Source organism: Nelumbo nucifera, chromosome 6 (genome assembly GCF_055504915.1).
Source record: "Nelumbo nucifera cultivar China Antique chromosome 6, China Antique-T2T, whole genome shotgun sequence".
In the NCBI taxonomy this organism is placed as follows: Eukaryota; Viridiplantae; Streptophyta; class Magnoliopsida; order Proteales; family Nelumbonaceae; genus Nelumbo; species Nelumbo nucifera.
This window is the reverse complement of record NC_142654.1, coordinates 44,274,145-44,346,233: the sequence shown is the minus strand read 5'-3', so window position 1 is coordinate 44,346,233 and position 72,089 is coordinate 44,274,145. Positions and strand designations below refer to the sequence as shown.

The 72,089-nt window shown below is 35.8% G+C and overlaps 1 pseudogene across 1 annotated transcript; it reads left to right on the top strand.

Moving 5' to 3' along the window:
* The first annotated feature begins 47,996 nt into the window (after positions 1 to 47,996).
* Positions 47,997 to 53,251, top strand: LOC148790817 (serine/threonine-protein phosphatase PP1 pseudogene; annotated as a pseudogene). Its single transcript, XR_016077688.1, has 4 exons — positions 47,997 to 48,560; positions 51,993 to 52,159; positions 52,990 to 53,058; positions 53,165 to 53,251. The product of XR_016077688.1 is annotated as a serine/threonine-protein phosphatase PP1 pseudogene (transcript).
* The last annotated feature ends 18,838 nt before the right edge of the window (positions 53,252 to 72,089 follow it).

Sequence of the window (72,089 nt, the reverse complement as noted above, 5' to 3'; positions counted from 1 at the left end):
AATATGCTGGGATTGTTTAAATTAGTTTAGAGTAGTAATTAGCTCGGTTTTTGTTATTTAAAGTGATTATGTCTTGTTTTTGCTTTGATTTGTTTTAGGTTTATATAGGTAGGATTGTTTGGAATGATTCCGGTTTGTTGGTTTTATTTTACGTTGAGTATGTCTAACTTCATTTTTTAAAGTAGTTGAGTTGATTTCATAGTTTATATATAGGCATGCTAGTTTTGCTTGAATAAGAATAGAGGGTCTAGTGTTCTATTAGCATGGTTGGAGGTTATGGATTTGATTCCAGGTTTGTTGGATGCTAGGGTTTGGTTTGTTTTGGATATTGTGTAGTTGGTCTACCTAGGATTGGCTAGACTCAATTTCATTGAAAGTGAGTATTATAAAATTGTTAGCATTTAGTCACAATTTTGTTGAGTTTGACTTGTCTTTGTATTGATGATAGGTAGGTCGGTTTTGATAATCATGGGTTGTTTGGATTGATTTTAGTTATGTTTTGGTTCAAAGGTTTTGATTTGGAAATGTCTTGGTATCTTTGATTGGATTGGTTACTGAATGGCAGATTGGGCCATCATTGTGTGATTGCATAGGTTCTACTTTGCAGTGGCCATGTTTGGATACCTTTGGGCTTTGTTGTAATCGATTCGGTTTTAAGTTGCAGCTGATAATTTGATAATATCATTTGGCATTTAATAAATAACCCTTTGATTTGAGTGATTATAAGTTGTTTGAAGAATTATGGATTTGAATAATGAAACCTACTTATATGCTTGATAGAAAACAATGAACGTTCTTTTGATATAAGGACGTTTATGCGGCCAGTAGGGATTATTAGTTTGAATCTATTTGTGTGGGTTTTTATGGAACTTATAATTTTGAGTGAGTGGTTTTAGTTTATCAAGATATGGTTCGTTTAATAGGCCTGTTTTAATCTTATAAAGGAATTGAGTTAATTTTCTACTTTATCTAAATTTGCTGGGCTTGTCTTGATTAATGAGTTTAGAGTGGAAATAAAATTGGTACTCGTTGGTTATAGTGATTAAGTTCTTTATTTTTCTTTGATTTGTTTTAGGTTAAATAGGACGGGTTGTTTGGAATGATCCAGGTTTATGGGCTTTATTGTACTTTGAGTAGGTATAGTTCCATCTTTTAAAGGAGTTGAGTTGATTTCGTAGTTTATCTAGGAATGCTAGTTTCGTTTAAATTAGAACAGAGGGTTTAGTGTTCTTTCAAGCCGTGCTAGTGGCTTATGATTTGACTGGTGGTCGATTGGATGGCTTGGATGGTTTTGGCTATGGTGTAGTTGATTCAATCTTGGTTTGGCTAGACTCAGCTTCATGGGATTTGGAAGATTGCCCTAAATTAACCGTAGCTATATCATATGTGTAACAGATTCATTAAACTATGCTGGATTGGATTCATTTGTATATCAGGAGAGGTTTCGCTGAAAGTGAGTACTCTAAAATTATTAGCATCTAGTTACAGCATTGTTGAGTTTGATTTATCTTTCTCTTGATAGGTAAGTCAGTCTAGATAATCTTGGATTTTTAGAAATGATTTGAGCTATTTTTGCTTTGATGGTTTTCATGTGGCAATGTCTTGGTATCCTTGATTCGGGCTGACATTTTGTCGTTTTGTTGTTTCTAATTTGTATTGAACACGTTTGGTTTCGTTTGGACTCTGTTGTGATGGAATTGGTTGGGATTGTTCTTGTAAGATTTTGGGAATAATTATAGTTTATAGGTTGCAGATGATAATTTGATAGTTTTGGTTTTGGAGAACCCTTGGGTTTGAGTGATTATAAGTGGTTTAAATAATTATGGATTTGAATAATGAAGCCTCTTTATATGGTTGTTAGAATAAGACAAGGAGGTTTTGTTTGAAAGAAAGAATTTTATGCATCCAGTGGGGATTAGTTCGAATCTGCTTGTATGGCTTTTATTGCCACTTGTAATTGTCAGTGAGTTGATTTAGTTTATCGAACAACCATATAAAGAGGCTGTTTTAATCTTATAAAGGAATTGAGTTAATTAGTGAGTTTAGAGTGGAAATAAAATTGGTACTCGTTGGTTAAAAAAAGTGATTAAGTTTTGATTTGGCTTTGATTTGTTTTGGGGTAAATAGGAAGGATTGTTTCAAATGATCCAGGTTTATGGGCTTTATTTTACTTTAAGTATAGTTCCATGTTTTAAAGGAGTTGAGTTGATTTCGTAGTTTATCTTGGCATGCTAGTCTCGTTTAAATTAGAACAGAGGGTTTAGTGTTCTTTCAAGCTGTGCTAGTGACTTGGGATTTGAGTGGTGGTCGATTGGATGTTTTGGATGGTTTTGGCTATGGTATAGTTCGTTCAATCTTGGTTTAGCTAGACTCAGCTTCATGGGATTTGGAAGATTGCCCTAAATTAACCGTAGCTATATCATATATTTAACAGATTCGTCAAGCTATGCTGGATTGGATTCATTTGTATAACAGGAGTGGTTTCGCTGAAAGTGAGTACTCTAAAATTATTTGCATCTAGTTACAGTATTGTTGATTTTGCTTTATCTTTCTCTTGATAGGTATGTCGGTCTAGATAATCTTGGTTTTTTTGGAATGATTTGAGCTATGTATTGCATCGATGGTTTTGATGTGGCAATGTCTTGGTATCCTTGATTCGGGCTGACATTGTGTCGTTTTGTTGGTTCTAATTTGTATTGGCCATGTTTGGTTTCGTTTGGGCTCTGTTGGTATGGATTCGATTGGGATTGTTCTTTTAAGATTTTGGTAATGATTATAGTTTATAGGTTGCAGATGATTATTTGATAGTTTTGGTTTTGGAGAACCCTTGGGTTTGAGTGATTATAAGTTGTTTAAATAATTATGGATTTGAATAATGAAGCCTCTTTATATGGTTGTTAGAAGACAAGGAGGGTCTGTTTGAAAAAGGAATTTTATGCGTCCAGTGGGGATTAGTTCGAATCTGTTTGTATGGCTTTTATTGCCACTTATAATTATCAGTGAGTTGATTTAGTTTATCTAGATATAATGCGTTCGATTATGTTAGAATAGAAGTTAGAATTGCAATATGCTTCTTCCTAATTGGTTGAAAGAACTGTGTAGAATTTTTGCTTTCGTTTGTTTAATTAGTTTAACGGAATTGTTTGGATTGATCCTAGTTTATTTGCTTTTATTTTTTTTTAATAGCTATGTTTTAATCTTCTAAAGGAGTTGAGTTCATTTTCTACTCTCTCTAAATATGCTGGGATTGTTTAAGTTAGTCAGTTTAGAGTAGTAATAAGCTCGGTTCTTGTTATTTAAAGTGATTATGTCTTGTTTTTGCTTTGATTTGTTTTAGGTTTATAGCATGGTTGGAGGTTATGGATTTGATTGCAGGTTGGTGGGATGCTAGGGCTTGATTTGTTTGGGATATTGTGAAGTTGGTCTACCTAGGATTGGCTAGACTCAGTTTCATGGGATTTGAAAGAGTGCCTTTAATTAACCGTAGCTTATCAAACGTGTGGAGAGTATATTGAATTTGTTCCTGTACGTTCTGTTTTGGCACATATAATTCCAAGGGAGAAGATTTAGCTTCTCTTGATTTGTTGGCTTCATCTACGTTAAAACAATTACTTTAGCATTTTAATATGCTTGGTTCTCTTGTTGGTTGATGTGATTATGTCAAGTTTTCACGTCGTGTTATTTTCCCATTCCGTAAACGGGTTTGTTTGGATTGATCCACGTTTATTGTCTTTGTTTTGAATTGAGCAGGTCAGATTTAACTTTTTGATGGACTTGAGTTGATTTCCCCGATTCTCTAACTATGTTGGGTTTGTTTAACTTACAATAATTAGATTATCTAGCCAATGGTAAAAGTTATGTTGGTTTGTTTAAGTTAGAATAGCGAGGTTTGAGTTTTAAAAATCTCTGTTCTTAAAGGTTAAATATATCAAGTCATGTCTTCGAAATGTATTAGATATTTTTAATTGGATTGTTTGGGTTGATCTAGGTTTATCTGTTTATATTTTTTAAAGGTGCGGAGTTGATTTCCTAGTTTAACTTTGGTTCGTTTCAGTTAGTAAAGGGAGTTTATTGTTCTAATAAGTTTTATTACTTTTTATATATTTGACTGTTTGTTGGTTGGTTGGCCAGGGCATGGTTAGTATTGAATAATGTGTAGTTGGTTCTACCTTGGGTTGGCAAGAGTCTATTTCCCGGGATTTTAAAAATGGGCTTGATTTATGTTAGCGATATTCGATGTGTACCAAATGGTTTTATCTGTGTTGGGTTTGATTCATTTCTATCAGTATAGATTCGTTTGAATGTGAGTTATCTAAAATTGTCCGCATATTGTTCCATTTTTATTGATTTTAATTTAGCCTTAGGTCAGGTCGGTATGGTTAGTCTTAGATTGTATGGATTGATTTCAGCTACGTTTTGGTTTGATGGCTTCCTTTTGAAAATGTCTTGATAGATTTGGTTGGATTTTGTTAAATAAAGTGGACTATTTCTTCCCATGCTTCTGTTATATCGGTTACTGAATGACAGATTCAGACAACCTTACATGGTTGTGTTGGTTCGAATTTTGGTTGGCTGTGTGCTGGGTTTGGATTGTGCACCGCTGTAACGGGTTCTGTTGTTAGAATTTTTTTAAGATGTTGAGAGTCATAATTGTTTATAATTTTCAAAACCAATAACGTATTATCTCTTTGGGTTTTTGAAGACTCTTCTGACTGAGTAATCGTAAGTTATAAGAATAATAAACGATTCGGAAAACAAAAACTTCATTTTTTGGTTTTTAGAAGTTTAGTTAGTTTGTTTTGCACAAAGACGTCTATTCGATTTGTGGAGAGTACATTGAATCAGTTCCTATAGGTTCTGTTTTGGCACTTATAATTCGTAGTGAGTAGATTTAGCTTCTCTAAATTTGTTGGGTTCATCTAAGTTAAAACAGTGACTTTGGGGTTTTAATATACTTGGTTCTCTTGTTGGTTGTTATTATGTCAAGTTTTCACGTCGTGCTTTTTTCTCGTTCTTTAAACGGTTTTGTTTGGATTTATCCCCGTTTGTTGTCTTTGTTTTAATTTGAGCAAGTCAAGTTTAACTTTTTGATGGACTTGAGTTGATTTTCCAGCTTCTCTAATTAGCTTAGGTTTGTTCAACTTAAAATAATTAGATTATCCAGCCAGTTGTGTAAGTTATGTGGATTTGTTTAAGTTAGATTAGCGAGGTTAGAGTTATAGAAATCTCTCTTCTTATAGGTTAAATTGATTATGTCATGTATTTTCTTCAAAATGTTTTAGATTATTTAGACGGGATTATTTGGCTTGATTTAATTTTGCTTTGCTTAGGTCTGGTTATATTTTTTAAAGGTGTTGAGTTGATTTCCTAGCTTATCTAGGTATGCTGGGTTCGTTTGAGTTAGTAAAGGGAGTTTATTGTTTTAATAAGTTTTGTTAGTGTTTATAGATTTGACTGATGATTGGTTGGTTGGTTTCCTTTGTGTAGGAAACCTCTCCTTACGCATATGCATGCAAACCCAATCTCCAGGTTCAAAAACAACCTTCAAATGCCTTTTATTATCTTGCTTAGCATATTGCTCATTCTTCCTTTCAATGTTAGTCCGATCCTTGGCATGTAAATCCTTCACAAAAACTGCATTTTTCTTACCATCAAGATTAGCATGCTCATTAGTAGGCAAAGGTAAAATATCCAGAGGAGTTAAAGGATTAAAGTCATAAACAACTTCAAAAGGTGAAAAAGAAGTAGTAGAATGAACAGACCTGTTATATGCAAACTCAATATGTGGAAAACAGTTTTTCCACTGCCTTAAGTTCTTTTGAATGATAGCACGCAATAAAGTAGTAAGTAATGTGTACCTCCTACATAATGCATCAGCAACGACATTTTTCTTTCCATGTTGTACCTGATCACATATGAAAACATTTATATGAACTCCAGCCACTTAGCATGTCTTTTATTAAGCTTACCTTGGGATTTCAAGAACTTTAAGCTCTCATGATCAGAATGAATGATGAATTCCCTTGGCCACAAATAATACTGCCATGTTTGAAGAGTCCTCACTAATGCATAAAGTTCCTTGTCATAAGTAGGATAATTCAAGCTGCCCCACTTAGCTTTTCACTAAAATAAGCAATTTGTTTGAAATCTTGCATCAAAACAGCCCCTATTCCAATTCTAGATGCATCACATTCTACTTCAAAACTTTTATCAAAGTTAGGCAAACACAACAAATGTGCATTAGTTAGTATATCTTTCAAAATTTCAAAAGCTCGACCATGCACTTCATCCCACTTAAAAACAACATTATTTTTAACAAGTTCATTCAAAGGTGCAGCAATAGAACTAAAATCCTTAACAAACCTTTGATAAAAACTTGCTAAACCATGAAAACTTACCTCGTTCGCATTCGTAGGTGTAGGCCAGTCCCGTATTGCCTTTACCTTCTCTTCATCAACACTAATACCTTGCGAACTAACAACAAATCCAAGAAACACAACAGATTCCATGCAAAACGTGCACTTCTTAAGATTAGCATACAATTGGTGCTCTCTTAACACACAAAAAACAGCATGCAAGTGTTTCACATGTTCATCCAATTTTTTGCTATAAACTAATAATATCATCAAAATAAACTACCACAAATTTCCCTATGAAAGCACGCAAGACATGATTCATTAACCTCATGAATGTACTAGGTGCATTAGTTAAACCAAAAGGCATTACTAACCAGTCATACAATCCATATTTAGTTTTAAATGTTGTCTTCCATTCATCTCCCTCTTTCATGCGAATTTGATAATAGTCATTCTTTAAATCAATTTTAGAGAACAAACAAGAGCTATGCAATTCATCAAACATATCATAGGAATAGGATGTCTGTACTTAACAGTTATTTTGTTAATGGCTCGGCAGTCCACACACATACGCCATGTTCCATCTTTCTTTTGGACTAAGATGACAGGAACCGAACATGGGCTAAGAAAACTTCAAAAGGAAGCAAAAGACATGCAAAAGAAATCACTAGAATACACAAAACAGCCTTGCGCAATTGAACCTGAATAGAATAAATATGAAGCACAAAATTAAATTAATGTAGACACACGAATCCTTATTTGATAAGGATTAGTACCAAGTAAGACAACTGTTTAAAGAAAAGAAATCCCAGCTCGAGAAGGATTATACAGCTGGCTTTTGAATTAGTTAACTAGTCAAACCCAAAATGGAAAAGAAGAACTCGTTATGACTTATAGGAATATGATCTTGCAATTCAAGAAATCCCATTTATGTTGGGAAAAATGATTATATTGGACTTGTGGAGAGTACCTGGAGAGTACCTTGAATCTGTTTCTAAAGGTTCTGTTTTCGCACTTATAATTCGCAGTGAGTAGATTTAGCTTCTCTATATTTGTTGGGTTCATCTATGTTAAAACAGTGACTTTAGGGTTTTAATATGCTAGGTTCTCTTGTTGGTTGTTGTGATTATGTCAAATTTTCATGTCGTGCTTTTCACTTGTTCTTTTCACGTGAATATGATCCACGTTTATTGTCTTTGTTTGGATTTAAGCAGGTCAAATTTAACTTTTTGATGCACTTGAGTTTTATTTTCCAGTTTCTCTCTAATTATGTTAGGTTTGTTTAACTTAGAATAATTAGATTATCCAGTCAGTTGTATAAGATATGTTGGTTTGTTTAAGTTAGATTAACGAGGATAGAGTTGTAGAAATCTCTGTTGTTATAGGTTAAATTGATTATGTCATGTTTTTTCTTCGAAATGTTTAAGATTTCTTAGATGGGATTGTTTGGGTTGATCTAGGTTTATTCGTTTAATTTTGCTTTGCGTAGGTCTGTTTATATTTTATAAAGGAGTTGAGTTGATTTCCTAACTTACCTGGGTATGCTGGGTTCGTTTCAGTTAGTAAATGGAGTTTATTGTTCTAATAATTTTTATTAGATTTGACTGAAGGTTCGTTGGTTGGCCCGGGCTTGGTTAGTATTGGATAATATGTAGTTGGTTCTACCTAGGGTTGGCAAGACTCTGTTTCCCGAGATTTGAAAAATGGAATTGATTTACATTAGATATATTCGATGTCTACCAAATGGTTTTATCTATGTTGAGTTTGATTCGTTTCTATTAGGATAGGTTCGTTTGAATGTGAGTTATCTAAAATTGTTTGCTTCTTGTTCCGGTTTTGTTAACTTTAATTTAGCTTCAGGTCAGCTCAATTTGGATAGTCTTGGATTCTTTGGATTGATTTCAGCTACGCTTTGATTTGATGCTTCTTTCTGTCAATGTCTTGATAGATTTGGATGGATTTGATTAAATAAAGTGGATTATTTCTTCCCAGGCTTCTGTTATATTGGTTACTGAATGACAGATTCAGACAACAATGTATGGTTGTGTTGGTTCGAATTTTGTTTGGCCGTGTTGTGTTTGGTTTGTGCTCCGTTGTAATGGATTATGTTTGTGAGAATTTTTTTTAAGATGTTGAGAGTCATATTGGTTTATAATTTTCAAAACCAATAACGTATTATCTCTTAGGGTTTTTCAAGACTATTCTAACTGAGTAATCGTAAGTTATCATAATAATAAATGTTTTAAAAAACGAAACCTCATTTTTTGGTTTTTAGAAATCTAGTGAGCTTGTTTGTCACAAAGACGTATATTCGACTTGTGGAGAGTACCTTGAATCTGTTCCTATAGGTTCTATTTTAGCACTTATAATTTGCACCGAGTAGATTTAGTTTCTCTAGATTTGTTGGGTTCATCTAAGTTAATATAGTGACTTTAGGGTTTTAATATGTTTGGTTCTCTTGTTGGATGTTGTGATTACGTCAAGTTTGGGCACCTTGCAGGGAGTTCGACCACTAAGTAGGGAGTTTGGGCACCTTGCAGGGAGTTCGACCACTAAGTAGGGAGCTCGGGCCCCTTGCTAGGGAGTTCGAGCTCTAAGTAGGGAGTTCGGGCCTGCTGGTCCCTTCCCTTTGGCATTTGTACCCTCGGTACGCTGACTTAACTGCCGAGCTACTTGCCTTTTTTGCCACGTGCCGTGATTTGCGAGGTCGGCCCAAATCTTCCTTCATCAATTGCCCCCCACTCCTCGTGCTAAGGGTCTTGCCCTGGCGCGGGGAGTTCGCAAGGTGTCAGGTAGATTTGTCCTGCACTTTGAATCTTGGTTCTGCTGGCGCGAGGTGCGTTGTCAGGGTTTCTTGGGTTTCTTCGAGTGTCCACTTATGCGGAAAGCGTGTCGGCCTATCTAAATGTTGATAGATGTGGCGGCGCGTGCGTTTGTTTCGAAATTTCAAAAAAAGCGCGCCACTTGGGGGCGCGAAAGCAGGCATTTTTTCAAATTTAAAAAAGACGTGCCGCTGCCGTTTTTTCTGAGGAGACGTGCGTTGGCGTTCCGTCAGTTTCGAAAAGATGTGCGCCGGTGCTGTCAGTTTCAGAAAGACGTGCGTCGGCGCTGTCAGTTTCAGAAAGATGTGCGCCAATCACGTCTCGGTCTCGGGGGACGCGCGGTCAGGGCGGCCGTAGGCCGTCGGGTTGGCTTTGATCAAAGTCGTTGCCTTTTGGTCACTGTGAGCATAAATAGCGGGGGGGGGGGGACCCCGGTTGTTGTCGCTTTTGTATTTCTCTCGAGCTCGCGTCTGAGTTTCAACTCGCATCCAGTTCGCATCCGGGTTTTTTCAGTTCGCGCTCAAGGTCTTCCATTCGTCCGCGCTCCTATGGTCTATAGCTTTTGTCCGGGTGAATACTTTCCTGGGTCTCGTCACTCCCAATGTCTAGCTCGAATGGCTCAGATAGCCATTTCAGCGGGTCTGATGTAGGTTCTACGAACCAAGTTGCATCCCCCGATAGCCTTAGCGAGCCGGAGGTAGAGCTCGAGGAAGAGTTCGAGCCTATAGGTCGTGGCGCTTCGGGTAGTTTGGCATCCACCTCTCGCTGGGGTTGGATGTTAGACAAGTTTGGCCCTTCGACCATGACGCCCGAGGGGCTCCAATCCCTCATTACTTACTATAACTTGCCCGGGGAGTATGCTTATTTTATACCTTCGGGTGGCTTTCCTTGGGAACACGGTCCTGATGAGATCGTAATATTCCGGGAGCAGTTCGCCGCGGGGCTGCGATTGCCTTTCCACCCCCTTTTCGTCGAAGTCTTGAACCACTTCGGCGTGACAGTCGGCCAGCTTCACCCGAATTCCATTCGCAACTTGGTGGGGACAATCTCCCTTTTCTGTGATGAGAGCTTTCCGTTGGACTTGGAGATTTTTTCTTCAACATTGATGCTTAAGAAGCAAGCGGGTCCTCTCCCCGGGTGCAGGCGGGCTTACTACCTGTCTCCTCGCCCGGATTTTAAGTTTTTACACGAGCTCCCCAACAAGGTCCCAGCATGGAAGCGGGACTATTTCGGGGTGCGAAGTGTGCTGGGGTGGCCTTTTCAGACCGGGTGGGGGATGGCCGCTCCTGACTCCGGGGTTACGCTTGACAAGGAGACGGCGAAGGGCCTCCGGCAATGGGCGCGGCTTGGGCTGAAGTGTGAACAGTATCTGACGGAGGCCAAGGTCATTGCGGCCGGCCTGAGCTCGGGTAGGTTCTTCACTTAGCGACTCTTATCTTGCTGTCTTTCTTGCTTTTTACTGATGGTGAACTTCTTTTCGCAGGTGTGATGGATTCACGAGGGACCCGGGGTGGGCACTTGTTTCAAGGCATGAAGAGGAGAAAGTGGGTTGCCAAGCGAACTCGCGCCGAGGTGCCTCAGGATGCGGAGCCCGAGGTGTCGGGCTACCAGCCAGAAGATCCGCCCAGGGGGCCCGAGATGGTCCCTCCGATGCAGGAGCCGGCGGGGGGCCCTTATGCTGAGACTACATACACAGGGGCTCCTACATACTCTGGGGCTCCTGCTTACTCTGGGTCTGCTCATACACGAGCTGGGCCCTCGGGCTCGGGGGCCTCGGGGGATTTCAGGAGTGTGTTGACGCCGACCCATGCTCTTCAAAAGAGCAAAGAGGCTATCTTCCCCGAGGAGGTCGCGGCGTGGACTGATCTCCCTCTGCATCAAGTGGCCTGCCGTGCCGTTACCCATGCCATGGTGGTAAGTGTTTTCCTTTTTTAGAGCTCTTTGGCTTTTGTTTTGTTGGTTCTTTTGATCATTCGGTCTCTTTTGGTAGGTGAATTCTTCTATTCACGCTTTAGCGGCTCAGGTGGAGAGGAGCTCGATGCAGGCGCGAGCTGCCGAAGAGGCTCGTCGCGCTGCCGAGGAGGCTGCTCGTGCTGCTGAGGCTGCTGAAGAGACTGCTCGTTTTTCACGGATCAGGCAGGCGAGGTCTCAGAGAGATGCCGAGGCCATGGGAGTGGTGGTGAAGCACATGGCGGACTTGAGGCTGGATCTGCAGCATCAGGTCGAGTATCTTCAGGAGGATATCAGGGAGAGGACGCAGATCTTTTCTCAAGGTATCGAAGATGCCAAGAAGAAGGCCGTCGATGAGTACATTGCTTCGTCGGGCTTTGATGATCTAATGGTGGATTCATATAGGAGGGATTTTAAACTAAGCCGGTGGATGATCCGGAATACGTACCCCGAGCTTGATGTTAGTGCCATATCCACTTCGCGCATAACTCAGGAGATGGCTAATGCTGCTGACGCCGAGCCAGACTCTGAGGGCGAGGCGGGGCCTTTGGGTTTTGTTGAAGTGCCTTCTGATGATGAAGAAATAGCTCCGGGCTTGTAATTTTTTTTTTTTTTTTATGTACTACCCTACTTTTGGAATGGAAGGATTTGTTTAAGTGCTGGTTATTCTCTCCCGAATTGAGCATATTTGCCGAAGTACATGTATTTGCCGAACTGACTATACGTCCGGTTTGTTTTCTGCCTATTACCGCACTCGCGCGGACTGTTTTCTTTGCTTGCTTGTGCCAAGATTCCTTCGTTAGCTCGGCATCCTAGCCCGTAGGCTTTGGTGGTGATTTTATCCACTTTGCTTGGCGGTCTATAGGTAGTATCACTTTAGGTTGACAATGTTCCATGCTCGGGGTACTTGTTTCCCCTCTAGGGTTTCAAGCTCGTATGCCCCCCCGAGTGCTTTCTTTACTCTGTAGTGTCCTTCCCAATTTGGTCCAAGTTTCCCTACGCCGGGTTCGGGTACCATGACCTTACGGAGAACCAGGTCGCCAACGCGGAAGTTCCTCTTCTTTACTCGCGCGTTATAGTACCGAGCTACCTTTTGATGGTTGGCCGCAGTTCGGATGTGCACGAGGTCTCTCACCTCGTCCAGTAGGTCAAGGTTGGTGCGTAACTCGTCTTCCTTTGTCTGCTCGTCGTATGCTTCTAGTCGCAGCGTAGGTACTTCGATTTCCGCCGGATAAGAATAGAGATTTCTACAACTCTAACCTCGCTAATCTAACTTGAACAAACCCACATAACATATACAACTGGCTGGATAATCTAATTATTCTAAGTTAAACAAACCAAAACTAATTAGAGAATCTGAAAAATCAACTCAAGTCTTTCAAAAAGTTAAAACAATAAACAATAAACACCTTTAAAAAATAAACTCCCTTTACACACTAACAAATCTATACACACTAACAAAACTTATTAAAACAATAAACTCCCTTTACTAACTGAAACGAACCCAGCATACCTAGATAAGCTAGGAAATCAACTCAACACCTTTAAAAAATATAACCAGGCCTATGCAAAGCAAAATTAAATCAAGCCCAATAATCCCATCTAAATAATCTAAAACATTTTGAAGAAAATACATGACAAAATCAATTTAACCTATAAGAAGAGAGATTTCTATAACTCTAACCTCGCTAATCTAACTTAAACAAACCCACATAACTTACACAACTGGCTGGATAATCTAATTATTTTAAGTTAAACAAACCTAACCTAATTAGAGAAGCTGGAAAATCAACTCAAGTCCATCAAAAAGTTAAACTTGACCTGCTCAAATTAAAACAAAGACAACAAACGGGGATCAATCCAAACAAAACCGTTTAAAGAACAAGAAAAAAACACGACGCGAAAACTTGACATAATAACAACCAACAAGAGAACCAAGTATATTAAAACCCCAAAGTCACTGTTTTAACTTAGATGAACCAAACAAATTTAGAGAAGCTAAATCTACTCACTACGAATTATAAGTGCCAAAACAGAACCTATAGGAACTGATTCAATGTACTCTCCACAAATCAAATAGACGTCTTTGTGCAAAACAATCTCACTAAACTTCTAAAAACCAAAAAATGAAGTTTTCGTTTTTCGAATCATTTATTATTCTTATAACTTACGATTACTCAGTCAGAAGAGTCTTCAAAAACCCTAAGAGATAATACGTTATAGGTTTTGAAAATTATAAACAATTATGACTCTCAACATCTTAAAAAAATTCTAACAACAGAACCCATTACAGCGGTGCACAATCCAAACCCAGCACGGCCAACCAAAATTCGAACCAACACAACCATGCAAGGTTGTCCGAATCTGTCATTCAGTAACCGATATAACAGAAGCATGGGAAGAAATAGTCCACTTTATTTAACAAAATCCAACCAAATCTATCAAGACATTTTCAAAAGGAAGCCATCAAACCAAAACGTAGCTGAAATCAATCCATACAATCTAAGACTAACCATACCAACCTGACCTAAGGCTAAATTAAAATCAATAAAAATGGAACAATATGTGGACAATTTTAGATAACTCACATTCAAACGAACCTATACTGATAGAAATGAATCAAACCCAACATAGATAAACCATTTGGTAGACATTGAATATCGCTAAGGTAAATCAAGCCCATTTTTAAAATCCCGGGAAACAGACTCTTGCCAACCCAAGGTAGAACGAACTACACATTATTCAATACTAACCAAGCCCTGGCCAACCAACAAACAAACAGTCAAATATATACAAAGTAATAAAACTTATTAGAACAATAAACTCCCTTTACTAACTGAAACGAACCAAGGTTAAACTAGGAAATCAACTCTGCACCTTTAAAAAATATAAACAGATAAACCTAGATCAACCCAAACAATCCCATCAAAAAAATCTAATACATTTCGAAGAAAAAACATGACATAATATATTTAACCTATAAGAATAGAGATTTTTACAACTCAAACCTCGCTATTCTAACTTAAACAAACCAACATAACTTATACCATTGGCTAGATAATCTAATTATTGTAAGTTAAACAAACCCAACATAGTTAGAGAAGCTAGGAAATCAACTCAAGTCCATCAAAAAGTTAAATCTGACCTGCTCAATTCAAAACAAAGACAATAAACGTGGATCAATCCAAACAAACCCGTTTAAGGAATGGGAAAATAACACGATGTGAAAACTTGACATAATCACATCAACCAACAAGAGAACCAAGCATATTAAAATGCTAAAGTAATTGTTTTAACGTAGATGAACCCAACAAATCTAGAGAAGCTAAATCTACTCCCTTGGAATTATATGTGCCAAAACAGAACATACAGGAACAAATTCAAGGTACTCTCCACAGGTTGAAATGACGTGTTTGCTTAAACAAACTCACTAGAGTTCCAAAAATGAAAAAAAAGAAGTTTTCATTTTTCAAAACGAAGTTGGAATCAATCCAAACAATCCAAAACTATCCAAACCGACCTGACCTAAAGATAAATTAAAGTCAACAAAACCGAAACAAGATACAAACAATTTTAAATAACTCACTTTCAAATGAAACTATCCTGAAAGAAATGAATCAAACTTAACATAGATAAAACCATTTGGTAGACGTGGAATATAGCTAAGGTAAATCAAGCCCATTTTTAAAATCTTGGGAAACAGACTCTTGCCAATACTCTCCACAAGTCGAATAGATGTGTTTGGGCCAAACAAAATGCAACCAAATATATCAAGACATTGATGGAAGGAAGCCATCAAATCAAAACGTAGCTGAAATCAATCCAAACAATCCAAGACTATCCAAACCGATCTGACCTAAAGCTAAATTAAATCAACAAAACTGGAACAAGATGCAGACAATTTTAGATAACTCACATTCAAATGAAACTATCCTGAAAGAAATGAATCAAACTCAACATAGACAAAACCATTTGGTAGACATCAGATATAGCTAAGGTAAATCAACCCATTTTTAAAATCCAGGGATACAGACTCTTGCCAACCCTAGGTAGAACCAACTACACATTATGCAATACTAACAAAGCCCTGGCCAACCAACCAACCATTAGTCAAATCAATACAAATTAATAAAACTTATTAGAACAATAAACTGCCTTCACTAGCTGAAATGAACCAAGGATAATCTACGAAATCAACTTCGCACCTTTAGAAAATATAACCAGACCTACGCAAGGCAAAATTAAACGAATAAACCTAGATCAACCCAAACAATCCCGTCTAAAAAATCTAAAAAATTTTGAAGAAAAAACATGACAAAATCAATTTAACCTATAAGAAGTGTGGGCTACCCCTTTGAAGGTGGTGGAGAAGGCCACGCACATGCAGGATTCACTGGCCCTTTGCCAGGTGCATCTGGGACTGAAAGGCGTCCACATGATCATTCGGATCGAATGATCAATCGCACTTGTCCAGTGGAGGGAGCTTGAAGTCTCTTGGCATGGGGACAGCAAGAAGTTCTGGAGACAGGGGGGAAGGAACTGAGAGGAGAGGAGTAGCTTTTACTTCACCTGAGCTCACCTCCTCTTTACCTTTGAGCTCGGGCAAGACACAGGTAGCAATTCGGCGAGCTCACCGGCGTCTTCGCTGCTGCTTTGCCGGATCAGCGTTGGTGCTGCTTGCTTCAGTGTTACCGAGTTCGATGGGCTCGGACTGCTGGTGGTAGCTCTGGATCGAAGGGCCCAGCCTGGTGTCTACGGCTAGGACCTCAAATGAACTTTCTGCGAACGGGAGCTCGAACTGCTAGTGCTGGGGCGATACGGGCATCACTGGCTGGGAGGCCCCCGACTTTCCCATAGGCTGCAAGGCGGGGGTGACTGGCCTCTCCTTTCTGCCATGGGAAGAGGCTTGGCTCTTGGCGGGATCCAGGGCCTAGGAGGCCTCTCCCCGGCGAGGTCGTTCACTCCAGCGGGAGGGCTTGGTTTGCTTTGAGGCCGGGTGTCTAGGAGGGAGTGGCTGCTAGGCCCGAGGCAAGGAAGGGAACTGCTGCTGATACTGGTACTGAGAGACCTGATGCAGCACTTGTTGCTGATAGAGTTGGAACTGCTGGAACTGCTGCATTTGAGCTTGCATGGCTTGCATGCACTGCACTAAGTCTTCCAACTGATTCTGGTTGGTCGCTGGGGGCACAACTGAAGGTTAAGCAGAGGTTACTCCAGCATAGCTTAACGAATCTGTTACACATATGATATAGCTATGGTTAATTTAGGGCAATCTTCCAAATCCCATGAAACTGAGTCTAGCCAAACCAAGATTGAACCAACTACACCATAGCCAAAACCATCCAAGCCATCCAATCGACCACCAGTCAAATCCTAAACCACTAGCACAGCTTGAAAGAACACTAAACCCTCTATTCTAATTTAAATGAAACTAGCATGCTAGATAAACTACGAAATCAACTCAACTCCTTTGAAAGATGGAACTATACATACTCAAAGTAAAATAAAGCCCATAAACCTGGATCATTCCAAACAATCCGTCCTATTTAACCTAAAAACAAATCAAAGCAAAATCAAGAACTTAATCACTTTAACCAACAAGTACCAATTTTATTTCTACTCTAAACTCACTAATTAAAACAAGCCCAACATATTTAGGTAAAGTAGAAAATTAACTCAATTCCTTTATATGATTAAAACAGACCTAATCCCCACTGAGAATTATATCTAGATAAACTTACTATTCTAACTTAATCGAACCCATTATATCTAGATAAACTAAATAAACTCACTAAGAATTATAAGTGGCAATAAAAGCCATACAAGCAGATTCGAACTAATCCCCACTGGACGCATAAAATTTGAACTAATCCATTATTCATTATTCAAACAAACCCTCCGGCTAGTACCTGATTGGACCTAAGTGCAAGTGGTAGCTGTTAGACAGTTTTGTATGCCCTTAGCTTCAATCAGAATGAGGTAATTTGTGAGTTTATTGTAAATGAATAAAAGTGCATATTTGATTCATGTTCCCTTGGTATTTTTCTGTGTAATACCCTTAAACTGGACACTTAATGAGACTCGTGTTAGTTTAGAATGTTCACAGCCAGTGGATCGGTCTAGGGAGACCTATCCTGACAAGGTTGACACTGTGGTGCCACCAAGTCGGTTGGGGTGGACTGTCTCAGTTGCCAGGGTGAGACCCTAGGCACATACAGTGTAGGATTAATTGAATCTTTGAACTGGATCAGATTTTCAGTATTGCCCTGGACCTTGGAGATTGATGGGCAAAACTGGAAAGTTACACCCGACCCCTAGACTCAATTATGATACTGCACTAGGTGTCGGATTGGGCTGTCTTTGATATTCCAATCGGTGAGATCCTTAGCAGGGGTCAAAACCTGGGTATGTTGGGACTGTCTGAGAATTCATTTGAGTGGGTGATCATAGTGACAGGATCAGCCCCTTTATCGGACAAAGGTAATGATCGAAGATGCACTCTCACTGATGGAAACCAAGACTGCCGGCAGCCGATTTCAATCGTTGAGATTTGTTTTGCAAAATATATTTTATATGAGATATAAAAGTATATATACTATGGTTTCTAAAATGTTTGCAAGAAGGTTTTAATTCCCGGGATCCATATAAGTGGAGAGTGCAACACTGTTCCTTGCAGCCGAGGGAGAGGTCCTCTTTTGTCGGGCAGTGTATGATCATTATGGGCTGAGAGGTTGAGTGTAAGACCATTGAGGATAATACCTGATGGGCTAATCTTGCATCTGCCCACAATCCCTGGGTGTTACAAGGTGGCTTGGCCCAGGGACCACTTAGGGTAAGTGTTGGGCCCATAGAGCCCATTCGATGGGTTTCAGGGGGTGCACTGTCTTTAACAGTATATTCGGCCAGGCCTTGTAACAAAGGCTGGGCCGAACCCATGTGGCTGATGTGTATATCAATGCTTGGGTCCCACGCCATACAAGGAAGCCCAACTGGGCAGCAGTTAGGACGGTTAAGTGAGCACATAAGCTTAATTTGCCTAAAGCCCATTTCGAACTGGGCTATTTATTTAGTTAATTAAAGGGGTGAATTCTGAGATAGAATTAGCAGATAGGATAGGGTCAAGACCCTATCCACTCAGAGAATCCAGATCTGAATGTAATTCAGATCTAGAAACCTCCTAATGAGATTAGGAGAAAGCTAATCTAATCTGCATATAAGATAAGGGTTTTATCCCTATCACCTAAAGAGAGGTCTTATCCAAATCATATTTGGATAAGCTGCTCCTAATGAGATTAGGAGCTGATCTTTTTTAGGTTAAAAAAAGAAGGAGGGGGCGGCAGCCTTTAGAAAGACATCATATTTTCTTTAGTTGAAAAATCAAGAAGAGAGAACTCTGACCCTGCGAATAATCTCTTGCCGCGCCCTGTTTGCCAGTTCGATCTCCAGCTGTGGGAGAAGTCAATCTTCGATCTTGACATCAGTTCTTTGTGAAAGGATTGAAAGGAAGCTGTGTTCACATACCATCCTGCTGTTTCTTGCGAATGACAGAGTTCTTGGAGAAGAACACTGCTGATTCTGCTCCATCCTGCACTGCGCCATCTTCAGTGGGAGCAGTCTTTGGATCCTTTCTTGGGCGTGAACACCTCCATTGGGAGATACTACTTCTCCGTATCAGGTATAATTCTCTCCTACTCCTTTTGGTTCAGATCTGATTCAGTTTAGGGTTCAAGAATGATCCTTGAAAATATGATTTTCTAAATAGGGAATGTGATTCCCAGTTGAAGGGAGAGAAAAATTTTTGAAATTTGCCCCCTTATTCCGCAATCTTTGGGCGTCAATGGGATGGATCTCTCATCTTGAACCATTTTGTTTCAGATCTGAACCTGCGCAAATGGGCAGAAGGTGTTCTACCCAATTTGCGCAAATATGGATTTTGGGAAATCTGTTCCCAAAATTAATGGGCGAATAATCTGAAATTATTTTTATATAAATCTGATTATTATTTAGAACTGTTCTTTATGATTTTCTTGATTTATGGGTTGTTCGTACAAGAGGAGATCGAATTCTTGGTTTGCGCAGGGAACCTGCGATTTTGCAGTTCTTGAATTAATTTTTGGTCTGTAAATAATTTTTTTTTCTAGACTCAATGTATAGGTATTCGATCTAATGTAATTATTAATAGAAATAGGATTTCTATTTATTTTATTTTGGATCGAAGATGGCGGCGCAGAAAAGGAGATTTCGCAGAGAAGAAGTTTTCGTAGATGGGAGAACTGCATTCTGCGATTTGCAGTTTGTGAAACTACAAACTGTGATCTAACCTCTGTTTTGTAGGGTGGATTGTGCGAACAACCCTGTTTGACTGATTCTTGGTTTTATTTCATCAGTATTTAATTTCATATTATTTTCTTGAATTAAAGATTTAATTAAAAATCAAACCCTAGACCCATTCGAACCAAGATTGGTTCAAATTGTTTGAACCGAATCTAGGGTTTAATCAAGGCTGAAGGTCAGCCCTAATTTTCCCACTAACAGGCCTAAGGATTGATGTTTAATTAAATGGTTAATTCGGCCCAACCTGTAAAGGCCCAGTTTTAAAAGGTTAAAACTGCTGAAAGCCCACTTAACATTTAAACCTATATGGGCTGAACCATTCGGCCCATGTACCTGGATAATATTAATGGTTAATATTATGGATTTAAAATGGGCTTCAAATGGGCCTTACAGATGATTAATTGATTGGATCAATTTATACCTGCATGTGATGTATGGATGTGTGATGTGCTACGTACATGGGCCATAAGTACTTGGCCCATGCTCCATCGACAGTGGCTCTTGCGCACATCATGGCTGAATGCACATCATTGCCATGGTGTTCCTTTTGGTCATTGGATGACCTCCCTCAGTGGTGGGCCCCACACCTCATCGAGAGGTTACGTGCGGAACCCTAGCCAATTTAGGCCCACCGAAATCTGGCTTTATGAAAGTCAGTGAAAGCCACTTTGGTTTGACCTAAAATAAGGATTAAGGCGTAATTAACTGTTCCCTCCGGCTAATATGAGTGCATGTGATAGGGAGATTCATATGATGAACTATCTAAATGCCTTCCATCATTAGCATGAGGATGAGTCCTTCAGTAATGAGAAAACGCACGAGAAAATGGGCTATCCATTTGCTGTTGGGCTTGACTGAGTGTTTCATAAGATGATAGGGGTGTCATAGACCGATGTGGGAGGGGCTTCACCAGAAAATGGAAACTCTCTCACGATACCTTGGCGTTCACGAACATGATGGGTAAGACTCACTGGACAGAAGGGTTTACCTGAAAACGGCTTTGAACCTTGTCTGACAAAGGCCAAAGGGAAAGCTCATGTGATGAGTGGATATGATCCTTCACAGAAAGGTGGTGGGGTTATGCAGCTGAAACAGTTGGCTCCATGCACCCTATGTGATTTCCCACATTTCCAGAGACAACCTGTAGTCTCCGTCACTGGGGATGGAGAGAAATCTCAGAGACGAATAAATGGAAATGGAACGTAGATTAAAATCCATATCTATGAAATGAACATGAATCAAATAAGATTGTGGACTGATGTTTGCTCTTTTATCAGAAAATGGCAAACGGATCATTTGCAAAACTGCTTGATGACAACAAGTTAAAGGGCCCAAACTATGCTGACTGGTACAGGAACCTTATGCTGGTCCTAGCTTCTGAAAAGCTGGACAAAGTGGCAAAGAATCCTGCCCCGGAGCGTCCGGGTGATAGGGCTTCTAAGGCCCAAAGGAGAGACTATCAAGAATGGGAGGAGAAAAACTCCCTTGCCCGGTGTTACATCATTGCCTCCTTAGACAACTCGATACAGAGGCAGTTCGATCAGATCAAACTTGCCAAAGACATATTGGACAGTCTCAGGACAATGTATGAAGAGTAGAATCGTTCTACTCGACAAAAGGTCTTAAAATAGTTCATGACCGCACAAATGCCCAAGGGTCAACAAGTTCACGACCATTGTCTTCGGATGATGGGATACATCAACGAACTGGAGGCTCTTGTATCCGGGCTGGAGCTTGCAACCCAGATAGATGCTATCCTTAATTCTTTGCCTCCTTCCTTTAATCCGTTCATCATGAACTATAACATGAACAAGCTGAATGTCAACTTGCAAGAGCTCAGCAATATGTTGCAAAGAGCTGAAGAACTGATTAGAAAGGATGAGCCTATAGCCATGCTCGTTGAAGCTGGCAAGATAGGCAAGAGAAAGAGGAAGGCAAAGAAGCCTCAGAAGAAAGCCACTAAGGGTAAGAGGCAAAAGAAAGACAAAGCATCGGATGCCTGTCACTTCTGCAAGAAGACCGGCCACTGGAAAAGGAATTATCCTGCCTACCTGGAATCCAAGAAAGGTAACTTCGAAACTTGTGTTATAGAAACCAATTTATTGGTAGCTTCTGCGTCCTGGTGTATTGACTCCGGGGCTTCAATTAATGCGTGTAACTCACTGCAGGGGTTCAAAGCAAGCAGAAGGCTAAGTGAAGGAGAAGTCACACTCTACTTGGGAACTAATGCAACTGTTGCAGCCGCGACCATAGGAACCGTGGAGTTATTTTTTAGAGAATGAACAATTGTACTGAAAGATTGTCTTTATGTACAAAATTTAAGGAGAAATTTCATTTCTGTTTCAAAACTGTGTGTAGATGGTTATTCTGTCTTCTTTAGTAATACGATTACTATTAAAAGAAACAACAGATTCATCGCATATGGGGAACTAGAGAATGGTCTCTATGTTCTACATCCATCTCTAGAAACTAACATAACCGAAACTACGTCAGCTGAAATCCCCAAAAAGAGAGCCCGTGATACAGTTAATCCCACGTGTCTGTGGCATTACCGACTTGGCCACATCGGTGTTGACCGAATCACAAGGTTGGTAAAGGATGGTCCTTTGGATTTTCTAACTGTAGAAGATCTTCCCACTTGTGAGCCTTGCCTACAAGGCAAGATGACGAAACGGCCATTTAGCGGTAAGCCTGAAAGATGTACAGGCACACTTGACCTAATACATACTGATGTATGTGGTCCCCTGGGAGTTAGGACACGAAATCAACACGTGTATTTCATCACCTTCACAAATGATTTTTCACGATATGGTTACGTGTACCTAATGAGACACAAGTCTGAATCCTTTGAAAAGTTCAAAGAGTTTAGACAAGAGGTCGAGAAACAATTAGGGAGAGAAATTAAAGCCCTTCGATCAGATCGAGGTGGCGAGTATCTCTCTGACGAATTCAGGGACTACTTAAAGGACAATGGGATAGTATCACAATTAGCTCCTCCTGCTACACCACAACTTAATGGTGTTTCAGGGAGGAGGAATAGGACCTTATTGGATATGGTTCGGTCGCTTCTCATACACTTAGAGTTACCCACATCCTTTTGGGGTCACGCATTAGAGACTACGATTTACGTGCTAAATCGAGTTCCAACCAATTCGGTTCTTAACACTCCATATGAACTTTGGACCGGAAAGAAACCAAATGTCAGACACTTGAAGATTTGGGGTTGTCCAGCACACGTTAAAAGAACGAGTGCAGACAAGTTGGAACCCAATATCAACTGTTGCCTATTTGTAGGCTACCTAAAAGGCTCTGTAGGTTATCTAATCTATGACCCAAATGAGCAGAAAGTGTTCTGCAGTCGAAATGCGCAATTCTTGGAAACCGATTACATCCTGGACACCCATCGTCAGGAAATTGTTCTTGATGAGGAGAGCTTAGGAGCAGTGGGAGATGTCCCACAAGTTCCAGGTAGTGACCAACCTAGAAGATCCACCCGGGTATCCAGGCCACCAGTCCGTTATGGTTATGACCAGGATAGTTACTGGGTGGAAACCTTGACTAGTGAGGAGGATCCCGTGACTTACGCGGAAGCTATGTTGGACATAGATTCCCAGAAGTGGGTGGAGGCCATGAGGGCAGAGATGGACTCAATGGAGACCAATGGAGTCTGGACTCTAGTAGATCCGCCCTCCAGGGTAAAAGCAATCGGTTGCAAATGGAATTACAAGAGGAAGAAGGGCCCCGATGGTAGGGTTGAGACCCTAGGCACATACAGTGTAGGATTAATTGAATCTTTGAACTAGACCAGATTTTCAGTACCGCCCTAGACCTTGGAGATTGATGGGCAAAACTGGAAAGTTACACACGACCCCTAGACTCGATTATGATACTGCACTAGGTGTTGGATTGGGCTGTCTTTGATATACCAATCGGTGAGATCCTTAGCGGGGGTCAAAACCTGGGTATGTTGGGACTGTCTGAGAATTCATCTGAGTGGGTGATCATAGTGACAGGATCAGCCCCTTTGTCAGACAAAGGTAATGATCGGAGATGCACTCTCACTGATGGAAACCAAGACTGCCGGCAACCGATTTCAATCGTTGAGATTTGTTTTGCAAAATATATTTTATATGAGATATAAAAGTATATATACTATGGTTTCTAAAATGTTTGCAAGAAGGTTTTAATTCCCGGGTTCCATATAAGTGGAGAGTGCAACACTGTTCCTTGCAGCCGAGGGAGAGGTCCTCTCTTGTTGGGTAGTGTATGATCATTATGGGCTGAGAGGTTGAGTGTAAGACCATTGAGGATAATACCTGATGGGCTAATCTTGCATCTACCCACAGTCCCTGGGTGTTACAAGGTGGCTTGGCCCAGGGACCACTTAGGGTAAGTGTTGGGCCCTAGAGCCCATTCGATGGGTTTCAGGGGGTGCACTGTCTTTAACAGTGTATTCGGCCAGGCCTTGTAACAAAGGCTGGGCTGAACCCATGTGGCTGATGTGTATATTAATGCTTGGGTCCCACGCCATACAAGGAAGCCCAACTGGGCAGCAGTTAGGACGGTTAAGTGAGCACATAAACTTAATGGGCCTAAAGCCCATTTCGAACTGGGCTATTTATTTAGTTAATTAAAAGGGCGAATTCTGAGATAGAATTAGCAGATAGGATAGGGTCAAGGGTCTTGACCCTATCCACTCAGAGAGTCCAGATCTGAATTACATTCAGATCTAGAAACCTCCTAATGAGATTAGGAGAAAGCTAATCTAATCTGCATATAAGATAAGGGTTTATCCCTATCACCGAAAGAGAGGTCTTATCCAAATATGATTTGGATAAGCTGCTCCTAATGAGATTAGGAGCTGATCTTTTTTAGGTTAAAAAAAGGAGGGGGCGGCAGCCTTTAGAAAGACATTAGATTTTCTTTAGTGCAAAAATCAATAAGAGAGAATTCTGCACCCTGCGAATACTCTCTTGCCGCCTCCCTGTTCTTGCCGCCCTGTTTGGCAGTTCGATCTCCAGTTGTGGGAGAAGTCAAGATTCGATCTTGACATCAGTTCTTTGTGATAGGATTGAAAGGAAGCTGTGTTCACATACCATCCTGCTGTTTCTTGCGAAGGACAGAGTTCTTGGAGAAGAACACTGCTGATTCTGCTCCATCCTGCACTGCGCCATTTTCGGTGGGAGCAGTCTTTGGATCCTTTCTTGGGCGTGAACACCTCCATTGGGAGATACTACTTCTCCGTATCAGGTATAATTCTCTCCTACTCCTTTTGGTTCAGATCTGATTCAGTTTAAGGTTCAAGAATGATCCTTGAAAATATGATTTTCTAAATAGGGAATGTGATTCCCAGTTGAAGGGAGAGAAAAATTTTTTAAATTCGCCCCCTTATTCCGCAATCTTTGGGTGTCCATGGGATGGATCTCTCATCCCTTCAGTGGGATAGGATGTACCTGTCCCGTTCCAATAATAAATGTACTTTTATTTATTTATTTTACTAAACTAAATTAATCATTAGTTATTTTACAAAATTAACTAAATTGGTATCCATAGGTTCCTATTTATTTAATTTATTAAATTATTCAAGTAGTTAATAATCCATAGATTCCCCCCAACCTGAGCAAAATATTTAGGTTTATAAATTGGATAGGTATCGGTTGGGGTTAAACCTTTTCATTGGTTGGGCCACATCTGGTTTGGGCTTTGCCTAATATTTAGGGCTATCAAAAGGTTAGGTCTCAGTTGGGATTAAACCGGTTCACGATCCGTGCCAGGTTCAAGTCTTTCTTTGCCTTCATATCAGTAAAACATATTCAAGCCCAAGTCTGAGCCTGGGCCGGCAATCAAGCCTAGACCTTAAGCTTGAGGCCGACCCTCATATAAAGCCCAAAGCACGACTTGGAAATTTTAATTCTTTGTTTCTCATTTTATTGCATAATTATTTATATATTTATTTTATTAAGTTAAATAATTTTATTTATTTATTTTTATTAAAAAATTGCTAAAAAGCCCTCTTCCATAGATCTTGCTAAATATCTAATTATTTGTAATGATGCCATTAATAAACATCTATTATTTTATTAAGTTAAAAAAATTATTTATCTAATTTAAAGCTCAGATTATTATTTTGAGCGTGCCTGATCATATAAAGCTCGGATTGCGATAAGGAAATTTTTATTCTTTGTTTCTCTCTCATTTCCTAGAAGTCTCTCTTCCATATTTGTTGCTAACATGTAACTATTTACAATGATGTCATTAATGAAGAGCTAACTATTCTCTCTTATTTTCTTGCCTAATTATTTATATACTTATTTTAAAAAGTTAAAAGACTTTGTTGATTTAATTTACTAGATTATTTAATTATGTCCCTCTCTTTATTACCGCTCTGTGTCCAACATTTAAAGGTTGTCAATGGGTGGGGTTTGTTCTACGTAGTTTGGATATTTTATTTATTTTATTAAATTAAATTATTCATTTATATATTTTACAAATATATGTAAATTATTATCCATAGATTTCTGTAGAGTTTTTTCTTTCATTTGTTTAATTTGTTTAACGGAAATGTTTGGGTTGATCCTAGTTTTTTTTCTTTTATTTTTTATTTTAATAGCTATGTTTTAATCTTCAAAACGAGTTGAGTTCATTTTCTACTCTCTCTAAATATGCTGGGATTGTTTAAGTTAGTCAGTTTCGAGTAGTAATAAGCTCGGTTCTTGTTATTTAAAGTGATTATATCTTGTTTTTGCTTTGATTTGTCTTAGGTTGATATAGGTAGGATTGTTCGGAATGATTCCGGTTTGTTGGTTTTATTTTACTTTGAGTATCTAACTTCATTTTTTAAAGTAGTTGAGTTAATTTCATAGTTTATATATAGGCATGTTAGTTTTGTTTGATTAAGAATAGAGAGTCTAGTGTTCTATTAGCATGGTTGGAGGTTATGGATTTGATTGCAGGTTGGTTGGATACTAGGGCTTGGTTTGTTTGTGATATTGTGTAGTTGGTCTACCTAGGATTGGCTAGACTCTGTTTCATGGGATTTCAAAGAGTGCCTTTAATTAACCGTAGTTTTATCAGATGTGTACCAGATTCGTTAAGCTTTGCAGAGAGGTTTCGTTGAAAGTGAGTACTATAAAATTGTTAGCATTTAGTCACAATTTTGTTGAGTTTGACTTGTCTTTGTATTGATGATAGGTAGGTCGGTTTGGATAATCTGGGGTTGTTTGGATTGATTTTAGTTATTGTTTGGTTCAATGGTTTTGATTTGGCAATGTCTCGGTATCTTTGTTTGGATTGGTTACTGAATGGCAGATTGGGCCGTCATTGTGTGGTTGTATAGGTTCTACTTTGCAGTGGCCATGTTTGGATATGTTTGGGCTCTGTTGTAATGGATATGGGCTTCACTGGCTGGGAGGCCCCCCGACCTGCCCATAGGCTGCAAGGCGGGGGTGACTGGCCTCTCCTTTTTGCCATGGGAAGAGGTTTGGCTCTTGGCGGGATCCTAGGCCTCGGAGGCTTCTCCCCGGCGAGGCCATTCGCTCCAGCAGGAGGGCTTGGTTTGCTTCAAGGTCGGGTGTCTCGGAGGGAGTGGCTGCTGGGCCCGAGGCAAGGAAGGGAACTGCTGCTGATACTGGTACTGAGAGACCTGATGCAGCACTTGTTGCTGATAGAGTTGGAACTGCTGGAACTGCTGCATTTGAGCTTGCATGGCTCGCATGCACTGCACTAAGTCTTCCAACTGATTCTGGTTGGTCGCTGGGGGCACAACTGAAGGTTAATCCAAGGTCGCTCCAACTGTGGAAGGGAGTGGAGCGTTCACGGGTGCCACTGTGAGAGGCACGTTCAAAGTGGGAATCCCGTCCACAGAGAGGGGGAGGGTGAACTGTCTAATACAGACAGTGGGAAGCTGTGGTTGCTCTCCAGAAGTGTTCTGGTTGGCACCACACCCGGCGTTGCTGGAGGAGGCCGTGAATGCAAAGTTCTCGAAAGGAAAATGTAGAAACTTAGAGAAAGGATTTTTTGAAGCGTTTCCCACAGACGACGCCAAATGATGCTACGCAATCCGGGCACTCTTAGCTGGCAGCTAACTGGCTCCTCGCTGGCGACGGGCGGTACCTGAGAAGAAGACGGTGATGGATTCCCGGGGGACTTGCACGGTGGGAATACTCCGATGCTTAAGTTAGAATGCTGGAGAGAACAGTAAAGAGTGCAAAGGAGGCTAAGAGTGTAGGCCGCGCTAGATCACTGAGTTAGCTCAAGAGAAAGTTCGAGTAAGTTCAAGATAAGATATCAGATATTCGAGAGAGCCCTTTCCTTCAACTAGGGGGCTCTTATATATGAGCATTCTTGTCAAATCGGGCGTAACTGCCACTGAACCTCTGTTGCAGCCGTTATCTGCCTGGGCTGCGCAAGTAACCGTTGCAGTGTACTACCGAATTGGATGAGTGACATGTCCCGGAAGGACAAACACGCCACCACCTATCAAGAGACATGGGCGCAGACTTGTCGGGCTGGCAGGGGCTGCATCATCGGTTAGGAGACGTGGCGTAGTCTAACGGGTACGGTCTTGTCAAATAGAAGCTTCCTGAAAACATCGCGTCGTTCAGTAGCGAGCTGCCCCGTAGCGAGCTACCCTGTCGTGATCTACCTTGTAGCGAGCTCCTGAGGATACTGTGAGGTGATTCCTCTTGAAGTGGCCCCCTTAGGCAGTTTTTCTACCTAAGTGTTGGAGTGAGCTGGTTTCCCCAGCTCACGAGCTGGAATAAACTTGTCTTGGAGTATTCCCTTTCAGTACATCGGGGGTCCTCAAGCTCGCGCTGTAGCGAGCTATGACATAGCGAGCTGTCCTACAGGACAGTTCCTTAGTCACGGTCAGGCTGTGAGGCCGAATTGTAACTTATGCTGAGTCATGAACACGTGTCACTGTCTCCAGGGGTCGGGTCAAATCACCCTCCATCAGATTTTATTGTGAGGATTTTTATACGAGGTTGAGAGTCATAATGCTTTATAATTTTCAAAACCAATAATGTATTATCCTTAGGGTTTTTGAAGATTTTTCTGACTGAGTAATTGTAAGTGATAAGAATAATAAACGCTTCAAAAAACGAAAACTTCTTTTTTGGTTTTTAGAAGTCTAGTGAGATTGTTTGGCACAAAGACATCTATGCGACTAGTGGAGAGTACCTTGAATCTGTTCCTATAGGTTCTGTTTTGGCACTTATAATTCCCACAGAGTAGATTTAGCTTCTCTAGATATATTAGGTTAATCTAAGTTTAAACAGTGACTCTAGTGTTTTAATACGCTTTGTTCTCTTGCTGATTGATGTGATTATGTCAAATTTTCACGTTGTGGCTTTTTCTCATTCTTTAAACGTGTTCGTTAGGATTGATCCACGTTTATTGTCTTTGTTTTAATTTGAGCAGGTCAGGTTTAACTTTTTGATGGACTTGAGTTGATTTCCCTAGTTTTCTAAATATGTCGAGTTTGTTTAACTAAGAATAATGAGGTTATCCAATCAGTGGAATAAGTTATGTGGGTTTGTTTATGTTTGATTAATGAGATTAGAGTTGTAAAGATCTCTGCTCTTAAAGTTAAATTGATTATTTCATTTTTTTTCTTCGAATTATTTTAGATTTTGTAGACGGGATAGTTTGGGTTGATCTAGGTTTATTCATTTTATTTTCCTTTGCGTCGGTCTAGTTATATTTTTTAAAGGAGTTGAGTTGATTTCCTAGCTTATATGGGCATGCTGGGTTCGTTTCAGTTAGTAAAGGAAGTTTATTGTTCTCATAGGTTTTGTAAGTGGGAATAGATTTGATTGATGGTTGGTTGGTTGGATAGGGCTTGGTGAGTATTGGATAATGTATAATTGGTTCTACCTAGGTTTGGCAAGACTAAATTTCCAGTTATTTTAAAAATGGGCTTAATCAACCTTAGCTATATTCGATGTCTACCAAATGGTTTTATTTATGTCCAGAAGGATTCATTTTTATTAGAATAGGTTGGTTTGAAAGTGAGTTATCTAAAATTGTCTGCATCATGTTTCGATTTTGTTGAATTACATTTAGCTTTAGATTAGGTTGGTTTGGATAGTCATGGATTGATTGGATTGATTTCGGCTACGTTTTGCTTTGATGGCTTCCCTCTGGCAATGTCTTGATAGATTTGGTTTGATTTTGTTGAAAAAAGTGGATTACTTCATCCTATGCTTCTGTTATATCGGTTACTGAATGACTGATTCGGCCGACCTTGCATGGTTTTGTTGGTTCGAATTTGGGTTGGTCACGCTGGGTTTGGTTTGTGCTCTGCTGTAATGGATTCTAATGTGAGGATTTTTATACGAGGTTGAGAGTCATAATGGTTTATAATTTTCAAAACCAATAATGTATTATCCTTAGGGCTTTTGAAGACTTTTCTGACTGAGTAATTGTAATTGGTAAGAATAATAAATGATTCGAAAAATGAAAACTTCTTTTTTGGTTTTTATAGGTCTAGTGAGATTGTTTGACACAAAGACGTTTATGCGACCAGTGGAGAGTACCTTGAATCTGTTCCTATAGGTTATGTTTTGGCACTTGTAATTCCAACTGAGTAGATTTAGCTTCTTTAGATATGTTGGGTCAATCTAAATTTAAACAGTGACATTAGGGTTTTAATACGCTTTGTTCTCTTGTTTGTTGATGTGATTATGTCAAGTTTTCACGTCGTGGCTTTTTCTCATTCTTTAAACGGGTTCATTTGGATTGATACACGTTTATTGTCTTTGTTTTGATTTGAGCAGTTCAGGTTTAACTTTTTGATGGACATAAGTCGATTTCCCTAATTCTCTAAATATGTCGGGTTTGTTTAACTTAGAATAATGAGATTATCCAGTCAATGGGATAAGTTATGTGGGTTTGTTTATGTTTGATTAATGAGATTAGAGTTGTAAAAATCTCTGTTCTTAAAAGTTGAATTGATTATTTCATTTTTTTTCTTCGAATTATTTTAGATTTTCTAGATGGGATAGTTTGGGTTGATCTAGATTTATTTGTTTTATTTTCCTTTGCGTCGGTCTAGTTATATTTTTTAAAGGAGTTGAGTTGATTTCCTAGTTTATCTGGGCATGCTGGGATCGTTTCAGTTAGTAAAAGCAGTTTATTGTTCTCATAGGTTTTGTAAATGGGAATAGATTTGATTGATGGTCGGTTGGTTGGATAGGGCTTGGTGAGTATTGGATAATGTGTAATTGGTTCTACCTAGGTTTGGCAAGACTAAATTTCCAGTTACTTTAAAAATTGGCTTAATCAACCTTAGCTATATTCGATGTCTATCAAATGGTTTTATTTATGTCGAGTTGGATTCATTTGAATTAGGATAGGTTGGTTTGAAAGTGAGTTATGGATTCTATTGTGAGGATTTTTATACGAGATCGAGAGTCATAATGGTTTATAATTTTCAAAACCAATATCGTATTATCCTTAGGGTTTTTGAATACTTTTCTGACTGAGTAATTGTAAGTGATAAGAATATTAAACGCTTTGAAAAACAAAAACTTCTTTTTTGGTTTTTAGAAGTCTAGTGAGATTGTTTGGCACAAAGACGTCTATGCGACTAGTGGAGAGTACATTGAATCTGTTCCTATAGGTTCTGTTTTGGCACTTATAATTCCTACAGTGTAGATTTTGCTTCTTCTAGATATGTTGGCTTAATCTAAGTTTAAACAGCGACTCTAGTGTTTTATTACTTTTTGTTCTCTTGTTGGTTGAAGTGATTATGTCAATTTTTCACGTCATGGCTTTTTCTCATTATTTAAACGGGTTCGTTTCGATTGATCCACGTTTATTGTCTTTGTTTTGATTTGAGCAGGTCAGGTTTAACTTTTTGATGGACTTGAGTTGATTTCCCTAGGTCTCTAAATATGTTGGGTTTGTTTAACTTAGAATAATGAGATTATCCAGTCAGTGGGATAAGTTATGTGGGTTTGTTTAAGTTTGATTAATGAAATTAGCGTTGTAAAAATCTCTGTTCTTATAAGTTAAATAGATTATTTCATTTTTTTTTCTTCGAAATATTTTAGATTTTCTAGACGGGATAGTTTGGGTTGATCTAAGTTTATTCATTTTATTTTCTTTTGCGTCTGTCTAGTTATATTTTTTACAGGAGTTGAGTTGATTTCCTAGTTTATCTGGGCATGCTGGGTTCGTTTCAGTTAGTAAAGGCAGTTTATTGTTTTATAGGTTTTGTAAGTGGGAATAGATTTGACTGATGGTTGGTTAGTTGGATAGGGCTTGGTGAGTATTGGACAATGTGTAATTGGTTCGACCTAGGTTTGGCAAGACTAAATTTCTAGTTATTTTAAAAATGGGCTTAATCAACCTTAGCTATATTCGATGTCTACCAAATGGTTTTATTTATGTCGAGTTGGATTCATTTGTATTAGGATAGGTTGGATTGAAAGTGAGTTATCTAAAATTGTCTGCATCTTGTTTCGATTTTGTTGAATTTCATTTAGCTTTAAGATTAGGTCGTTTTGGATATTCTTGGAATGATTGGACTGATTTCAGCTACGTTTTGCTTTGATGGCTTCCCTCTGGCAATGTCTTGATAGATTTAGTTGGATTTTGTTAAAAAAAGTGGATTAATTCATCATACGCTTCTATTATATCGGTTACTGAATGACTGATTCGGCCAACCTTGCATGGTTTGGTTGGCTCGAATTTGGGTTGTCCACGCTGCGTTTGGTTTGTGCTTTGCTGTAATGGATTCTATTGTGAGGATTTTTATACGAGGTTGAGAGTCATAATGGTTTATAATTTTCAAAACCAATAATGTATTATCCTTAGGGTTTTTGAAGACTTTTCTGACTAAGTAGTTGTAAGTGATAAGACAATTAAATGCTTTGGACAACGAAAACTTCTGTTTTAGTTTTTAGAAGTCTGGTGAGATTGTTTGGCACTAGCATCCAATCAACCTGCAATCAAATCCATAACCTCCAACCATGCTAATAGAACACTAGACCCTCTATTCTAATTCAAACAAAACTAGCATGCTTATATATAAACTAGGAAATCAACTCAACTACTTTAAAAAAATGAAGTTAGACATACTCAAAGTAAAATAAAACCAACAAACCCGAATCATTCCGAACAATCCTACCTATATAACCTATAAACAAATAAAAAATGAAGTTAGACATACTCAAAGTTAGAAGATTAAAACATAGCTATTAAAATAAAAAATAAAAGCAAATAAACTAGGATCAATCCAAACAATGCCGTTAAACAAATGAAAGCAAAAACTCTACACAATTCTTTCAACCAATTAAAAAGAAGCATATTACAAATCTAACTTACTATTCTAACTTAATCGAACCCATTATATCTAGATAAACTAAATCAACTCACTGAGAATTATAAGTGGCAATAAAAGCCATACAAGCAGATTCGAACAAATCCCCACTGGACGCATAAAATTCCTTCTTTCAAACAAACCCTCCTTGTCTTCTAACAACCATATAAAGAGGCTTCATTATTCAAATCCATAATTATTTAAACCACTTATAATAACCTATAAACTATAATCATTCCCAAAATCTTAAAAGAACAATCCCAATCAAATCCATCACAACAGAGCCCAAACGAAACCAAACGTGGCCAATACAAATTAGAACCAACAAAACGACACAATGTCAGCCCGAATCAAGGAGACCAAGACATTGCCACATCAAAACCATCGAAGCAAAACATAGCTCAAATCATTTCAAAAAACCCAAGATTATCTAGACCGACTTACCTATCAAGATAAAGATAAATCAAACTCAACAATACTGTAACTAGATGCTAATAATTTTAGAGTACTCACTTTCAACGAAACCTCTCCTGATATACAAATGAATCCAATCCGGCATAGCTTAACGAATCTGTTACACATAAGATATAGGTACGGTTAATTTAGGGCAATCTTCCAAATCCCATGAAACTGAGTCTAGCCAAACCAAGATTGAACCAACTACACCATAGCCAAAACCATCGATGCCATCCAATCGACCACCAGTCAAATCCTAAGCCACTAGCACAGCTTGAAAGAGCACTAAACCCTCTATTCTAATTTAAACGAAACTAGCATGCCTAGATAAACTACGAAATCAACTCAACTCCTTTAAAAGATGGAACTATACCTACTCAGTAAAATAAAACCCATAAACCTGGATCGTTCCAAACAATCCATACAATTTAACCTAAAACAAATCAAAGCAAAATCAAGAACTTAATCACTTTAACCAACAAGTACCAATTTTATTTCTACTCTAAACTCACTAATTAAGACAAGCCCAGCATATTTAGATAAAGTAGAAAATTAACTCAATTCCTTTATAAGATTAAAACAGACCTATTAAACGAACCATATCTTGATAAACTAAATCCACTCACTCAAAATTATAAGTTCTACAAAAACCCACACAAATAGATTCAAACTAATCCCTATTGGCCGCATAAATGTCCTTATATCAAAAGAACACTCTTTGTCTTCTAACAAGCATATAAAGAGGTTTCATTATTCAAATCCATAATTCTTCAAACAACTTATAATCACTCAAACCGAAGGGTTATTAAAAGCCAAAGGATATTATCAAATTATCAGCTGCAACTTAAAACCGAATCCATTACAACAGAACCCAAACGTATCCAAACATGGCCACTGCAAAGTAGAAGCTATACAACCACACAATGACGGCCCAATCTGCCATTCAGTAACCAATCCAATCAAAGATACCGAGACATTGCCAAATCAAAACCGTTGAACCAAAACATAACTAAAATCAATCCAAACAACCCAAGATTATCCAAACCGACCTACCTATCAATACAAAGACAAATCAAACTCAACAAAATTGTAACTAAATGCTAACAATTTTATAGTACTCACTTTCAACGAAACCTCTTTGCAAAGCTTAACCAATCTTGTACACGTCTGATATAGCTATGGTTAATTAAAGGCATTCTTTCAAATCCCATGAAACTGAGTCTAGCCAATCCTAGGTAGACCAACTACACAATATCCAAAACAAACCAAGCCCTAGCATCCAATCAACCTGCAATCAAATCCATAACCTCCAACCGTACTAATAGAACACTAGACCCTCTATTCTACTTCAAACAAAACTAGCATGCCTATATATAAACTAGGAAATCAACTCAACTACTTTAAAAAATGAAGTTAGACATACTCAAAGTAAAATAAAACCAACAAACCCGAATCATTCCGAACAATCCTACATATATAACCTAAAACAAATCAAAGCAAAAACAAGACATAATCACTTTAAATAACAAGAACCGAGCTTATTACTACTCTAAACTGACTAACTTAAACAATCCCAGCATATTTAGAGAGAGTAGAAAATGAACTCAACTCCCAGTGAGTTGATTTATCTTTATTAGCATATTCGTAGCTATATCATATGAGTAACAGATTTGTTAAGCTATGCTGGATTGGATTCATTTGTATATCAGGAGTGGTTTCGTTGAAAGTGAGTACTCTAAAATTATTAGCATCTAGTTACAGTATTGTTGAGTTTGATTTATCTTTATCTTGATAGGTAAGTCGGTCTAGATATGGTATTTAACCCACTTTAAATAACAATCCTAAAACTCCCAAACCCGAATCATTCCGAACAATCCTACCTATATAACCAAAAACAAATCAAAGTAAAAACAAGACATAATCACGTTAAATAACAAGAACCGAGCTTATTACTACTCTAAACTGACTAACTTAAATAATCCCAGCTTATTTAGAGAGAGTAGAAAATGAACTCAACTCCCAGTGAGTTGATTTATATTTATTAGCATATTCGTAGCTATATCATGTGTGTAACAGATTCGTTACGCTATGTTGGATTGGATTCATTTGTATATCCGGAGAGGTTTCGTTGAAAGTGAGCACTCTAAAATTATTAGCATCTAGTTACAGTATTGTTGAGTTTTATTTTACACCCTCCTTGTCTTCTAACAACCATATAAAGGGGCTTCATTATTCAAATCCATAAGTATTTAAACCACTTATAATCACTCAAACCCAAGGGTTCTCCAAAACCAAAGCTATCAAATTATCATCTGCAACCTATAAGCTATAATCATTCCCAAAATCTTAAAAGAACAATCCTAATCGAATCCATCACAACAGAGCCCATACGAAACCAAACGTGGCCAATACAAATTAGAACCAACAAAACAACACAATGTTAGAAGCTATAAGCTATGCGTCTAGTGGGGATTAGTTCGAATCTGCTACACATTATGGATTTGAATAATGAAGCCTCTTTATATGGTTGTTAGAAGACAAGGAGGGTTTGTTTGAAAGAAGGAATTTTATGCGTCCAGTGGGGATTAGTTTCTCTCATTTTCTCACCTAATTACTTATATAGTTATGCTATTAAGTTAAAATATATTTACTGAACTTACTAAGTTATTTTAGTTTATAATCAAATTATTTCTCTCTCTCTCTCTCTCTCTCTCTCCCTCCCGAGTTACATATTTAGGGTTGTCAATGGATTGGGTTTAGATCTAGATAGTTTGGATATTTATTCATTTTTCCAAAAGTTAGTAAATTATTATCCATAGGTTTTATTTATTTATGTAACTAAAATATTCATCTAATTAATGATTTAATTTATGAACAACGGATTAGTTCTGGTGTAGAATAGGCTGTACATGTCTTGTCCCAATAATAACTGAAAATTTATTTATTTATTTTACTAAATTAAATTATTCATTTATTCCATAAAGTTTTATTTATTTAATTCAACCTGTGACCACTATTTACGGTTGTCAATGATGCAAGTTTGGTTGGGGATAGCTTGGACTAGTCTTGCACCAATCAAAAGTGAATATTTATTTATATTTTTTTGTTAATGTTAATTATTGATTTATCTATTTTATAAAATTAAGTAAATTATTATCCATAGATTTCTATTTACTTAATTTATTGAATTCTTTAATTAACTAATTAATTAATTATTTTCCTAACAATTTATTTTCTCTCTCTCTCTCTCTCTCTCCCGTAGACTATTTTTAGGGTAATTAATATGTTTAGTGAGGTGTGGGATAGGATGTACCTGTCCCGTCCCAATAATTAATGTAATTTTATTTATTTATTTTGCTAAACCAAATTAATTATTAATTATTTTACAAAATTAACTAATTTGGTATCCATAGGTTCCTATTTATTTAATTTATTAAATTATTCAAGTAGTTAATAATCCATAGATTCCCCCCCAACCCAAGCAAAATATTTAGGTTTATAAATTGGATAGGTATCGGTTGGGGTTAAACCTTTTCATTGGTTGGGCCACGTCTGGTTTGGGCTTTTCCTTTATATCAACAAAACTTATTAAGGCCCAAGTTTAAGCCTACGCCAACCATCAAGCCTAAATTTTGAGCTTGTGCCCGACCATCATATAAAGCTCAGATTGTGATAAGGAAATTTTTGTTCTTTGTCTCTTTCTCATTTTCTAGAAATCTCTCTTCCATATTTGTTGCTAACATGTAACTATTTACAATGATGCGATTAATAAAGAGCTAACTACTCTCTCTTTTTCTTGCCTAATTATTTATATACTTATTTTAAAAAGTTAAAAGATTTTATTGATTTAATTTACTAGATTATTTAATTATATCCCTCTCTATCTTACTGCTCGGTGTCCAATATTTAAGGGTTGTCAACAACTGGGGATTGGTCTAGGTAGCTTGGATATTTATTTATTTTATTAAATTAAATTATTAAATTATATATTTTACAAAATTAAGAAAGTTATTATCCATAGATTTCTATTTATTTAATTAACTAATTGACTTCATTAATTAATAATTTATTAACAAGTTAAGGAGGTTGGGATTAAACTTGTTCACAGGCAGTGCCAAGTTTGGGTTGGACTTTGTCTTTATTCAATAGAATATATTGAAACCCAACTTTAAGCCCAAGCCAACCATTAGACCTATCTCTTGAGTCGAGCCCGGCGAGGAAAGTGTTATTGTTTATTACTCTCTTATTTCCTCACCAATTTATTTATATATTTAATTTAGTAAGTTAAAATTTTTTATTTATTTAATTTTCTAAACGATTTAATTTTATCAAAAAATTATTTCACTATATCTCTCCCTCCCCGAGTCTAATATTTTGGGTTATCAATGGGTCGGGCTTGGTTTTAGATAGATTGGATATTTATTTATAATTTTACTAAATGAATTGAGTCATTATATATAGATTTTATTATTTAGTTTATTAAATTAATTAATAATTTATTTTTCTCTTTCTCTGGATCCTTATTTTTTGGGTTATCAACGAGTTAGGTCTAGTGTGGTGTAGCATGTACCTGTCCCGTCACAATAATTTATAAAATTTTATTTATTTATTTATTTTACTAAACCAAATTATTTGTTTATATATTTAAATACATTAGATAACTATTATGTATAAATTGTTATTTATTTGATTCAACCCGACACACAATAATAAATAAGTATTTAGTTATTTTATTAAATTAAATTGTTGATTTGTTTATTTTACAAAATTATGTAAAATATTATCCATAGATTTCTATTTTTTAATTTACTAAATTATTCAAGTAATTAATAATTTATTTAACTATTTAGTTATTTCAATCTCTCTCCCTAAGCCTAATATTTAGGGCTATTAGTAGGTTAGGTCTTAGCTTGGATTAAAATTATTAACGGGATCAATAGAACATATTTATGCCCAAGTCTGAGTCTAGGTTGAAATTCGGGCCTACATCTTGAGCATGAACCTGAAGTTCATATAGAGCTTGAATCATGGTGAGGAAATTCTTTGTTTCTCTCATTTTCTCACCTAATTACTTATATAGTTATGCTATTAAGTTAAAAAATATTTACTGAACTTACTAAATTATTTTAGTTTATAAACAAGTTATTTCTCTCTCTCTCTCTCTCTCTCTCTCTATCTCTCTCTCTCTCTCTCCCTCTTGAGTTACATATTTAGGATTGTCAATGTATTGGGTTTAGATCTTGATAGTTTGGATATTTATTTATTTTTCCAAAAGTTAGTAAATTATTATCCATAGATTTTATTTATTTATGTAACTAAATTATTCATCTAATTAATGATTTAATTTATGAACAACGGATTAGTTCTGGTGTCGTGTACATGTCTTGTCCCAATAATAACTGAAAATTTATTTATTTATTTTACTAAATTAAATTATTCATTTATTTGTTTTAATATATTAAATAAATCATTCTCCATAATGTTTTATTTATTTAATTCAACATGTGACCAATATTTACGGTTGTCAATGATGCAAGTTTGGTTGGGGATAGCTTGGACTAGTCTTGCACCAATCACAAGTGAATATTTATTTATAATTTTTTGTTAAAGTTAATTATTGATTTATCTATTTTATAAAATTAAGTAAATTATTATCCATTGATTTCTATTTACTTAATTTATTGAATTTTTAATTAACTAATTAATTAATTATTTTCCTAACAAATTATTTCTCTCTCTCTCTCTCTCCTGGAGACTATTTTTAGGGTAATTAATATGTTTAGTGAGGTGTGGGATAGGATGTACTTGTCTCATCCCAATAATAAATGTAATTTTATTATTTTAAAGTAGTATATATTATTTTATGGAAAATGTTTGCAAAAGGTTTTAACCTCGGAATCCATCTGAGTTGAGAGTGTGACAATATACCTTGATTTTCCTGTTCCATCAACCTCAAATGTGGATTCGTCATGATTGAGGACCGGAGAAAAAAAATCTACCAATGTTTTAAAATAGGATAAAAGGTAATGTTTTAAAAACCGACCCGAAGACTAAAACGTTTTTGCCTTTGGGTCATAGGTAGGTTTCGAGTGTCTAGGTCCAACGGGTCAGACAGTGCCACGTCAACATGGTCTGACATGTTGACTATGCATCTAGTCTGATATGTAGGTATGTATATGTATGCATATATATATATATATATATATATATATAATATTTTTTCCAACTTCATTCGAAGAATTTCTTTTTGTTTTATTATCTTTATTCTAGTGGTGGTGGGGGATGTGTTGTGATTTTACATATGCAAGTTCGCATTTGCAACTTGAAAATCTAAGTTCTGATATGCGTAGATAACCTAAACAAGTTAATGGCACTTATGATTTGTTTAGTATTATGCATCTAGTCTTAGTGTTTTATGATAATCTCAATTTGTTCCCCTTTTCAAGGGTTGTGTTTTACTTAAAGTTCGTCTTCCAAACTTCATGCCTAAAGGGTTGAAATCTATAAAATTAAACTGAGTGATCAAAAAGCTTGGTTTCAAAGTTGTTTTCACCTTTTCCTAAAAAAAAAAAACTGAGTGATCAAACAACTCTTTTTTTGGGTATGCAATGGTTAATGAATTGGATGGTGAAAATTTTGGAATTGACCCTTGAAACTAGAAAGACAAAGTCTTGATATAAATGGTTACAGATTTGTGGTCAAGATTGTATGTTGCAAACAACAACATTGTTGCATGAAGCTTAGTATCCTCTAACTAGAGGTGTAAATCGGGTCATGTTGGGCCAGCATGGCACTGTCCGCATGTAGACCGCACAAAGAGCAGATTGTGTCATGCTGGCCTGTGGGCCAAGCCGGACCGTGCTTCCCTCCCTTGGGATAATTTGTGGGGTTAGCCCGACACGACGCACAACTCGAGCCCGTGCAGGTTTGGGACAAGCGAGCTACAAGTCGTACCGATTGGGAATATGGGTCGGGCTTTGCGCTTGGGCCGAATCGGGCCAGAAAGGCCCATACTGATTTTTCTTGTTGTCATTTTGACATTTTATTTTGTTTTTTTAATTTTTTTGCTAAGTAAAACTAAAATACTTAACTTTCATTTGGGAACAAATTGAAAAAAGCAAAAAATCTAACAAAGAAATAAAAAAAATTCTTTACCAAAATACAAAATGGATAACAAATTGTAAAAAAATAGGAATTTTATTTCATTTAAAATATAAAAATTATAAATTGAAAATAAAAAATTACATTGTTGAAAAAATAACAAATAATTTAAATAAAATTGAAAAAATGACTCTATCTCCATGACTTTAATCATGTGCTCCATCAAGTGTAGTAGTGTCATGACCTCCTTTGTCTTGTAATTTATCCTTAACATCTAACAAATAATCTTTGAAGTGGATGTCTTTTTCTTGTTTCTCATAGAAGAGCAAATGTCTATCCAAGTGCCTAATGCTACCCTTGCTACTAAAGTTAAAGCCAATCCTACATTTTTGGCAAATGGCTCTTTTTCTCTTCCCCTCAACTTCATCTATTTTAAATATTTTCTAAATTAGGCTAATGAACTTAAAGTTAGGGAATTAGTTTCAGGAGGAGGAGCCAACCATTTTTTTTTTTAATTCTAAAAAATAAATTTATTTAATTGCAATTACTTGCATGATTAGATTACCAGTTTAGAATCTCAACTTGATTTTAACAGTTGAAGCCTCAAAGCCTCCTAAATTGCTAAGTGTATGACAGTATGCGATTGTATGAGATGAGATGAGAGTATGAGAATTGAGAAAAGAATTGCTAAATTGGTGTGGTGAGAATAGTGGAGGATAGGGTTATTTATAGGAATTGAAAATAATTCAATTGCCTAAAATACCCTAAATACTAGTAGTTTTTTAGTTGTTGAGAGGGGTATTTTGGTTATTGTAAAATATCTATCACTTTACCCAAATGCCCCAAATGTCTCAAACTAGTTGATATATAATTATAGGATATAGTTATTGAAGGGGCATTATTGTCTCAAACTAGTTGATATATAATTATAGGATATAGTTATTGAAGGGGCATTATTGTCCCAAACTAGCTATTTATAGGCTTATAGTTGTTGATTGAGGTGGTATGTCTATAAAAGCCCCTTGAAAAAAAGTTGAAACTAGCTGTTTGGGGGGGGGGGGTCCCCCAAGGGCCCCAACGGCTAGTTTCTCGAATGGGATACACTCGATCCATTGCGGGCTTGTAGGTTGTGCTACATGTTGGGCTGTGTCGTGCAGGCCTATGGACCTGAAACCCCCAACCCAGCATGATCCACATGATTGTGTTGTGCCCAGCACGGCCCGTGTGCAGGTCTGGTCCAAAATCTTGTTATGGCCCAGAACAATTCGATTTACACCTCTAATCCTCTCCCTTGGAAAGCGGGGTGTTCAAATTTGGATCAAAAACCGAAAACCGAACTGAACCAAGCTGAATAAGCTAATTCCGGTATTGGTTTGGTTCGGTTTTTGATGTGTTAAAAATTTAATAAAATCAAACAGAAAACCAAACTACTATACTATATAAAATTGTATATTATATAATTAATTATTTATATTAATTGTATTATGTTTCACTAATTTATGGAAAAATTCTCGATTACTACCTTGTAGTCCTAGTGTCATTTTACTCCCCAAACATTAAAACACGATAATTTGGTACCCAAACTTTCAAAACGTGCCAATCCAGTACCTACCATTAACCATGCGTTTAGTGGCATTTAAAAAGACACAAATGCCCTTCATGTGTCATCTAATTCTCTTTATCAACCATCCAAATGTTGATAAAATAATGAACAGTGCCAAATCCTTGCCTCTTCTATTCAAGAAAGTTGGAGTCACTATAATGCCCACTAAGACATGACCCCAACTTTCATGAATAGAAGAGACAATGATTTGAGACTATTCATTTTTTGTCAACGTTTGGATGGTTGCTAAAGACAATTAGATGACACTCAAAGGGTGTTTATGTCTTTTTAAATGCCACTTAACGACTGTTTAATGGGCTGGTTAACGACAAGTATTGGATTGGCACATTTTGAAAGTTCAGGTATTGAGTTGTCACGTTTTAAAGTTTGGGGACCAAAGTGACACTAGGCCCAAAGTATACGGTACTAATTAGGAATTTTCCCTTAATTTAATTATTGTTTTATATATTACTCTTTTTCTTAAATCTCCCTTTAGGCATTGAGCCCAATCGGAATTTTTGTTAGTATCAATACTAAATAAAAACACTAATTTAAATTAATTACTACTTTACTAATTAGTGTTTAGTAATTAATAGTAACTAGTAAGTGGGAAACACAAAAGACAACACATTGGAGTGCCCGAGTTGGGTTAGGAGTCAAACTATCAAAGAGTAATTACTAATTAGTATTTACTAATTACCAACTCTTGTTTGATTTTTCCCTTTCTCTACTAACTCAGTCATTTTATTTTTTAAATACGGTATGGATTGGTTCAGTTTAAACCCTGTTTCGTTCGGTTCAATTGAGGGATATGACCAAACTAAATAGTGGGTTAGGTCATCAGTTTGAACCGAACCAAACCGAATGTCCCTCTTATGTTCGGACATTCTCAGAATTCCCTCTCACCACTCTGTTCCACAGTCCAACGCGCCGGTGTGTGGTGAGTGGCCAACGGGATGCTCGGGTTGGGGCTCGAAGAAGATGAGGACAAGAGATGGGGAGGGGAGAGTTCGAATGACCTTGAAACTTTTGAAAGAAGACCTGTTTTTGAATTTTGTCCTTTTGCGGGTGGTTAAACCGGGTTTGTTCAGCTAACGGCTGAACACCCGCTAATATTAGTATTTTTGTCGAAATGCCAATGTGGCCCACGAGTGCATAAAACGTGGACTCTCACAATCCGGACTTCGGTCCCAACTTTACACTATCTCGGATTCGGACTTCCGGCCAGGCCCATTAGAATTTTGACAAAACCCAAGCCCGAGCCCGGCCAATGAACAGGCTTCGGACGTTCTGAAAATTCCCTCTCCCCACTCCGTTCTCTTTTTCTGTCTGGCTGCTTATTCCCTTTTTGATCTGTCTGGCTACTTTGGATGGAGGTGAAGGACACGGTAATTCCCGAAGGCCACCACCGCTCGATGACTAATTCTGTTAGAATTTTAAATATACCGTTGTAAGAATCGTGGTATTTATTCTGCAATCTTTGATACGCTTTACCTTGTCATTTAAATTGATTTTGTAACGGTCTAAATCCTTATCAATCGACCTGAGAGCAAGAGATCATCGATTAATTTCTATATAAGAGTTGGTGTTTTCCATTCAGAGAAGAGCTCGATATCGTGCTTCTTAGAAAAGAGAAAACAGAGAACAAAACCACTCGATTTCCTCAGACTTACCTGCGAATGGCGATCCATGGCTCCAGAGCCAGTTCACTCAGGTGGAGCTTCGCAGCTTGAATTCCTATGTGAGTAATCCTCAAAACCCTAAAACCCAAGTAGCTTTCTTGTTTGTGGGTTTCTTCGATGTTTTGTCTATTTTCTTGATTTGGCGGCTGGTTTCTGCAGTTCCTCTCAATGAGGAGGGAGATCGGGCGAGTGACAACCGTTGGAGAGTCTTTGACTGAGGGAGATCGGGCGAGGGAGATCCCGCAGTTCCAGGACGTCGGATTTGAAAACCGTTGGAGAGTCTTTGACTGAGGAAGAGAGGGCTGCGTGTTTGATCGAATCGTATCGGGACATGGACGAGGAGGTATAGGATTTTGAAATCTTCCTTCGGGTGAATATAAAAGATCATAGCGAATGATCTTTCTATGATATGTGTAAAGGTGTACTATGTGTAACTCTATTTTATGTTGGCCAGTAGATGCTTTGATTCCGAGACAGAGCTGTGTCGAGTAATGGGCATATAATCGTATTAGTATGTAATGCAGCAACTGTCACCAATAAGGAGATGTTCTCGGAAACCTTCTAGAGCACCAATAAGGAGTTATTTGATGCGAGCTGATGGTCATCTAGGTACTAGGAAAATGCCAAAAGCTATGAGTTGAGGTTGTGAAAACTGAGAAATGACCTGATGACTCGTGGTTTGGCAGAGGGACCTAGGATGGACTGGAATTATGATATGATAAATGTAGCTGACCCAGTATAATTGGTAAATGTCTCTGTTGAACTGAATCAAGTTGAGTCCAGTTTTCAGAGAATTTGGCTTGTTGGATGATTGTTCTGGATTTGAAACATAGGGTACATGGTTTGTTTAAATGGTCTATTTTAAAAATGCCTTCCTTTGTTTATATTTTGTTTGGTAGATCCTTTTGTGTTATATGCCTTTGTAATGGTTTGTCAACTTCTCAAGTACCTTTTATTGCTGTTTATATTAGTAGTAATGGTCTATTGACTTTTAAAATAAATAAATATAAAGACCATTCAATACCTGAATGGTCTATTAGATTTTATGGCTGTGATTTATGAGTCAAATGAAAATAATTTTTAAGTTTTTTTGGTGTTGCTTCTGGTTGTCCACATTTGTATCTCTATGCCAGCCTGATGATGCCTTTTGCACTTAACCTTTTCTTGTAGCACTTTAGAGGAGCTAAAAGTCCATTATTTTCTGCAAGTAATTTGATGCAGTTTTGCACCAATTTCTCAAAACATTGCAATGCATCGTGTCAAGATAAATCTGAAACTTATTGGAAATGGTTTTAGGAGGTTCCTTTTTTTGTTCTCCATAACAAAGCAAAATTACTTTCTCCAATGTCAAATCCTGAAAATGGAAATGATAATTATATTTGCACCTGAAATTTGCAAATAGAACTCATTAGTATAAATGCCTTCTGTCTTACTATGTCATCTATAACATGCATAATCTTACCAAAGAGATTAGACTCATTTGCTTATATATTATATGTTGAGGCATGATTAAATTTGATCATGTCTAAGCAGTCATATAAAAAAAAATTTTGGTCTCAGTAGAGATGATTGGGCATCATTGCATTTTGTGATAAAAATTTTTAACAGAACTGAGCTAGTTGACTGAGGAATTGATATAGCTTTGTTGCCAGACACCCTGATCATATCCATCTTGAGACCCATTATTATTTTTTTCTGTTCCCCCATGCATGTATTCCTTATCTATCTTACCCAGCAGAGTTGGGAAGCTCATCAAGATTTTCAGAAAACATCCCACCCTTCTAAGTTCTAACCTTCTACCTATCGGAATATACACATTCCTTTTTCCTCCCTTACCAAAAAATTCCTGCCAGAGTTATAAATTGGCCTTTCTAGCAGGGTTTCTGTTCAACAACCTCCTACCTAAGGATGGATCCAGCCTATGGGGCATGTCTCTCCTCATCCATTCGCACCATTGAGTGCCCCTGGAAAGTCTGCGGACACGATGCCCACCTGGCAATGTTAAACTCGGCTCCTTCCGCTTTGCAAGGAACCAGATAAGGGCCACCATGACTCTGTGAGAGTGTACTTTGTAAGCAACGGGTGGATAAGGCTTATCACCTTTGGACGTATTGGACATACACTTACTTTACTAAGCTCTCGGCTCTGATTCTCTGCCCACTAGCCCTGGTTCTCTTTGGCAGCTTGGTACTAACTTGCCTGTTAGAGTCCCCTTGCCTGGGTCATCCTCTCGGGCTCTTTGATGTGTTTGATCTTGTAGATACGACTTGATGACCTTAGTTCACATTGTTTGAGCTGTCATTGCCAGCAGAGACTCAGCGCGATTTGGTCCTCATCACCTTGTGTATGTCTTTTTCTCTGATGTACATCTTCTCATGTACTACCTCTTTTAGTTAATCAAATATTTTGTTATCCTTTCTCAAAAATTAAAATAAAGTAACACCATTTGCTCTTTTTTAAGCTATCTGGATAGAGTGCTACAGCCAGATCTTTGACTCAAAAGCTTCCATCATAGAGGTTGTTATGCATAGGACTGAGTGATACCTGATCTGCTGGCAAAGGGACTCAGCAATTCCAGGGGTTACAGCTAAGCAATCCAGTGTAACTGGGATTCCATCTCTCTCTCTCTCTCTGATGCAAGCTGTCTTGTGTACATTCTGTTCTTTGTTTTGTTCATCTGGGTATATATCTCAATACTCCATTATAAATGAAGAGTTTCCCTGCTTTACAGCAATATAATCATATACCACTTAAAAAAATGCTTATTCTGAAGAAAGTCATTGGTAAAGAAACTCAAGTTGAAATGAGGGAAGTGTTGGGAGTGTTATATTTAGGAGGGGAGTTTTCTGAACAGTTGGAAGATGGGGAAATAAGAGAGCAGAAATCGGGGGAAGTTTTAGAAACAGAACACTATGTGAGGTTCAATTGAAAAGAATGGGGTGGGAGTTAATTATCAAAAAAAAAAAAGAATGGGGTAGGAGTTTAGTTGACACCGGTAACCATATTTGGAGTATGGTTTTTGGATAGAGGTCTGAGAGAATCCTTGTTTTTTCTTGTTTGTAATGGTTCTTATATTTGGGTCATAGTTTTCAAAGTGTGACATACCCATTATGTGTGCCATACCGCCATTAGTCTATGTAAGTTCTTATTTGATTGGTCATGATGGGGAGTTTAGGATGCTTGTTGGTTCTCTTGTCCTTTGTGGGTAATTCCTTACAACCTATTTTTGTGTCTTCATTTTGTTTTAATGAATTTTTCTTTACCATAAAAAATGCTTATTCTGTCCAAGATTCCAAGGAACTTATCCCATAGTTTTGGAGATGTATTAGATCAGATGCCTGTGAGCAGAAAATCTGAATGTCATGTAATTACGTCTCTTTCACACTTTTCCCTACTACTCTCCCTCATTGAAAGATTGAGTCACTAGGGTCAGAAATATGATGGAGGGAAAGGTTTTAGCTTCAATTGAAATGAGATTTTCTCCATTTTGTAGCATGGAAAGATCCATGATGAACTTTAGAAGAAAGTAAAGGAGAATAAAGAGAGAAGAAAAGATTGGGAGTAAAGGGCCAATGGAAAGAACTACAAGATTGGTGATGGTCGTTCAAATGGCCTGGGAGAGCAGGGAACATAGAGCCAAGAAGACTAACTGGATGTGAATTCACACTCGCATCCAACTTTCTTTCCCTGATGTTGTTTGCCTTAGCCAAACTATGTGGTGAACATGTTTAGAACAATCAAGTGTTGAACAAGTCGAGATCAATGAAACATGGGGGACCCTCATGGACCAACTCCTGTAATGTTCAGGATCAGTGTCTCATCCACAGACTCCACCAGGTTGGTTTTTACCCAATAAAGAACTAATAGAGGACAAATATTCATATCTAAGCATTTATCTTTTTGTTGACTTCATCCTATGTGTCACATCATAGGTGTTAAGATTAATCAGATTTTATAACAGACATTGTCTAACACATGGTAACAGCATATGTTTGCCTTTCCAAAGCCTGTTATCTTAGATACAAAAATGACAACTCCCATTATCTACATGCTTTTATGATTGTTTTGATTGATATTTGAGAAAAATGATTGTGGATTTCGATTGAGTAATGAGTATCTCAGAGAAAAGGCAGCCATATTTTGAATTTTATTAAGTACCGGAAAGAGCAAGTTGTTTGTTTTGTTGGGCATCTACCCATGCACACAGCTGATGCAAATGCATAAAGATAATTTTCATATTTACCAAGTTCCCTAATTCAATTACAACATTTTCTGTTAAACTGCAAATATCTTGTGTGGAGTAAAAGTGTAGCTCCATTCATTTGCTTTAATAATGAAATCTCCATTGCTGAACTACTTGACTCTTTGGCAGGAGATATCCATGGTCAGTATTCTGATCTTCTTCGGCTTTTTGAATATGGTGGACTCCCACCTTCCACAAATTATCTCTTCCTTGGGGATTATGTGGACCGTGGTAAGCAGAGCATAGAGACCATTTGCCTTCTCCTTGCATACAAAATTAAATACCCGGAGAACTTTTTCCTTCTTCGGGGCAACCATGAGTGTGCTTCCATCAACCGAATATATGGGTTTTATGACGAGTGCAAGAGAAGGTTTAATGTCCGCCTTTGGAAGACATTTACAGATTGCTTCAACTGCTTGCCAGTGGCTGCTCTTATTGATGACAAGATCCTTTGCATGCATGGAGGATTGTCCCCTGACATGAAGAACTTGGATCAGATACGGAATATTGCTCGTCCTGTTGATGTGCCCGATCAGGGACTTCTCCGTGATTTATGGTCTGATCCTGATAAAGATATACAAGGATGGATAGAAAATGACAGAGGTGTATCTTATACATTTGGAGCTGACAAGGTCACTGAATTCCTTCAAAAACATGATCTAGATCTCATTTGTCGTGCTCATCAGGTAGATATGATTCAAATGCCATAGCCTGGCTCTTTTGGCTTGCTTAATCAACTTTTGTTACTTCATTAACATATGCATCTATCGGCTTATGTCTAATTCTATAGATTTCAGTTATGCATCTAGCATCAAATCATGGTCTAGATTAGTGCATGTTTCATGAAATCATAGGGTCCCATCAGAATGGCATAATTCATAATCCTCACTAAAAGTTATGGCAAACAAGTAGGGGTGCTACAACTTCCATATCTAGTAGTGGACTTTCCAGTGTGATAGAAGGTAATTTGGGTGACTAATGATGAAAAATAGATATGAATAAACAAAGATACAGCTTGCTGTCCACCAAAGTTTGAGTAGGAACTAGATTTCATCATAGAAGCACTTACAGAAGTAAAGAAAAAGAATTGTTGCTCTTAGTTTCCAAGGTGCCAAGGCAAGGCTAGGTGACCATGGCGGGGCGCCCGGGCACCTAGGCACCTAGCCCTCACCTAGGCGATGGAATTTAAAAATAATAAGTTGATGGATTTCTACCCATTCTGAACTAGTTTCTTTGGATTTATGTATTCTGCACTTTTGTGCTTGTGTTTCTTGCAGTGTTGCTTCAAGTAGGCAAAACAATTTATTAGAGTTACAACTTATAACTTAGGAGTTGGAACTTAAAAGAACTGAAGGGGGTGGAGCCCCTATTTGAGATCAACAAAACATAGGGAACAAATACTAAAATAAAAGAAAATGAATGTGAAAAGTAGGTGGCAAAGCCCCTGTTCTAGACTCAGAAAAACTGGTGAAAAATATTAAAATAATAGAAGAAATATGAAGAAGAAAAGAAGGGGTGAAGCCCTGTTCTAGACCCAGAAAAGCTGGTGAAAAAATACTAAAATAAAAGAAGAGTATGAAGAAGAAAAGAAGGGGTGGAGTCAAGGAAGTTATTGTTCTGACTTTCAATCCGCCAACATAGTATCCATATTCTCAATCAGCCGATTCCAATGAGTGAGAGAAGAGAGATGGAGAACAGGTTTGTAGAAGTTGCAAAATGGAGGAAAGAGATAAAGATTGTAGCAAAAGTTTTCATTCTTGAAGAGGTAAGGATCAGAGGCCAGCAGAGCTTGAAGATTAGGGAGGCAGAGAGAACTACAATATTGCTGGAAGGTCTTGAAGTGATCGAATGGATGCAGAAGTTTGTTTAGAAGCAAGTTCTAAAGGTAAACAAATGAACTTTACGAAGTTCAACCTTGATGGAAGAAAGAGGTATGAGTTGGAATGCAAAAAGAATGCAAAAGGTTGTTACATAACTCTGCAGGAATTCTTTGGAGGAAGAAAGAAGCAGGTGGTCTGCTTCCCAGAAAGTAGAAGGGGTAATGGTTGGAAGGCAGTGGCACAGGTACTGAGTGACTTTATTCAGCAGCTGAAAACAAAACAAGTAGAGGCTATAGCAAAGGAAAAGAAAGGGGGTATACAAAAGAGAATGGAAGACCCCAGTGACAGAAACTGATTGATTGTAGAAAAAGGAAAAAGAAGTTCTAAACTACAGTAGAAAAGGAGAACTAGGGGAAGAAATTTGTGGTGGAAACCTCAAGTTCACCAAAGGATTGGAGAGGTATTGCGCAGGCGATACTCAGAGAATTAAACCTGCAAAAGCCGATGGTGATTACTCCTTATGCCTCTTGTAAAGCTTTGTTAGATCTGGGTGAAGATGAAGTAGAGATTTCAGCTTTAATTATTCACTCAGAGGTTGGTGTTGCCACAGTCTCGAAATGGTGTCCTCTCTGCAATACCAAAAGTTTTGTGATTGAGGACAATGTAATAGTCAGATTGCTAGGGTTACTTTTCAACCTCTGGAAGGAGGAAGTATTACAGTCAATAGTTGTAGTCTGTGATGCAAGATTAGATGGTGTGTTTGATTGTGATCTCCTTCAGTTGTAGTGATGTTAGGTGGTATTAAACCCAATGATATTCCAAAGAAGATAGAGGTTGTTTCAGATGGTTTAGTTTACCCCGTTTGGCTTGCTACCTCCATTGAAGCCCAGCTATGGAAGGAGGGAAGAAGAGAGGAAGATGAAGAGACAAAACAGGCTTGATTGTGTGGTTTGCAAGGCAGTGTAGTCTCTACAAGAGAAGTTAAGGCAACTGAGGTTCCCAAGAAAAAAAGAGAAAAAAGAGGATGATTTAAACACTTGGGGAAAGTCTGCATGGCAAGGTGGGCTGAGGGATGGCAGGTCCTATGTTCAGTCGGTGACAGGGGAATTAAATGGAGATGGGCTTGTTCCAGTTCAAATTTCAAAACAAAATGAACAAAGGTCGGCAAGGTTTCAGGGTTCAAGCCAATCCTGTGAGCTGGTTCAGTCTGGTCCAATGAACCGAGGCTAGTCAACCATTCACATGTTATTTTAAGTAACACGTGATTGGCAAAGGGATAGAGGGTTGGGCCAAGGCCCATCAGGATCTAATGGGTCTAGGCAAGTGAATGGGGACTTTTTTAAATCGGGTGGACCCAAACCTTAAAAAGCCACGCGCCCTTTTAAGTAGGCACGTGACCAAAGGAGATGGGGAGATGATGGACCAAAACGATGGTCTATCATCATCTCCCTTGAGCAATTCGCAACCAACGCCTGCAGGAAGTAGGGTTAGCCGCAGTGGTGCGGCAAATCTGAACTGGGCTTGTTGCTGATCAAAACTGAGGAAGGGGTAATTTGGCAGCTAAGGAATGAATTCAGGCACTTCAAACAGCTTTCTAGAGATATGCTCATCCAAATAAGATGGCTTAGAAGATCTGCAAACAGCATGGCAAATGGCCTAGCTAAACAAGGAATTCAGAGACAACCCATGTTTTGGGCTCATGTGAAAATTTGGGCTGGCTTTTTGGGTTTGCTGTTTTTTTTACAACCTCTAGTTGTATCTTTCTATTCTAAATTAATATTTCAATTTTTCTGTTGCTGATCAAAAAAACAAAACAAAAAAAAAATTGCTTATCATGTTACTTTGAACAGTGAAAGAAACAGGGCCTTTTACCTCTTCTGACCGCACTATATAGCCCTCCCCCCTCCCCCATAACAGAAATATTTTCTTTCAATTCAGTCCTACATCCTAAACATCCTAAAGACCACTTTATATTACATTCTATCATTTATGGGCGATAATTGGTGACAGTTGCTGCATTACATACTAATACGATTATATGCCCATTACTCACTCTGTCTCGGAATCAAAGCATCTACTGGCCAACATAAAATAGAGTTACACATAGTACACCTTTACACATATCATAGAAAGATCATTCGCTAGATCCTTCCACTAATGATCTCTTCGAGATTGTAAAAGATGGCGTTCTTCTATGGTGATTTCCCTGTTAAGCTCTTTGCTTTAATTTGAATTTGGAGATGGTTTTCTTTGTTGGTTTTGGGGCTTTGTAATCTGAAGGCATATTCTTTGATGTAGTAAACTTATCAATGTAGCAGTCCCTGGGACACTGATGAACGAGCAATCAATACAAAGAGGGTGTTGAACCCTTGGGAAAGGAATGAAAATCTTACACTATGCCTCGATTCTGCTAAGGCTATTGGATGTACAGTAGTTAATATTGGCACGCAGGACTTCATTGAAGGGTAAGTATACATGCTGTTTCAGTCGTTAGTTTTTTTCTATTTTCAAGAATATTTTGGTCCTGTCACTAGTTTTTTGATAGTTTTCTGAATATTCTGTTCCATGCCAAAGTACAAAGAAGTAAAACTTATTAACCTAATATTCTATTAGGTTCTTTTCATATGAACCCTGAAGATTATCTAAAAAGTGCATGATAGAAAGCCTGTAAACTTCAAACAAGATTGGAGTTTGCTATCTATGTTTATTTCATTATTCTGCCCTTGCTTGTACAATAGTCGATACCATATGCTCGGTAAGTACAATGCTAAGTTACATGTTTTGTGTTGTTGCACTGCACATTCTTTTTTCTTTATTTGGTCATTCTGACGACTTTGGTTGGATTTTTGTTATTTTCTTCCTCTATAATTACGTTGGCATATTGCAATCTATGAACAAATGTATATTTTGAGATGGATTTTTGTTGCATCATGTTGATTTTGATTAAATTTATTTTTCCCTCTACTAAGTTATGGAAGTTGGTAGGGTGCTCCTAAGTGCTAGCAGTTTCTGGTCAGTAAGAATATTAATATTCTCTGTGTTTTTTTTTTATTTCCTCTGTCATCTAGTGCTTCGGTTGATATCTCAAATCATTAAGGTATGCTCTGGTTGTCATCTAAAAATCACTATTATATGAATGAAGTTTGAGCTTTCTTTAGTCTTGATTCTGGACTGTAATTGTTTGAAAGCCATTTTTCTATTTTGACTTTTGAGCACATGGTGATGATACAAACTGAAAATTATATAAGTAATATTTTCTATAATTGAAACAATTACTTTGATGTTTCAACCTTAGATACAACTATGGGCGGACCTCAATTTGAGGAAAGCACCTCAATTGGCGGAGTTAGTTGATGATAGTAAGGTGAAATAGCCTTTGTATAGAAGTTTTCTGCTTATTTGTGATTTTTTATGAAATGTTATTTGCTACTTTTTAGCTCATATGTTGTATTTTGTTCATAAATCGTTAGGACGTGGAGGAGCTGATGAATCAACCACCTGAGAAGATCTTATTGAGATGGATGAACTTTCAACTGACTTTCTCAGCAGATGTGAAGGTAAGTTAAAATTGGGTTAATAGATTCCCCTTTTCTTTATTTCGTTTGTGTGTTCATAATCACTATAACCTACCTTTGACTTTCTCAGCAGCTTGAAAACTTAATATGGTAGTGTACTATCTCAAAGTGGATATGAGATATCTGAAACAAGTGGTTGTTGATTCATCGAAACTCGAAATCCCATTTAATTATATTTGGCAGTTAGAACTAAAATATGCTTTATAACTCAATTTTATTTCATCCCACTTGGTGCTTGAATCCCAAAAACCAGAAACCAGAAACCAGGCTGCATGTTTCATTGAGTTAATTGAAATCACTTAGCAGTAAGCACTTTCCAGTTTCCATACTTTGAACACTGGAACATGCCTACTTTTCTGATCAGTAATTGGAAGGCCCTCTTCCTCCTCCTTGCACAAATATAACAAAAGCAAGTGTGCAATTAGTGAGCATATGCAATTGCAACTTGTTTAAATCTCAACATTAGGACAAGCTCTTTGTAGTAATAGCATCAAATGCATCAAAGTTTAGTTTATGCTAATAAGTCATTTTCTCTAATTGACTTTAAAAAGTCTGAAATCATTGCTATCCAAAACTGGTCTTTGGAAGATTTAAATAGCTGGTAAATTCTTGGGATCTCCAAAAAAGGCAAAGTGATATATTGTGTTCTATACCAGAAGTATTCATTTGGCAAGAGAGAAAAGCAAAGTGTTTTTAAAAACAAGAAGATGCAAAGGGATGAAGTACTTAGGAATATCCTCCAGTATTAATTGTTCTTCAAAGGAAAAACAATGTTTTCTAGTTGAGGAAGTGTTAACCGGAAGGATTGGTGCCAATTTGGGAACGGATCCAAGAGGATTAACTGATTAGGTAAATCTTATTTGGTGCATGTTACTAAGGTTTTTTCGTGGTTAAAAGAGAGACTTGTTGAGACTGGACCCAGCAATAAATATAAGAGGGTTTTTTCAAGGAAGGTTGGTTCTAGAGCTACGAATCATAAGGTTCTTATTGATATTAACTCCAGTGATCAAATTAACATTCATGACAGTTATGAAGTTGGGGAGTTGAAGATTGGAGTCCTTGAGGTGAAAGGGAAGGGGGATGTGGGTAAAACTTTGATAAGTAATGAAGTTTTGAACTTAGATAATGGGAAAAGGAAGAGTCGAGTGGACTTAAGGAAACTAGTGGAGAGGGATATTGAAGTTGGTAAAAGAGCAACACTTAAGGAAACTAGTGGGTAAAACTTTTTGGGTGGTGAGGCTTTTGCTAGAAGGGCTTTTGAAAGAGTTTGAGAAAAAGAAAAGGCGAAGTGAAAGAGCAACACTCAAGAGGAAGGTGGAGAGGCATGGGATGAGGGAGAGGGTCAAGATTTCAGATGTGGAGGACTAAGTGCGATTGATGGGAGGAGTTGTGGAAGTTTGATTTGCTGGTTTTTACAGGAGGCAGATGCTGTTGTTTGAAGTGTTCAAGAGGGTTGGTTGGAGATTTTCTCATCTTGATCAGGGCTAGTGTTGCTTTGTTTAGTTCTTGGAATATGGTTTTAGTTTGGTTTTGTGTGTTGACCCTGGATTTGTGCTGTAATTTTATCTTTTGCTGTTTGTTGTTGTGGGAGTATTGTTTTTGCTTTCGGATGATGTTTTATCACCTTTTAATTGTAATCCCTTGTTTTATTTTTTAATGAAATTTACTCTGGAAAAAAAAATCCTTTGTTCTCTAAGCTCCTCATATGGTGTTAAATGAGTTCAAAGACTACTGCTTCAAAGTGTTCTTTCTGCATATAATCTGTGGGGGTAGTTTTGTAGTGCCCTTATCCACCTTAGTTGTGTTTCTTCCATTTTTTTGAAATACTTTCTCTTTTGTTTTGTTTTTTTTTTTTTTTTTTTTTGTACAGTTAATGTATAGGAGTTCCTGGTATTTGGAGTTTTTAATAGCTATTGCCCACCTTATCCCATTCTTCTGTTCCTTCTCCTCTTATTCGTGTTTTCTCTTTCGACCCAAGTCCACACTCAACCTCCACCTTTACTTCCTCAAAATGCAAACCATCTTCAAAACAACCTTTATCCTAACACATACATACATGCATTGATAGGCTGAATAAACTGAAAATCTCCTCAAATTTATTGTTGTTTATTAGGTGAATTCCAAGAGGGAATACAATGAGTGAGAGAAATCTTTGTAAGTGGGAGACTTTATTCTTGTGAATGATCCAAACTTATCACAATTCATGAGGTTAAGGAAGCTGAATATGACTTTCACCATGACCAACCCTAACTACCTTCATGTGTACAATGCACTTGATTGAATAATTGATAATCATTCGAGCTAGTTCACATCTGAACTGCTAATGCATGAGGTTCAACAATTGAAAAAGAAAAAAAGAAAGGGACAAAGTCCAAATGACTTCGCTGGCATGAACTGAATAGTAAAACTAGCGGTTTATGACATGAGTCGGTCCCAACTTCGCTATTCCGAGCTGAATAGTAAAACTAGCAACTTGGAATATGAGTATTGTTATCTGCCTCAAGCCTGTGACCAGTGTGAGATGGAGCATAAAATGCACTCACACCAAAAAAAAAAAGAAAAGAAAAAAAGAAAAAAGCAAATACCCCGTGTGAGATGGAGCATAAAATGCACTCACACCAAAAAAAAAAAAAGAAAAGAAAAAGAAGAAAGAAGCAAATACCCCGTGTGAGATGGAGCATAAAATGCACTCACACCAAAAAAAAAAGAAAAGAAAAAGAAGAAAGAAGCAAATACCCCGTGTGAGATGGAGCATAAAATGCACTCACACCAAAAAAAAAGGGGAAAGAAAAAAAAAATTGGTGACGGCCGAGGTTCAAAGGGACAAAATGTGGTTGAACACTCAATGAGGTGCAGTGACAGATTTGAGACCAAGCTCAAAGTAAGGGTTAAATTTGGCAATCAATGAGCTGATTTATATATTGAATGGAAGTGAATGTTGGGGCATGAAGAATGACAATTCAAAGGAATGAATCAGAATACCTACACAGGTTTCCCAACCACTCAATGTATTCTCATCATAGAATTCATCCGGTAAATGGTAATAATAAGGGGGGATGATCAGTTTATGGCTGAGGTCTTTGCTTGAGGACAAGCAAAAGCTTAACCCACTTGTGAAGGGGTACCTTTCCCCTATGCCCAGTCATTGCCAATGTTTCCCTGAAGGGTGCAATGCCTACTTTCATCTCATCATACAAAGGCATCATCGCTCTATGGAAACTCTACATTGGCTAACTATTCTTGGGTGATGGTGCCCCTCATGTGCATTGAAAACAGAGAGGACACATCCTCTACTGATATCCAAAACTCCCCAAAAGGCCCAAAAAATGTGTATAACAGCAATGACCCAGTAATGGGTCCATACCTTTTTGATGATTATGTGCACCTTTAATCTTATAATGCTGGGCTTTTCTGCTAGAATGGCAACCTATATTGTTGGTGATGATGGAATCAGGTAACCAGTTAACGATTTTGGTTTCAATTTTATTTTGATAGGCAAGTACTCTCTTTCTTTGTTTTTCGGTTGTTCTAGAGATTAGTGATTTTAGTCTGAGTTGGTTCAGAATGATGTGCTTCGCCTAAGTTTTCTAACTCAGTTATAATACAATTTTTAGTCTTTTTTCCTAGTTACACTAAGAACAATTGTTTGTGGTAATTTGCAATAAATTATAGAGGTTTAAGATAGTTTTAGGGACTTGTTAAATGCTTGGATTTTGTGGTTTTTATTCTATTTTCCTTTAGAGTTGTGGTTTAATCGTGCAATCTCTCTCCTCTCTCTCCCTGGGTGAAGTGTTTGTTATTTTTGCTTTTTGAGTACCAGAACTTAATCCACTTGTGAAGGGGTACCTTTCCCCTATGCCCAGTCCCTGCCAATGTTTCACTGAAGGTTGCAATGCCTATCTTCATCTCATCATACAAGGGCACCATCGATTTATGGAAGACACTTTGCATTGGCTAACTATGCTTGGCTGATGGTGCCTCACATCCTCTGCTGATACCCCAAACTCCCCAAAATACCCCAAATGTGTATATAACAGCAGTGAGCCAGTATTGGGTCCATACCTTTTTGATGATTATGTACAGGTTTAATCTTACAATGCTGGGCTTTCTGCGGGAATGGCAACCTATATTGTTGGTGATGATGGAATCAGGTAACCAGGTAATGCTTCAATTGTTTTAGAGATTAGTGATTTTAGTCTGTGCTGGTTTACATTGATGTGCTTTTCCCAAGTCTTTTTTTGTCCTAGTTAGACAAAGAACAGTTGTTGCTTGTATTTTGCAATAATTAATAGAGGTTTGAGATACTTTAAGGACTTGTTAATTGCTTGGATTTTTTTCTCATCGGTTCTTCTTATTTTCATTGGTCATTTAAATGTTTAGAAGGAAAAGGATTGCCAATAATCGTGAATTTTTAGCTATAAAGACCCTGTTCAAAACTTTAATCACATCTCTCTAACAAATCAATTTTGGACACATTACTCTTAACTCCTCAAAAAATTACCAATTGAAACAAAATATTTTCTATTGAATTTTTGGATGAGGTTGAATGCAATTAGTTATTAATTAGAGATATGCTCACTTGGTTGTTAGCCTATAAAGACCAAGAAAATGCAATCCGTCATGAATTTGTGCCCACATGCTAGTGTTGTCGAAGTACTAGAATTTTAATCCATACTAATACTAGCAAAGAGTTATTTAAAATTTGAAAGTAAACCAAATGCTTTTACTTATTTGCATCTTAAGAAATTTATTTTACTAAATTAAATGATTCATTTATTTATTTTAATAAGTTAAATAGGACAAGTAGGTCTTGTGTTGTGTGATAGCTTGTCACATAATTAATAGAGGTTTGAGATTTGTTAGATGCTTGGATTTAATCTTGGATTTCTCTCTCTCTCTCTCTGGGCCACATTTTAACATTCTAGCTCCCTTTTGAGTTTAAATCAGTATGTTGAATTTTCTCACCGGTGCTTCTTGATGTTGATTGGTGGTAACCAAACATTTAATTGTTTAGAAAGAAAAGGTTTGTGGCGACTTGGTCGAATTGGGGGAAGCTGTAGGTATTATTGCGGGTCAATCTATTGGAGAACCAGGGACTCAACTAACATTAAGAACTTTTCATACCGGCGGAGTATTCACAGGAGGTACTGCAGAATAGGTACGAGCCCCTTCTAATGGAAAAATAAAATTCAATGAGGATTTGGTTCATCCCACACGTACACGTCATGGTCATCCTGCTTTTCTATGTTATATAGACCTGTATGTAAAGAAGATCTGTGATCCCTTAAAAAAGAAAAATATTCGCGACTACTTCCAGTGACAATTGTTCGGTCGATCTGATGGATACAAGAAGCTCATATTCTTCCAGTTCTGATTTTCTCAATTAGATGAAAGAATAACGGCCTAAATCCTAACTCTTTTTCTTACATGAGCCTTCTCTATTTCAATTTCATTCTATTCACCCCACGAAAAAAGAGAAAATGCAATCTTTATCTATAGATTTTCTTTCATTCTATTTTACTATATGAATTAAATCTTTATCTACATATTTTATTATTTAGCTTAATAAATTATATTATTAACAAATTATTTCTCTCTCTCTCTCTCTCTCTCTCTGGATCCTTATTTTTTGGGCTATCAACGAGTTAGGTCTAGAGTGGGATATGTACCTATCCCGTCTGAATAATAAATGACATTTTATTTATTTATTTTACTAAACCAAATTATTCATTTATATATTTTAATACATTAGATAAACTATTATGTATAAATTTTTAGTTATTTGATTCAACCCAACATCCAATAATAAATAAATATTTAGTTATTTTATTAAATTAAATCATCGATTTGCTTATTTTACAAAATTAAGTAAAATATTATCCATAGATTTCTATTTTTTAATTTACTAAATTATTCAAGTAGTTAATAATTTATTTAAAAATTAAGTTATTTCAATCTCTCTCCCCGAGCCTAATATTTAGGGCTATTAGTAGGTTAGGTCTCATTTGGGATTAAAATTATTAATGGGTTGGGCCAGGTTTGGATTGGGATTTGCGTTTATATCAATATATTTAAGCCCAAGTTTGAGTTTGGGTTGGCCTTCGGGCCTAGATCTTGAGCATGAGCCCGACGTTCATATAACGGTGAGAAATTTTTTGTTTCTCTCTCATTTTCTTACCCAATTATTTATATAGTTATGTTATTAAGTTAAAAAAGTTATTTATTGAATTTTACTAAATTGTTTACTCTATAAACAAGTTATTTCTCTCTCTCCCTCCCCGAGTTAAATATTTAGGGTTGTCAACGGATCAGGTTTAGATCTAGATAGCTTGGATATTTATTTATTTTACCAAAAGTTAGTATATTATTATCCATAGATTTTATTTTTTTACTTAACTAAATTATTCAATTAATTAATGATTTAATTTATGAACAAAGTATTTCTCTTTCTCTCTCCCTTTTTAACTCTATCAATGGATTAGTTATGTTGTCGGATAGGCTATACATGTCTTGTCCCAATAATAATTGAAATTTTATTTATTTACTTTACTAAATTAAATTAGTCATTTATTTGTTTTAATAGATGATATAAATTATTCTCCATAAATTTTTATTTATTTAATTCAACCCATGACCAATATTTAACTAATAAGTTATTTCTCTCTCTCTCTCTCTCTCTCTCTCTCTCTCTCTTAGCCTAATATTTAGGGCTATCAATAGGTTAGGTCTCAGTTGGGATTAAACCGGTTCACGGTCCGTGCCAGGTTCAAGTCGGTCTTTGCCTTCATATCAACAAAACATATTCAAGCCCAAGTTTGAGCCTAGGCTGGCCATCAAGCCTAGACCTTAAGCTTGAGGCCGACCCTCGTATAAAGCCCAAAGCACAACTAGGAATTTTTAATTCTTTGTTTCTCATTTTATTGCGTAATTATTTATATTATTAAGTTAAATAATTTTATTAATTTATTTTTATTAAAAAAGTTGCTAAAAATCCCTCTTTCGTAATTGTTGGTAAATATCTAATTATTTGTAATGATGCCATTAATAAACATCTATTATTTTATTAAGTTAAAAAAATTATTTATCTAATTTAGGCCAAGTTCAGGCTGGGCTTTGTCTTTATATCAAAAGAACAGGGGTGGAGGTAGGGGGGACCCAGGGGAGCCATGGCCCCCCTATGGCCAAAAAATCCCCACCATTCCATGTAAATTTTGTAGGGGTGCAACTTTTCCGGGTTAGGGTTGGGATTTTGTCAAAATTTCAATAGGCCCAACCTGAGCGTGAGCCCGAAACAATGTAAACTGTTAACTCGGGACAACCCGACTTGCACCCCTAAAATTTCCCCTCCCCCACTCTCCACCCCAATGGGGTGTCCCTCCTTTAACCATCCATATTTATTCCCCCCAGACCCCCAAATTCCACCTTACGTTTTGGCCCCTTCACGAACATTTTCTAGCTCCAACCCTGCAAAAGAACATATTCAAGCCCAAGTACGAGCCCAGCCCAGCCATTGGCCCTAAATATTGAGTCGAGCTTGGCCAAGGAGATTATTATTCTTGTTGGTGATGATGGAATCAGATTACTAGGTAATGCTTTTGATTCTCAATTTTATTTTGATAGGCAAGTCCTCTCTTTCTTTGTAATTTGAGTTGGTTTAGATTGATGTGCTTTGCCTAAATTTAATAAATCTGTTATAATACATTTTTTAGCATTTTTTTCCTAATTAGACAAAGAACTGTTGTTGGTTGTATTTTGCAACAATTAATTGATGTTTGAGATAGTTTTAGGGACTTGTTAGATGCTTGAATATCGTGGTTTTTTTTTTTCATTTTGAATTTTGGTTCATTTGTGCAATCTCTCTCTCTTCCTCTCCCTGGGCAGATTTTTAACTTTCTAGCTCCCTTTTGAGTACAAATCAGTATGTCCAATTTTCTCTCCGGTGCTTCTTAATTTTCATTGGTCATTTAATTGTTCAGAAGGAAAAGGTTTGCGGTTTGCCAACAGTCATGAAGTTTTAGCAATAATGACCCTGTCCAAAACTTTATTCACATCTTTCTGACAAATCAATGTTGGACACATTACTCTAATTCCTCAAAAAATTACCAATTGAAACAGAAATCTTTTCTATTGGGATTTTGGATGAGATTGAATGCAATTAGTTATTAATTGGAGATATGCTCAGCTTGGTTCTTAGCCTGTAAAAGACCAAAAAAATGCAATATGTCGTGAATTTGTGCCCACATGCTGGTGTTGACGAAGTACTCGAATTTTAATCCATACCAACACCGGCAAAGAAACATTTGAAAGTTAACCACATGCTTTGAAATGGATTTATTCTTGTTTAATGTTGTTTGAATATCTTCTTGTCAATATGGGCACTCAATCTGTTGTTGCAACTGTAAATATCTTCTAATGTTGTTATTATTTGATTGCTTTAAATGGATTTATTTCGTTTAAGACTCATAATTATAATAAAACATCAGGGGTAGGGGTATGCATTGCTTTCCTTGTCAATATGGGTGCCCAATCTGTTGCAAGTGTGAATTTTGATAGCAGTTCATATACTTTACCCATATGATCTGCAAGCATATTTCCAGATTGCAAGAATGTGGTGTATCTTTATTATAAAAATTTGATTCAACAACTTATGGTTGTCTGTACTCACTAGATGATTTTACTAATGAATAGATTTGTAACAACCAATTACATGGACGTCATAGATACCATGGATATTTCTTTATTTTTTATTTTACTAAATTAAATAAATTACTATCTACAGATTTTATTCATTTAGTTTAATAAATTATTCAATTAATTAATAATTTAGTTTATTAACAAATTATTCTGGGCTATCAACAAGTTAGGTCTAGAGTGGGATGGCATGTACCTGTCCCGTCCCAATAATAAATGAAAACTTATTTATTTATTTATTTTACTAAACTAAATTATTCATTTATATATTTAAATACATTAGATAAATTATTATGTAATTGTTGATTTGTTTATTTTACAAAACTAAGTAAAATATTATCCATAGATTTCTATTTTTTAATTTACTAAATTATTCAAGTAATTAATAATTTATTTAACTATTTAGTTATTTCAATCTCTCTCCCTAAGCCTAATATTTAGGGCATTTAGTAGGTTAGGTCTCAGCTTGGATTAAAATTATTAACGGGATCAAAAGAACATATTTATGCGCAAGTCTGAGTCCAGGTTGAACTTTAGGCCTACATCTTGAGGAGCATGAGTTTGAAGTTCATATAGAGCTCGAATCATGGTGAGGAAATTCATTGTTCCTCTCATTTTCTCACCTAATTACTTATAGTTATGCTATTAAGTTAAAAAATATTTACTGAACTTACTAAATTATTTTAGTTTATAAACAAATTATTTCTCTCTCTCTCTCTCTCCCTCCCTCCTGAGTTACATATTTAGGGTTGTCAATGGATTGGGTTTAGATCTACATAGTTTGGATATTTATTTATTTTTCCAAAAGTTAGTAAATTATTATCCATAGATTTTATTTATTTACGTAACCAAATTATTCATCTAATTAATGATTTAATTTATGAACAATGGGTTAGTTCTGGTGTCGAATAGGCTATATACATGTCTTGTCCCAATAATAACTGAAAATTTATTTATTTATTTTACTAAATTAAATTATTCATTTATTTGTTTTAATATATTAAATAAATTATTCTCCATAAAGTTTTATTTATTTAATTCAACGTGTGACCAATATTTACGTTTGTCAATGATGCAAGTTTGGTTGGGGATAGCTTGGACTAGTATTGCACCAATCACAAGTGAATATTTATTTCTATTTTTTTGTTAAAGTTAATTATTGATTTATCTATTTTATAAAATTAAGTAAATTATTATCCATAGATTTCCATTTACTTAATTTATTGAATTCCTTAATTAACTAATTAATTAATTATTTTCCTAACAAATTATTTCTCTCTCTCTCTCTCTCTCCCAGAAACTATTTTTAGGGTAACTAATATGTTTTGTGAGGTGTGGGATAGGATGTACCTGTCCCGTTCCAATAATAAATGTATTTTTATTTATTTATTTTACTAAACCGAATTAATCATTAGTTATTTTACAAAATTAACAAAATTGGTATCCATAGGTTCCTATTTATTTAATTTATTAAATTATTCAAGTAGTTAATAATCCATACATTCCTCCCCAACCCGAGCAAAATATTGAGGTTTATAAATTGGATAGGTATCGGTTGGGGTTAAACCTTTTCATTGGTTGGGCCACGTCTGGTTTGGGCTGTGCCTTTTTATCAACAGAACTTATTAAGGCCCAAGTCTAAGCCTAGGCCAACCATCAAGCCTAGATTTTGAGCCTGTGCCCGACCATCATATAAAGTTCGGATTTTTTCTTGCCTAATTATTTATATACTTATTTTAAAAAGTTAAAAGATTTTATTGATTTAATTTACTAGATTATTTAATTATGTCCCTCTCTATCTTACTGCTCGGTGTCCAATATTTAAGGGTTGTCAACAGGTGGGGATTGGTCTTGGTAGCTTGGATATTTATTTATTTTATTAAATTAAATTATTCAATTATATATTTTACAAAATTAAAAAAATTATTATCCATAGATTTCTATTTATTTAATTAACTAATTGACTTCATTAATTAATCATTTATTAACAAGTTAAGGAGGTTGGGATTAAACTTGTTCACAGGCAGCACCAAGTTTGGGTTGGACTTTGTCTTTATTCAATAGAATATATTGAAGCCCAACTTTAAGCCCGACCCAACCATTAGACCTATCTCTTGAGTCGAGCCGACGAGGAAAGCGTTATTGTTTATTACTCCCTTATTTCCTCACCAATTTATTTATATATTTAATTTAGTAAGTTAAAAAATTTTATTTATTTAATTTGCTAAATGATTTAGTTTTATCAAAAAATTATTTCACTATATCTCTCCCTCCCTGAGTCTAATATTTTGGGTTATCAATGGGCCGGGCTTGGTTTTAGATAGATTGGATATTTATTTATTATTTTACTAAATGAATTGAGTCATTATATATAATTTATTTTTTGTTATTTAGGTTAATAAATTAGTTAATAATTTATTTTTCTCTTTCTCTGGATCCTTATTTTTTGGGTTATCAACGAGTTAGGTCTACAGTGTTAAGGCATGTACCTGTCCCGTCCCAATGATTAATGAAATTTTATTTATTTTACTAAACTATATTATTCGTTTATATATTTAAATACTTTAGATAAACTATTATGTATAAATTTTTATTTATTTGATTCACCCCGACACCCAATAATAAATGAGTATTTAGTTATTTTATTAAATTAAATTTTTGATTTGTTTATTTTACAAAATTTAGTAAAATATTATCCATAGATTTCTATTTATTAATTTACTAAATTATTCAAGTAATTAATCATTTATTTAACTATTTAGGAGAGCTTGGACAAGTCTTGCACCAATCACAAGTGAATATTTATTTATATTTTTTTGTTAAAGTTAATTATTGATTTATCTATTTTATAAAATTAAGTAAATTATTATCCATAGATTTCTATTTACTTAATTTATTGAATTCTTTAATTAACTAATTAATTAATTATTTTCCTAACAAATTATTTCTCTCTCTCTCTCTCTCTCTCTCTCCCCAAGAGACTATTTTTAGGGTAACTAATATGTTTTGTGAGGTGTGGGATAGGATGTACTTGTCCCGTCCCAATAATAAATGTAATTTTGTTTATTTATTTTACTAAACCAAATTAATCATTAATTATTTTACAAAATTAACTAATTTGGTATCCATAGGTTCCTATTTATTTAATTTATTAAATTATTCAAGTAGTTAATAATCCATACATTCCCCCCCAACCCGAGCAAAATATTTAGGTTTATAAATTGGATAGGTATCTGTTGGGGTTAAACCTTTTCATTGGTTGGGCCACGTCTGGTTTGGGCTTTGCCTTTATATCAACAGAACTTATTAAGGCCCAAGTCTAAGCCTAGGCCAACCATCAAGCCTAGATTTTGAGCCTGTGCCCGACCATCATATAAAGTTCGGATTTTTTCTTGCCTAATTATTTATATACTTATTTTAAAAAGTTAAAAGATTTTATTGATTTAATTTACTAGATTATTTAATTATGTCCCTCTCTATCTTACTGCTCGGTGTCCAATATTTAAGGGTTGTCAACAGGTGGGGATTGGTCTAGGTAGCTTGGATATTTATTTATTTTATTAAATTAAATTATTCAATTATATATTTTACAAAATTAAAAAAATTATTATCCATAGATTTCTATTTATTTAATTAACTAATTGACTTCATTAATTAATCATTTATTAACAAGTTAAGGAGGTTGGGATTAAACTTGTTCACAGGCAGCACCAAGTTTGGGTTGGACTTTGTCTTTATTCAATAGAATATATTGCAGCCCAACTTTAAGCCCGACCCATCCATTAGACCTATCTCTTGAGTTGAGCCGGCGAGGAAGGCATTATTGTTTATTACCCTCTTATTTTCTCACCAATTTATTTATATATTTAATTTAGCAAGTTAAAATTTTTTATTTATTTAATTTGCTAAATGATTTAATTTTATCAAAAAATTATTTCACTATATCTCTCCCTCCTCGAGTCTAATATTTTGGGCTATCATTGGGCCAGACTTGGTTTTAGATAGGTTGGATATTTATTTATTATTTTACTAAATGAATTGAGTCATTTCATATATATATTTTATTATTTAGTTTAATAAATTAGTTATTTATTTTTCTCTTTCTCTGGATCCTTATTTTTTGGGTTATCAACGAGTTTGGTCTAGTGTGGTAGCATGTACCTGTCCCGTCCCAATAATTATTGAAATTTTATTTATTTATTTATTTTACTAAACTAAATTATTTGTTTCTATATTTAAATACATTAGATAAACTATTATGTATAAATTTTTATTTATTTGATTCAACCTGACATGCAATAATAAATGAGTATTTAGTTATTTTATTAAATTAAATTGTCGATTTGTTTATTTTACAAAATTAAGTAAAATATTATCCATAGATTTCTATTTTTTAATTTACTAAATTTTTCAAGTAATTAATCATTTATTTAACTATTTAGTTATTTCAATCTCTCTGCCTAAGCCTAATATTTAGGGCTATTAGTAGGTTAGGTCTCCAGCTTGGGTTAAAATTATTAACGAGATCAATAGAACATATTTATGCACAAGTCTGAGTCCAGGTTGAACTTCAGGCCTACATCTTGAGCATGAGCCTAAAGTTCATATAGAGCCCAAATCATGGTGAGGAAATTTTTTGTTCCTCTCATTTTCTCACCTAATTACTTGTATAGTTATGCTATTAAGTTAAAAAATATTTACTGAACTTACTAAATTAATTTAGTTTATAAACAAATTATTCCTCTCTCTCTCTCTCCCCCTCATGAGTTACATATTTAGGGTTGTGAATGAATTGGGTTTAGATCTAGATAGTTTGGATATTTATTTATTTTTCTAAAAGTTAGTAAATTATTATTCATAGGTTTTATTTATTTACGTAACTAAATTGTTCATCTAGTTAATGATTTAATTTATGAACAACGGATTAGTTCTGGTGTCGAATAGGCTGTACATGTCTTGTCCCAATATTAACTGAAATTTTATTTATTTATTTTACTAAATTAAATTATTCATTTATTTGTTCTAAATAAATTATTCTCCATAAAGTTTTATTTATTTAATTCAACCTGTGACCACGTTGTCAATGATGCAAGTTTGGTTGGGGGTAGCTTGGACTAGTCTTGCACCAATCACAAGTGAATATTTATTTATATTTTTTTGTTAAAGTTAATTATTGATTTATCTATTTTATAAAATTAAGTAAATTATTATCCATAGATTTCTATTTACTTAATTTATTGAATTCTTTAATTAACTAATTAATTAATTATTTTCCTAACAAATTATTTCTCTCTCTCTCTCTCTCTCCTGGAGACTATTTTTAGGGTAACTAATATGTTTTGTGAGGTGTTGGATAGGATGTACCTGTCCCGTCCCAATAATAAATGTAATTTTATTTATTTATTTTATTAAACCAAATTAATCATTAATTATTTTACAAAATTAACTAAATTGATATCCATAGGTTCCTATTTATTTAATTTATTAAATTATTCAAATAGTTAATAATCCATACATTCCCCCCCAACCTGAGCAAAATATTTAGGTTTATAAATTAGATAGGTATCGGTTGGGGTTAAACCTTTTCATTGGTTGGGCCACGTCTGGTTTGGGCTTTGCCTTTATATCAGCAGAACTTATTACGGCCCAAGTCTATGCCTAGGCCAACCATTAAGCCCAAATTTTGAGCCTGTGCCCGACCATCATATAAAGCTCGGATTGCGATAAGGAAATTTTTGTTCTTTGTCTCTCTCATTTTCTAGAAATCTCTCTTCCATATTTGTTGCTAACATGTAACTATTTACAATGATGCCATTAATAAAGAGCTAATTACTCACTCTTTTTCTTGCCTAATTATTTATAAACTTATTTTAAAAAGTTAAAAGATTTTATTGATTTAATTTATTAGAATATATTGAAGCCCAACTTTAAGCCCAACCTAACCATTAGACCTATCTCTTGAGTTGAGCCCAGCAAGGAAAGTGTTATTGTTTATTACTCTCTTATTTCCTCACCAATTTATTTATATATTTAATTTAGTAAGTTAAAAATTTTTATTTATTTAATTTTATCAAAAAATTATTTCACTATATCTCTCCCTCCCCGAGTCTAATATTTTTTGGGTTATCAATGGGCCGGGCTTGGTTTTAGATAGATTGGATATTTATTTATTATTTTACTAAATGAATTGAGTCATTATATATAGATTTTATTATTTAGTTTAATAAATTAATTAATAATTTATTCTCTCTTTCTCTGGATCCTTATTTTTTGGGTTATCAACGAGTTAGGTCTAGTGTGGTATAGCATGTACCTGTTCCGTCCCAATAATTAATAAAATTTTATTTATTTATTTATTTTACTAAACTAAATTATTCGTTTATATATTTAAATACTTTAGATAAACTATTATATATAAATTTGTTTTTATTTGATTCAACCCGACACCCAATAATAAATGAGTATTTAGTTATTTTATTAAATTAAATTGTTTATTTATTTATTTTATAAAATTAAGTAAAATATTATCCATAGATTTCTATTTTTTAATTTACTAAATTATTCAGGTAATTAATAAATTATTTAACTATTTAGTTATTTCAATCTCTCAACCTGGATTAAAATTATTAACGGGATGAATAGAACATTTTTATGCAAAAGTGTGAGTCCAGGTTGAGCATGAACAAAAATTCATATAGAGCCCAAATCATGGTGAGGAAATTCATTGTTCCTCTCATTTTCTCACCTAATTACTTATATAGTTATGCTATTAAGTTAAAAAATATTTATTGAACTTACTAAATTATTTTAGTTTATAAACAAATTATTTCTCTCTCTCTCCCTCCTGAGTTACCTATTTAGGGTTGTTAATGGATTGGGTTTAGATCTAGATAGTTTGGATATTTATTTATTTTTCCAAAAGTTGGTAAATTATTATCCATAGATTTTATTTATTTACGTAATTAAATTATTCATCTAATTAATGATTTAATTTATGAACAATGGATTAGTTTGGTGTTGAATAGGCTATACATATCTTGTCCCAAAAATAACTGAAATTTTATTTATTTATTTTATTAAATTAAATTATTCATTTATTTGTTTTAATATATTAAATAAATTATTCTCCATAAAGTTTTATTTATTTAATTCAACATGTGACCAATATTTACGGTTGTCAATGATGCAAGTTTGGTTGGCGATAGCTTGGACTAGTCTTGCACCAATCACAAGTGAATATTTATTTATATTTTTTATTAAAGTTAATTATTGATCTATCTATTTTATAAAATTAAGTAAATTATTATCCATAGATTTCTATTTACTTAATTTATTGAATTCTTTAATTAACTAATTAATTAATTATTTTCCTAACAAATTATTTTTCTCTCTCTCTCCCAAAGACTATTTTTAGGGTAATTAATATGTTTAGTGAGGTGTGGGATAGGATGTACCCGCCCCGCCCCAATAATAAATATAATTTTATTTATTTATTTTACTAAACCAAATTAATCATTAATTATTTTACAAAATTAATTAATTGGTATCCATAGGTTCCTATTTATTTAATTTATTAAATTATTCAAGTAGTTAATAATCCATAGATTCCCCCCCAACCCGAGCAAAATTTTTAGGTTTATAAATTGGATAGGTATCAGTTGGGGTTAAACCTTTTCATTGGTTGGGCCATGTTTGGTTTGGGCTTTGCCTTTATTTCAACAGAACTGATTAAGGCCCAAGTCTAAGCCAAGGCCAACCATCAATCCTAGATTTTGAGCCTGTGCCCAACCATCATATAAAGCTCGGATTGCGATAAAGAAATTTTTGTTCTTTGTCTCTTTCTCATTTTCTAGAAATCTCTCTTTCATATTTGTTGCTAACATGTAACTATTTACAATGATGCCATTAATAAAGAGCTAACTCTCTTTTTCATGCCTAATTATTTATATACTTATTTTAAAAAGTTAAAAGATTTTATTGATTTAATTTACTAGATTATTTAATTATATCCCTCTCTATCTTACTGCTCAGTGTCCAATATTTAAGGGTTGTCAACAGGTGGGGATTGGTCTAAGTAGCTTGGATATTTATTTATTTTATTAAATTAAATTATTCAATTATATATTTTAAAAAATTAAAAAAAATTATTAACCATAGATTTCTATTTATTTAAATAACTAATTGACTTCATTAATTAATAATTTATTAACAAGTTAAGGAGGTTGGGATAAACTTGTTCACAAGCAGTGCCAAGTTAGGGGTGGACTTTGTTTTTATTCAATAGAATATATTGAAGCCAAACTTTAAGCCCAACCCAACCATTAGACCTATCTCTTGAGTCGAGTCCGGCGAGGAAAGTGTTATTGTTTGTTACTCTCTTATTTCCTCACCAATTTATTTATATATTTAATTTAGTAAGTTAAAAATTTTTATTTATTTGGTTTTCTAACCAATTTAATTTTATCAAAAAATTATTTCACTTTATATCTCCGTGCCCGAGTCTAATATTTTGGGTTATCAATGGGTCGGGCTTGGTTTTAGATAGATTGGATATTTATTTGTTATTTTACTAAATGAATTGAGTCATTATATATAGATTTTATTATTTAGTTTAATAAATTAATTAATAATTTATTTTTCTCTTTCTCTGGATCCTTATTTTTGGGTTATCAATGAGTTAGGTCTAGTGTGGTATAGCATGTACCTGTCTCGTTCCAATAATTAATGAAATTTTTTTATTCTTTTGTTTTACTAAACTAAATTATTTGTTTATATATTTAAATACATTATTTAAACTATTATGTATAAATTTTTATTTATTTGATACAACCTGACACCCAATAATAAATGAGTATTTAGTTATTTTATTAAATTAAATTGTTGATTTGTTTATTTTACAAAATTAAGTAAAATATTATCCATAGATTTCTATTTTTTAATTTACTAAATTATTCAAATAATTAATAATTTATTTAACTATTTAGTTATTTTAACCTCTCTCCCTAAGCTTATTATTTAGGGCTATTAGTAGGTTAGGTCTCAGCTTGGATTAAAATTATGAACAAATTTATGCGCAAGTCTGAGTCCAGGTTGAACTTCGGGCCTACATATTGAGCATGAGCCTGAAGTTCATATAGAGCCCTAATCACAGTGAGGAATTCTTTGTTTCTCTCATTTTCTCACCTAATTACTTAGAGTTGTGCTATTAAGTTAAAAAATATTTACTGAACTTACTAAATTATTTTAGTTTATAAACAAATTATTTCTCTCTCTCTCTCTCCCTCCTGAGTTACATATTTAGGGTTGTCAATGGATTGGGTTTAAATCTCGATATTTGGGATATTTATTTATTTTTCCAAAAGTTATAAATTATTATTCATTGGTTTTATTATTTACGTAACTAAATTATTCATCTAATTAATTATTTAATTTATGAACAACGGATTAGTTTTGGTGTCGAATAGGCTGTACATGTCTTGTCCCAATAATAACTGAAAATTTATTTATTTATTTTACTAAATTAAATTATTCATTTATTTGTTTTAATATATTAAATAAATTATTCTCCATAAAGTTTTATTTATTTAATTCAACCTGTGACCAATATTTACGGTTGTCAATGATGCAAGTTTGGTTGGGGATAGCTTGGACTAGTCTCGCACCAATCAAAAGTGAATATTTATTTATATTTTTTTGTTAATGTTAATTATTGACTTATCTATTTTATAAAATTAAGTAAATTATTATCCATAGATTTCTATTTACTTAATTTATTGAATTCTTTAATTAACTAATTACCTAATTATTTTCCTAACAATTTATTTCTCTCTCTCTCTCTCTCCCGTAGACTATTTTTAGGGTAATTAATATGTTTAGTGAGGTGTGGGATAGGATGTACCTGTCCCGTCCCAATAATAAATGTAATTTTATTTATTTATTTTGCTAAACCAAATTAATTATTAATTATTTTACAAAATTAACTAAATTGGTATCCATAGGTTCCTATTTATTTAATTAATTAAATTATTCAAGTAGTTAATAATGCATAGATTCCACCCCAACCCGAGCAAAATTATTAGGTTTATAAATTGGATAGGTATCGGTTGGGGTTAAACCTTTTCATTGGTTG